The sequence below is a fragment of the Olea europaea genome, chromosome 10, assembly GCF_002742605.1.
Source record: "Olea europaea var. sylvestris chromosome 10, O_europaea_v1, whole genome shotgun sequence".
Classification (NCBI taxonomy): domain Eukaryota; kingdom Viridiplantae; phylum Streptophyta; class Magnoliopsida; order Lamiales; family Oleaceae; genus Olea; species Olea europaea.
The window spans coordinates 3627167-3693770 of NC_036246.1; the positions used below are offsets into that span (position 1 = coordinate 3627167).

Consider the following 66604-nt stretch of genomic DNA (forward strand, 5'->3'; position numbering starts at 1 on the left):
TTCAGAATAGATGGCTGTGATTTCTCTGGCCCTGTCCCAAGCTCCTCAAAGTATCGTTTCCGCATGTAAGATGGGTTGGACTCCAAAAGTCTTGCACACATTTCTATGTCTTCAGAATCAGAATTCGTGGATTTAGAATATGCAATGCAGGCTTCCAATGCATCTGATGGATTCTGCAGTGTAAATGACTCTTCAATTATTTTATCGATCATGTCAACCCTGAAACATCTGTCAGTCTCTATTGGCAATTTCATGGGCTTGAAGACATTGAATGAAACCTGTTCTTCTCCCAATCTCAGTATCAACTGCCCATTTTGAACGTCAATCAAAGCTCTGCCTGTGGCTAAGAATGGTCTGCCCAATATTAAAGGAACATCTTTATCTTCTTCCATATCCAGAATCAGAAAGTCTGCTGGGAATATGAACTTCTCCATTTTAACCAACACGTCTTCAATTATTCCTCGTGGATGTGTTAATGATCTGTCAGCCAGTTGTAAGGTCACCGTGGTAGCTTTAGCTTCTCCCAATCCTAATTTCCTGAAAACAGACAATGTCATTAAGTTAATACTTGCACCAAGATCACATAAAGCTTTATCAAAATAAAATTCACCAATGGTACAAGGGACAGTGAAACTCCCTGGATCTTTCAATTTTGGCGGGAACTTTCTCTGAATCCTGGCACTGCACTCCTCTGTTAGCATCACTGTCTCATGATCTCCTAGCTTCCTTTTGTTTGATAGGATGTCTTTCAGGAATTTTGCATAACTAGGCATCTGAACCAGTGCTTCAGCGAATGTGATGTTGATATGGAGCTCTTGAAGACCTCGAGAAACTTCTTGTATTGCTGTTCTATCTTTTGCTTCTTCAGCCTCTGTGGGAACGGTAGGGGTGGCTCATAGGGGTTCACAGCTACATTTTCTTTATCCCTTGAGCTTCCTTTATTTGCTCTCGGTGTTGACTCTTCTGTCTATTCTTCTTGCTCCAAATTCTCTTCTACTTCAGGAGATACCTCTTCTCTGTTTGTCACGAGATTAGTCACTTGTCTCTCAGGTAATTCCACCCCACTTCTCGTTGTTATAGCCTTTGCATGCTCTTTCGGATTGACTTCTGTGTTACTTGGCAGGCTGCCTGGTGCTCTACCTGTTAATGCAACTGCCATCTGTCCCATCTGAGTTTCCAAATTCTAAATGGCTGCATTCTGGTCCTAAAGAGTGGCTTCTGTCTTCTTCATGAATTGGTTGTTCGCCTCCATATATTGGTTGGTCTGTTCCATGAATTTGCCGAACATTTCTTCCAATTGAGGCTTCTTCTCTTGCTGTTGGTATTGCCCTTGTTGCCTGTTCTGATTTTGGTTGCTCCAAGAAAAGTTGGGGTGCTTTTTCCAGCTTGGGTTGAAGGTCTCTCCATACACATTATTCTGCTGGCGTTGTCCCCATTGAGCAAAATCTGCTTGCTCTTTTCCTTGTGTCAAAATTGGGCATTCTGCTGTCACGTGCTCAGCTCCACATTCTTCACAATTTGCTTTCTTTGTCTGCGCTGTATTAGCTGACTGGGTAATGTTTTCCACCTTGTGAAATAAGGAGTCAATCTTGGCCGATAACGCTGAGTACACATCCACTTCATAAACTCCGGGTGTCTTCTTTGGTACTGCTTGTTCCATGGTCCACATTGCTAAGGTTGTAGCCATTGTCTCATATAACTTCAATGCTTCATCAATTGTTTTTGTGGACAATGACCTATTAGCTGAAGAGTCGACCATGCTCTTGAAAGCTGGAAGTAGCCCTGCATAGAAATATTGGACCTGAAGTCCCTTGCTAATCCCGTGGTGCGGACACTTCCTTAGTAGATTTTTGAATCTGCTCCAAGCCTCATCAAAATTTTCAGATTCACCTTGCCTGAAGATAGATATGTCGTGCTTTAGCTTTGCAATCTTGGCCGGTGGGAAGAACTTAGTACAGAACTTCTGAGCTAGGTCATTCCAAGTAGTAATGCTGGCTATCGGCTGAGAATCAAGCCATTCAATCGCCTTGTCCCGTAAAGTATGTGGAAACAGTCTTAATCTTATTATTTAGTCAATTTCATGGCTGACCGTTTAAAAATAACCTTTTCGGCAACCTCTATTTCTACTTCCTGCTTATTTTCTGTCGAATTATCCCTCTGTGATAAGTCGACGTGCAGTATATCGCGCTGAGCCTCTGTCTCCTGAATTTCCTCCTTACTATTTTCTAACGATTCTTCATCAGTTACCCAACTTGTGGGAGGGGGCATTATTCTTGGAGGTGATCCATACTTTTCAGAGCGAGACACTCTCTTCTTCCTTTTGGGCGTTGTTCACGAAATAATTCTTTCGATTTAAAATTACCGCAAGTGTACGGTTCGTAACAAGTAATAAAGTGGATTTTTAAAAGTCCGACTATCGTCCATCAGAGATTGAGTAGTTCAATTCTATATAATCTAGCTTTAACCGAATCTAATTGAGTGAAAATATGGTCTAAATGCAAAAAGCCCTAATTTCAATTAAAAACCCTAATTTCAACTAAAAACCCTAATTTCAATTGAAAACCATAATTTCTCAATTAGAAACCCTAATTTCGAAATTTCTCTAATTAACTGATTCAAACACTCAAGTAAATGAAATTAAGCAAGTTTAAAAGCTAATTTGTTAAAATGAATCAAACTAAAGTCACTAAGATCACGAATCCCCAATTGAAATTATAAAAACCCTAATTTCATAAAATTAATGATTCGATGAAAATTTGCCAATTCAATGTTCCTATTCTATCCAGTATACTCTCTCAATATTTATTAGACCTATTCTTATACACCACCAGCCTATATCTCTATGGATGATGCAAACATACAAGAATGCATGTAGTTTTGTGAACAATTTAAGAATTGCATAAAGCATAGGGGTATATCTCTATCCCCTATCGGACCCTATGTTAATTTACATCTTATCGAACCTATTCCACTTCTCTCAAATGTAAGAAACAAGTCATCAATACTCACACAATCATTGGCCACTAATTTCAGAAGAAAATTAATGCATGTAAATCAATCAAATTATCCAACGAATCTTTATATCAAGTTCATGAAATATAGAATTAAAATAACAAACAACGGTTCATCGATCACCTAGTAATTAAAACCCTAGCCTAGAAGATTCATAATTACAGAAAACAAAACGAAATTAACGAATAGAAAGAAGAACACCCGTGTGAAAGTTCTTGAAATCTGAAATCTTGAATAAAACCTTGAAAACCCCTTTGAATCCTTGTAAAATCCGCTTCAAGTTCGTGTTCCTTGCCTCCAAAAGTTGTATTCTTCTTCTCCCTGGACGTTCTGCCCTATTTCTGATGAATTTTGGCTTTTATATCATGTCCTCACGGAGCCCCGAAAGAGTTTCAATTAAAAACCGGATTTCAGAATTTTTTATCAAACTTAAAGCCATGCGGCCGCATGGTGTTAAACCATGCGACTGCATGGTTCAATTTTCAGCTCATTTGGAACCCTGTTAGACCCTGTGCGGCCGCAATGAATTATAACCATGCGGCCGCATGGTTATAAAATTTTTCCTCCGGACATCTTTCAGTATTTTGGTCATAACTTTCTCTCGCGATCTCCGATTGAAGTGATTCGAAGTGCATTGGGAAGAAAACTCAAAGACATACATTTTGATAGAAATAGGCTTCCTCAAATTCTGATGTTTACTATGCCAAAAATGGATCTCAAGTAGAGACTCAAAATCACGAGCATAACTTTTTCGCCTGAAATTTGATACTTGATAATACTTCGACCATATTTGACCTCTTGACTCCTTTCCTCATCCAATCAAACTTTAACACTCTTGAATCCTCATTCCATTTCCCGTCTCATCTATGGATTATTTGCAACTTGGTCCTCGAACTATCGCTTTGTTCCGTTTTGGTCCTTTTCGGCTCTTTTCTTTTGAATTCCATCTTTTCCATAAAAACACCTACATAGCATGAATTTAACAATATTAAGTCATAATTCAACTACTTTGTCCATGTTTAAGTCATCTTTGTGAGCTAAATAAGTGTGTAAAAACACACTTATCAATACATATGCACCGACATCTATTTATGATTTACATGTTCATCAAATGGATATCAAGACGACATTCCTGAATGGAGATCTCGAAGAAGAGGTCTATATGGAACAATCAGAAGGATTTATTCTATTGGGAAATGAACATAAAGTATGCAAACTAATTAAATCCTTAGATGGATTAAAACGAACCCCTAAAAGTGGCATGAGAAGTTTTGACTCTAAAATAATGTCAAATAGTTTTAATCTTCATTCAATAGACAAATGTCTTTATACTAAAATAAATGATATTATAATTACATTAATATGTCTATGTGTTGATGATATGTTGATTATTAGTAACAATATAGACAGGATCAAAGAAAAGAAAAGGTTTCTGTCTTCCACATTCAAAATGAAAGATCTCAAATAAGTTGATATTATCATTGGTATCAAAGTTAAAAAGGATAGTGGGGGGTTTTACATTGAGCCAATCACATTATATAGAAAATGTGAAAAATAAGTTTAATCACTTAAACGTCAAGGAGGCTAATAGTCCGTTGGATCCAAATATCAAGCTGATAAAAAACGATGGAAGAATAATAGAATATGCAATTGCAATTGGAAGTCTTATGTATGCGGCACAATGTACAAGAGTTGATATAGCATTTGCTATAAGTAAACTAAGTAGGTTTATTAGTAACCCAAGTTCCGAACATTGGAAGGCATTGATAGGGTTCTTGGTTACCTAAAGAAAACAAAAAACCTAGGGATACAATATACAAAGTTTCTTAGAATCTTAGAAGGATAAACCGAAGCAAGTTGGATATCAAGTGAAGGAGAAAATAAGTCCACTTCAGGTTGGGTATTCACTTTTGGAGGAAGTGTAGTCTCTTCGAAGTCTAAGAAACAAACACTCACTACTTATTCAACAATGAAATCAGAGTCTGTAGCATTGGCCGAAACTGGAATAGAAGTTGAGTGGCTAAGAGATCTATTACATGAAATACCTTTAGATATAAAGGATATTTTTTCCATACCTATCTTATTTGATAGTTAAGCCACTCTAACTCGAGCATGTATAAAATGAAAAATCTAGACACATGAGTTTAAGACACAAGTATATGAGAAAATTAATCAAGCACGAAGAAATTTCTCTTATATATGTTAAGTCTAGTGAGAACTTAGCCGATCAATTTACTAAACCTCTCATGAGAGAATTAGTGAGATCAAAATCAAGTAAGATGGGATTGAAACTCCTTAAATAGATCCACTAATGACAGCAACCCTACCAAAAGTATACTGAAGAAATATATTTAGGTTCAATGGATAATAATAAATCATTTGATTAGTGGATAGATTTCAACACTATTAAATTATTCATCCCTATCTTTGGTAAATAGTGTTGGTTGTTACTATTGGAGAGTTCAATACAAGGTACAAGTATCTCTAAAAGAAACAAAGATGTCAAAAGAACTTCACCTATGTAAACTTCAAGGTGGTGCTGCCTCATTAGAGAGCTGCAGTTTTCTCTCTTTAAAAATTCAATGAAAAATGGAAAAGTGCAAAGACATATTAGAACTAAGTGACTTAGATGAACTTGTGAAAATTTTGACACTTGTGTGTGTGATTTCATTGGTATTGTTACAAGAAATAATTGGTTCAAAGCGTTCTAGCTACCTGGAATTTCTATAATATTTTATGAGATTTACATTATAGTTAGATTCAAATAGAAATATATCTAATTCTTATGCATGAGTCTTGATATTTGATTATGAGATTAAATGTTGATTTTGAACAAGTGGAGGATTGTTAGAATCTTGTAGTTCAAAAATCTAGGGAATAGATTAAATGAATTGGAGAAGAAATGAAAAGAAGAGAAATTGTGCCAAGGAAATTGGCCTATGCGACCATTGGTCTATGTCATCGCATGTGAATATGTAGAAATTTTGAGACCCAAAAACGCTATAACTATGCGACTGCATAGTTATAGTCCATGCGGTTGCATAGTATAAAATATATGACCATTGTGGCTGTTTTTGGCCCTTTTTAGTTTGAATTTGGTGGCCTTTCGTATCTTTTTTGGCACCACTTCGTGTGAACTGATCAAGTTCATGGAAAACACAATGAAATCATATGAGAAAATTATTCTTTGTTCATCCAAAATCTTGTAGAAAATTTTGTGCATCTACATAATCAAATTCTTTGATTTTTACTTGTTCATTTTGAAGATCATTTTTTACTTTTGGTGTTCTTCTTTCAACTCAATTAATTCTGCAATCTATTTGCCATTTTCAATCTTTAAAAGCAAATCGAAAGGAGGAAAATATCGTTTGAGGATAACGGTACAATCTTCGTGTTCAAGCATTTGTAAGATTTCATATTCATCTTCTTCTTCCTCTTTGTTCTCCATTGCTATTTTATTTTTCTTAACAGTGCCAAAGTCAAGACATGTTTAGGTCCGCGTTCTAGAAGTAATGAATAAATAAGCTCGTCATTCATGATGTGTGAAACTTTTGTATTTGGAAGTTGGGTCCCTCTTCTCGCCAAGGAAAACGTTAAAAGCTTTGGCATATGTTCGATTGGACACTTAACTACAATTTTAAGAGCATATTGGGAGTGGATTTAATAGCAACCCTAGGCTACAACCCTCTAAGTGTGAAATAAAATTTTTATTTGAAAACACATATATTTTTATTAGCTCTGACCTTGGAGTATAGGAAAGATTTAATCAATACAATTTATCTACAGATTAAAAAAAAAAAAAAAAACAGTCTAAATGTGTGTGCATGTATATACCATTCGTGATCAAAGATGGAGCTTTTGAAATCTCCAAGGATTAAGAAATAATCACTATTTAATAACCTTGACTTTAATTTATATTCCATTGTATTTTGGTGCATTAATAGACTAGTGACTCGTTTGATATAATTTTTAAAAAATCAAAAGTTGCTTTTGAACGTAAAAAATTATTTTTGAATATATTTTGATAAATTTCTAAAAATGCTTTATTTGATTTATTTGAACTTTTAAAGGAAGTTGACTTAAAATATCATCCTCATGAGGAAATTCAAATAGAAACACAAATAGAAATCGTGTCAAATGGAACCTAAATTTAGAAAAATTTTGTTCTTAAGGTACACTTAAAAGCCCCTTCAATACTTTAACAGGATTAAGAGAACAGAATGACGCAACTTTAAATAATTTACTCTTGGCACAATCACATAAAGCATCTGGTACAAGCATTACTTGATCTAGTGGTATTCTTCCAAATCTTGAACTCCTTTATTGAAAAGCTTTACAAAAATATAATAATGGTGGCACGTACACGTCATGACCCATATATATCATTATCCTATAAATTAATGAGTTTTTACGATTTAAAAATCCCCCTTTACATTTTAATATTGTCACCAATGTCCACGCGTCCACAAGTTGACTCACCTCATCATCGATATTTTCTTCTTCTACATATTTTATTAATCCCATTACTCGATTTGGCATCATGAAGCTTCTTAATGCTTAAATAAAATAAGGGATTATACCTCATCTCTATCTTGAACTAAAACATTAATGACAAGATCAATTGAGTATACCAACATGTGTAACTTGATAATTGGAGTGTAACACATTTACACCAAAAACCTACTAAATATTACGGCTTAGTCAAGATCATGCTTTAATTAATCTTAGATTCCATGAACTTAACCAAAGAATATTTGTCCTTGTGCTTAATAATAGGGAACAAACGATTTTGTTGCATCACCTGTTTAATTTCTATTGAACAAGACTAATTCCAAAAGCATAATATAATGACATCTGGCATATAGTCTAAGGACAATGACCTAGAAAAAGACAATGAAGGTGACAAATTAAGAAGATATATACAATATATAAGCAAAGATTGCTTAAGGGTTTTCTCATTCAAATATAGCGGAAAAAATGGTTGATATGGAAAGTTGGAGTGTTTCAGAAAAAGAGTGGAGGAAAGGTCCTTGGATTCCTGAAGAAGATAAGCTTCTTGCAGAATATGTAAGTCAGAATGGTGAAGGGAGATGGAGTTCTGTAGCCAAGTGTGCAGGTATGTGTACAAGTCTCATTTTTCAGGTCGAGTCAGGGGACTTTTTTTTTTTTTTTTTTGGGGTTATCGTCGTTGCTTGATTACCTATATCGCTCGCGTTTGTTATTTTTTTCTTGTTTACTAAAGAAATTTTTTGGTATATAGGGCTGAATAGGAATGCTAAGAGTTGTAGACTAAGATGGGTGAACTACTTGAGACCTGGACTCAAAAGAGGCCACATAACACCTCAAGAGGAAGGAATTATTATCGAACTTCACGCCCTTTGGGGAAACAAGTAATGCATACTCTTTCTCTATCTTTCACCTCCCACCCCCCTCTTTTGTATAATCTTACAGATGGGCTGACTTCAAATTTATTGAGAATAAGACATCATTGTTATGTCCACAGATGGTCGACTATAGCAAGATACTTGCCAGGAAGAACGGATAACGAGATCAAAAACTACTGGAGAACTCATTTCAAGAAGAGAATAAAGGCTTCTGAAAGGCAAGAAAGGAGAAAAAATCTTCTTCGAACACAACAAAAACAAAAAGAAGAAAATTATGAGGATAAGAAGGAGGAGGCCATAACCAATGAAAGAGTATCCTTCGAGAAAAACGACATAATGGAGTTGCAAAATGAAATATTGCCTACGATGTACGATGATTTCATGTCGTGTCCGGATACTATCCGAATCGATAGTTATTTATGGGGAGGGTTGTGGAACCAACAGATAAATAATTGCAGTAAATTGGCTATCCAAAATCAATCCAATACTGCTAATTCTTGTGAGCCAGATGCCATTAACATTTATAGTAGTGGAGGATATATTTATTAAAGAATATGTAATATTGTCAAGCATATGTGCGTGTTGGATGTTTCGATTTTTATATTATAGCATGATTAAATTAGTGAACAATAAAAGATTTTTATGAGTTTCTTTCCATTAAATATTTCACTTCTTGTTTGAAAAATGGAGCGAAAAATGAAAAAGATAGAATCTTAATGATATTTGAAATGTAAGGGCACATTGTGGATAGGGTATAAAGTAGAAGGACCTTATGTGAAATTAACTTGAAGTTCTTTTGTTGCACTAAAGAGTAAGTTGAAAAGGATAAATGTTAGGAGGAAAAAAATGGCCCATGCAGGTCTCGGCGACCTTCGCATTATTAGCACAACGCTCTAACCAACTGAGCTAATAGGCCTACATTAACCCATTAGGATTTAAGCCTTATTTGATAATTGTTATAGAAACCTTTTTTCCCACCTCATTTTCGATCACATATGCTACATGTAAATCTAAAAATTTTTCCTGCTTTCTAAAAATACATTATCCAAAAAATTACTATTTCAAAACTCAAGGTCCATTTGATAGCATCCAATTCTATGGGAAAATGTTACATCCGAGGAATTCGTTTTCTACTTTTGGCTGTTTGATACGAAAGTAGAATTGGAGTTTGAATTTTACGGTACTTTGAATTTTAGGGTACAAACTCTTAAAGCACGTTTTTTGCCAATTCCATAGAAATCGAATTCTTATGTTTTTGAAATCTCAAATTTTTGTATTAGCAATTTATTTCGTGTCAAACACAACTTTGTCTACCAAAAAATTGCCAAAATTAACACGCTGAAAATCAAAGATTTGTTTGCATGAACAATCAAAGTGTCGAGAATGGTGAGGGCTACCTCAAAATGCTACATTCCATTTTTTTTTAAAATATGATATGAAAAATTTCCAAGCCGTCCCAGTTTAGCAAGATTTTTTTTTATGTATATAAAAACTTAATAATGCAAAAAATTGACCTCATTATGAATTGATGTTTTAGTTGGTTACCAGGAAAAAAATTATTAGGAAAACTTCACTTTATTCTGCAGGTCAAATTGTAAGTTCTTTGTTAAATTATGTGACAAGTCTTTGATTTAGATTTCCTCAATATAAGCTTGTATGTACAAATATCAAGTTTTCGTACTAACAGTTTATTTATTGTCGAACACAACTTTGTCTAGCAATAAATTGTCAAAATTAACACGCCGAAATGCAAAGATATGTTTGCGGGGTAATTGGCACAAAACGTTCCTATCTTTCAAGTTTATTGTAGAAAACATTCCTACCTTTCATTTTTTGGCACAAAACGTCCTTACCTTCCATTTTCTTGGCGCTGAACGTCCCTACTATTCATCTTCTTCTTCCCCCACCCCACCCCACCCCACCCCACCCCACAAAATTTCTCTGCACAACAAATCCTTCATATCCGAAGCCCCATTACATGTCTCTACACAACTGAACATGATATAATTCATAAATCAAACTACATGCAGTTTTAGAAAATTGAAAAATTGAATTACAAAGAAAGATTAAAAAATAAAATGAACTTACAATGTAAGAGAGTGCAATATTAGGGTCAATGGTGGAATCGTCACCATCATTCCGAAAACAGCCAACCTCTCCTTCTTCAAATTTGTTTTCTTCCATTTCTAACCCTAAACATGACAAATTTCCCCCATCTATACTACCCACAGAAATCATCAAAACTGAAAAATAACAATAATAGAAGATAAATAGCAAAAAAGTAAGTTATTAACAACCCTCGAGAGATGTAATGTGGTTTCGAATTTGGAGGATTTCCTGTGCAGAGAGATTTTGTATGGTGGGGTGAGTGCGTGGGGTGGCGTGTCGTGAAGAAGACAACCCATTTTTTAAAACTTTTTCCTTTATTTTTTGATTTTTTTTTCAATTTATTTAATATTGTAATTATCAAGTTACTATTTGCAATTTTTAGAAATTTTGGGAATGTGGTTGCAATTAGTTTTTTTCTTCTCTTTTTTTTTTTGTTTTATTTGAATGGAGGGTAAAACCGTCAAAAATTGATGAAAATGACGTTTAGCGCCAAGAAAGTAGAAGGTATGGACTTTTTCCACAATACATTTGAAAGATAGAGACATTTTGTGCCAATTATCCGTTATATTAAATTGGGTTATCGTACAAACCGTCGATATTAAAGTTTTTTAAAATCTTAATCAAATGGAACTTTAATACTTTATGAGAAAAATTCATTGAAGGGAAAGAAATTAAAAGAGTAAATTTAAACAATAATCACTTAACTTTACACTTGATTACTACTTGCTCACTCATCTTTCACAGATTACTGAATGCTCACTCATCTTTTCATATAATTACTTATTCACCACTCGTCTCTTCAAATAATTGGACGACTTTTACGGCAAATTTTCGACAACTTCCGACTACAAAGAATGTCGAATTTTGATACCATTGGAAAGCCCGCGATATCCTCTTCAATTACCACCCAAAATCTCATTATAACTCCAAGGGATTCGATTGAAAAATTGCCTTAAAAGTTGCCCAAAAATTTTGAAAATCTGCCCAGATTTTCAGATTTTTTGGACGACTTTTAAGGCAATTTTTCGATCGAATCCCTTGGAGTTATAATGAGATTTTGGGCGGTAATTAAAGAGGACATCGTGGGCTTTCTAACGGTATCAAAATTCGACATTCTTTGTAGTCGGAAGTTGTTGAAAATTTGCCGTAAAAGTAGCCCAGTTATTTGAAGAGACGAGTGGTGAATGAGTAATTATATGAAAAGATGAGTGAGTATTCAGTAATATGTGAAAGATGAGTGAGCAAGTAGTAATCAAGTGTAAAGTTCAGTGATTATTGGTTAAATTTACTCGAAATTAAAAAAAGACAAAAAAGTAGTTTCAAAACTTTTTATAACATTATAATGCAGAGAAGACAGAGATATTTTCACGACAACATCTACAGTTACCATCAATCAAGCCCAAGCCCACTACAGTTCTCCTGTCGCATTGCCGCCGCACTTTTCATGTTGCCACCAATCATCCGTTTCACCTTAAAATTCCAGCGTATCATTATTTGACACGTATCACTAGCGCAGTAATCCTTCTCAGGTGATGTGTCCGTACTATAGCACGAAATTACCCACGGGATATGACGCAGCATCGTTATAACTTCAAAGGCGTTTCCACGTTTTCTTTTTGTTAATTATGATTTCTGCATTTTTTTTCCTCTTAACCTTTTGAAGTCCCCATGTTTTTATATATATACATTTTTTCTAACTTTGTCATGATTTGATTTAGTTTTAATTATAATGTGACGGTTTAATTTTAATTGAGTGTAGGAAAATTTTAACAGAATTTGTACCGACATTGATGCGGCAAAACATGATTTGATTGTTTTTTTTCTTTTTCTTATCTTTCAATGATGTCGCGTCATATGTTGTCTGTAAAATTTTTCTATCAAAAAATTTTGTACCTATAGCATTGTTCAACTAAATTTGCTATATTATATCCATATAAATAGAGGTTTCCTCTTTGTATTTTATTGATCCCATTTTTAATATAATATAGACCATCTTAGGTGAGATTTTTTTATCTTTTGCAATAGCACTTGGTATAATTTAATAGGCCGATCTCGAGAATTTTGAGGTCCTAAACAACTCATCATTATGAGACCTTTAAATGTAATATTTTTACAAACGTAAAAATATTTAAATGTTTAAATAAATAATTTATTTATATTTTAAATGAAGACTTGGTATAATCCAAAAGATAGAAATGAAAGAGAAAAAAAATTTAATTCCGACAACTCTAGATTATTTAGTGATTAAAAAAGTAACTAGATTCCTATGATTTTGATTCAAGAACTTTTTAATAAATTCAAGATTTTGAGGGATTAAAGTAAAAATAAGTTTCGAGATTAATAATGTATTTGTACTTAATGTGTATTTATTAGAGCATCGAAATTATCCTATCAATATTGGATTCATTCCGAACCTCGTAATAAATGACATATTATGGACTCGAGTAAAAGGTAATATGGACAGAGCATATTCAAATTATAACTTATTAAAATAACTACTTGATGTGTAATACTAGTTTTTAAATTAAATCAGATTACCCTAACAATATTAGGCTCGTTTGGTAGCTCAACATTAATCATGTATATTAAATTCAAAAAATATTGATTTTAATAAGATCGTACTAAGTTAGAATCAACAATAAACATTGCAGTTAAAATACTTTTATATCTATCTTTTAAATTTAATTGGGTTTCTTTCATTTTTGAGGCCTCCATATGATTTGAGACCCTAGGCCTTGGCCTAGAGCCGGCCCTGACTATGAAGTTCGTAGATAAGTATTGCCAACTTAGTTTGTTGCAATTTACGTTTATAAATTCCTATAATTTTTCCTATTGAATAACTTTCTTCCTAATTTTTGATGCCAGTTTCCAACAATTTGAATTAAATTCTTTAAAAATTTAATTGTCATAGTTATTTTTACATAAAAAAATTATTTATTTTAGTTTTATCTTAATAATATATTTTATTTAAGTGATCTTCTTTTACTCGATCAAATTTGAAGAGTTAGAAGCAATTATAGGAGGTACTGACGTTTGGAGGACGTAAGTCGAACTCTAATGTTGGACCCTGAAATTGTAGTTTACATTCAAATTAAAAGGACAGAGTGTAAATATGACCAAAGGTTGGTGACCTTTACGGCCCCGCCTTAACCACCATTACACCACAAGAAGTTTGTTCTCAAAGATTTTGGGCCTGAGGGGCCACATCTTGTACCTGGCTTCAGGTTCGATCCTGACTGATGTGATACAAATGTGTTCTTCATTGATGCCCTCAAGCAGCTTGAGATTTCATATTAAGCCCTATTTTGATGGCCATTGCAAAGAGCAAGGATCTCAAGTGTAAAGTATAAGTTTAAATTTTCAAAATTTAAGTGATAACTAAGTAATTAAAAATAACTTATTAATTAAATATATTAAGATCACGATTATACAATTAATTATCACAATTACGTACTTATAGGTTATAACTTATTTATTGGTCATATATTATTAAATTAATTTCACAAATCAAAAATATTATAGGTCACAAAATTTATTTATTGATCATAAACCACAAATTGTATAGGTTACAACTTATTTAAAGATCACATATTTTCCAATTAGTTAGTTATAAATTATTTTTTCATTCACAAATTATCGAATTTTAGATGACAATTAAATAGTTGGTCATAAATAACCAAATAGTTGATCATATACACCAAACATCCTACCCCAGTCCCAATCCCTATCCACTACCAATACATGATCACAAACCAACCATTTAGTTGGTCGCAAACACTCTTCATCCCGCTGCTATCGTCGTCACCACCACCACTCAAAAACGAACAAACCTAACACACCACTAAATGCAGTAAACTACCACCGTTATCATTCTCTAGCGATGGTGGTGGTACAGATTCATCCTACCCATCACCGCCACTGCCATCGCCACCACACCACAACCACTACCAACACCAACACCAACACCACCACCAACAACACTGCTACCATCATATCCATCGTCAACAAAAATCATCCCAACACCTAAACATGAAAACCACCACCACTCATAAAACCATCAAACCCAAAACACCATAAAATGCAGCAAACTACCACCATCATCATTCTCTACTAGCGGCACTCAAAACTCATCATCGGAGACGATGCAATCTCTTCTCTTTTCATCAGCGATACAGATTAGAGAAAAGCTATAGCCGCGCATTGCGGCATCATTGATCTTAGACGCCAACATTGCAGCTTCCTTACTTTCAGTGAGATGACGGTGCAAATCTTCTCCAATGGGTGGCAGTGTGATCTCCAGCGGGAGCGATGGTGGCACTCAAATCTCAAATTTCCAGCAATCTAGCAATTTACAGTGGCTTCAGCCCGAGACTCGGCGGTGGTCTCCGACAATGGGTATGATGGTTTTGGGGATGTGGGTTAGGTAGAGAACGTAAGAAGAGAAAAAGATGGGGAGAAATGAATTTTAGGGTTTGGAATTAAACTGGAGATAGGTTTTATATTATTATTAATAATATCAATCGTTAAATTAACACCTGATTTATGATTAAATAAACTTAGTATTTGATTTTTGAACTATAATCTTGAAAAACTTGGTCAAATGTAATGTCCAAAAAGAGAAATTGGAGGAAAATGATGTTTTGGATATTATTTTTGGGAGAATGTATGGTTAAAATTTTTTTTAAAAAAATTTGGATTTACATGCAAAATATTTTATTGTGTGAATGTATGGCTAAAAATGAGTATCAGGAATAAAGAATTTTGTTTTAATGAGAGTTAAACATGGACTAAATATAGAACGACGGGACTCTAATTTGACATTTATTTCAATGTGTTCAAATAATTTAACATTTGCTTGTGGGAGTTTGAGAGTTTGATTAGGAGTTCGAGAGTTTGATGAGTATTTGACTCTTGAAGAGAATACTGCTATTCTTATGTAAGGAATTACATAATAGTTTATATATGGATAAGGTGTCAAAAAGAGTGTGGAAGTTTTTTTTTTATTTGGTTAAAAAAATTATGACACAATCATATTTCACCACATCATGAATATGTAAAACTATTATACACGTGTAACACAAACGTCTCAAAGATAAGTTAAGTTTGAAATCACAATAAATGATGCTTTTTCCCCGTCTAAGACTTGAGGATTTGATATGAGGAAAGATTAGAATTCTTAGCAAAAAATTAAGAACGCATGCGGTTTTGGTTATACGAGCTTATAAAGAGGAATATGCTGGAGTAAATTTATCCTAATTTAGTTGAACAACTTGATTTATAAACTTAATTAAAATTCTATATTTGATACGTCTACTCATGTACATAGACCAAATATATTTGTCCATTCGGTACACATTTTCATAAATGTCTGATGACAACTTTATTTCATGACATTTGTATGTTTTGATAAGATATTGAAGTAATTCATCTAAAAACTTAAATGAAAATTTATTTTCGAGAAATCTAGATGGTTATCGTCAAGAGATGTGCCTAACATGCTATTAGCATAGGTTTGCACAATGAATAATATCACCTTAAATTGTTGACTATCGATTCTATTCAAGAATAAAATCGTGAGTGCTTTCTTTTCGTAGGGTTGCATCACTAGAGTTAATGTTACCTTACGAATTACTTAATTAATTAATTGAATCTCAGAGTTAGGTAAAACCAAGGAACTGTACACATTATAGAAACATTTTTGTTGAACCATATTATCAAAAAATCAATAAAACTATAGGCATTATTCACATGTTTTTATTAAACCACATTACTACGAAGTGTGTGAAGATCATCGTATGACTAGATAAAGAGAAAAATCATCGTTTTTATTATACTTGCCCTTAATATAATGAGATGGCAAGGTCTAAAATCAAAATATCTACACTTAGAATCTAGTTTATCTTAGAGTAATTATTATCTCAACATGAGTGAATTTTACGTCATAAAAAAAGAACACTAGAATAAATTGCATATATGAGAAACACATTCAACCATAACATCATTGAGAGAGAACAAAATTAGTTTGGTTCAAGCCTTGAGCAAGCTTGGCTAAGCTTGAAAAAAAGCAAAGTAACTTTATGTAATTTTTGTCCTCAAACATATATTGGTGGCTTACCTTTTAAGTAAAAATGTTACATTTCTTAAAATAGCTTTTCCTATCGAAATATATAAATATATAACTTACTTATTTCTTACTTAATCAATTAAAAAACTTATTTTTTATGATTGTGCTACTTGTACATAATAAGTCTACATAATGGTTTATATACATATGATGTGGTGAGGTATAATTGAGTTATAATTTTTTCAACCAAACAATTAAAACACAAAAAAAATAATAATAAAAAAAAAATTCATCATGTAACCGTTTATGACACCTCTTTTTGATGTGGTTTATATACACTCTCTTTTTGACACGTCATCTATATGTAAACTATCATGTAATTATTTATGTACAAATAACATTATTATTATTTTTAAGCTTAGCAAAAATAATTGTGCTACATGTACATAATGGTTTACATATACATAATGTGGTGAGATATGATTGGGTTAGAATTTCTTCAATCAAATTTAGAACAAAAAAAAAAAAAAAAAATTCTCCACCATCATTTTAACACCTCATATATATGTAACCATTATGTAACTCCTACCTTACTATTGAAATATAAATAACCTACTTATTTCTTACTTTATCAATTAAAACTTATTTTTCAAAGCTTTTTTTTTTTTTTTTAACTACTACATAATAGATTTACATAATTGTTTATGTACACATGATGTGGTGATGTATGATTTAATAAGAATTTCTTCAACTAAATAATAATAAAAAAAATTTCTCACTCTCTTTTTGATATATCATCTATATATAAATCATTATATAATCGTTTATGTACAAGTAACATTATTCTTCTTTTTAAGCTTAGTAGAAAGGGTTGTGTTATATGTACAATAACATTATTCTTAAGCTCAATAAAAATAATTGTGTTAGATGCATATAATGATTTATATACACATGAAGTGAAGAGATATGATTTGTTCAGAATTTCTTCAATCAAATAAAAAAAATAAAAAATCACCACGCTCTTTTTGACACCTCATCTATATATAACTCTTTTGTAACTTCGTTACATCCTAGTAGCATTATTCTATCAAAAAAGCTGAAAGACCATATTGGAATAGCATCCCAAATTCAATGGGTACAGTTCAAAGTCATTTCCAATCACCAAAAAGCACCCCCTGCATTACAAAGGTAACTTACCGTCTCTCTTGTCAGTTTTAGGTTTTAGTAATATTACTTTTACTAAAATAACAGACTAAATTTCGAAGATGTAATGTTACTTATAATCAATATTTATTTCTTCAAATGTGTTCGAATAACAACGTACTTTTTTTATTTTTTATTTTTGGATTTGAGTAAGAAATAGTACTTTTTACTTAGAAATAAACTTTTAAGCTTAAGCCAACATGCTAGCTCTATGTAAATAAGTTCAATAAAATACAAAATGATTACATAGTGCATTATCTTATTTAAAAGTTCAAAGTTAATAAAGTTCATGGCTTTTCACCAGGCCCCATTGATTATGGTAGATGCGTTCATCTTCGACAAAAAAAGGCTCAATCACCGAGTTATTATGCACTCTTTCGAGGGTAACCACTAGTCCATTGTTCCATTAAGTGTACTAATGGGAAACCTCTTCAGCTTTTTGTTGATTGAGAACTAGAGTTCATTTTGACTTATATGTCGAGGACAGTATTTCTATTCTTTCGGAAATAAATGGTGAATAATTTCATTACATGAAACATGTGTATAGAACTCATAACGTTGAGATTGACTCTTCATCTTATCGAAGCAACTTGGATGAAATGGTCAAGTTTGTACCTTAACATGAGTGGAGAAAGCATCAACTTTAAACTTGACACCCGACAACGCAATTGGGAGGTTTGGCTTAGTTCCTTTTGAATGTCATTTAACCAAACAGTGCCCATTAAGATTGCACTACGCAAAACATGTCAACATCTATTCCATTTTCCCCACCCAAAGAGAGAAAAACAAATAACAAAATATTACAAATTAATGTATTGTTTTTTCATCTTTCTCTAATTTATTTTATTTTAATTATATTATTTATAATTTCTTAGTTGCAAAAGTGACTTATTAATACCCTTGTTAAATTTCTACCTTACTTTTCGCCTTTTTTTCCTATTTTGAAGCTAATTCCCATGTTGCTTGTTCTCTCCCATCCACGCTAAAACTTGGAAGCATCTTAGAGATTCCTAAGCTACTAAACGATTTGGAGACTCCGGAGTGGCCGTGCACATGACACGGGATAGAGGGTGTAGTGATTGGGATACCCGGGGATGAAAGGAACGTATAGGAAGCGGGCAAATGGAATACACGTTAGTGGGGTGAGAAAGAAAATGACAAGAGTAAGTCAAATATCGTTTTCATTATGTTTAAATGAAATATGTAATATTATTTTCATAAATAAATAAATAAATAAATTTGTAAATGAACAATTTTCTCGAGACCACTAATTCCAAATTAATCGGACAATAAAATTTTGTAAAACAAAATATTTGTGAAAAAATAAAGATTCGTAACCCACTGAAGAATTGACACATGTACTGTTTAAGATTGATGATGGCTGTCTGATTTTTTTCTGATGGACAATGTAATGAGACAAATCCACCACCACGCTTCCACATCCTTCGTTTCTTTTACGTCAATTGAATTTTTAAGAGCGTGCTTTCACGCGCAAGATCTTGAACGAAATACACGCGTTTATTACGATGGTGAAAACACATGAAAGCTTCGCAATTAGGAAGTAAGGGAAAGAAAAACTCCAACCCTAAGTTTTTGATATCTGATCTGCAAGTGCATATGCCAAATCCTGAGGTTCTTACAGAGAACCCAAAATCTAGAACAAGACGAAAACAATTTATTCAATTTTCAAATAAGCCCACAATTTACCCACATATATACATTCAGATCTTCTGTCTAATCTTTTCTGGTTTCTCTCTTTTCAAGACTTTCAAGATTTAAACTTTTTAGGTTAACAAAAAAATTGGGTGCAGAGTGAGAGAAAGAGGGCCAACAGAAGAAAGGTGGTTAAAGACTCAACTATATACACATACTTATATAGATATAGATAAAGGTGGAAAGAGAGATCATGGGTAGGGGGAGAGTGGAGTTGAGGAGGATTGAGAACAAGATTAACCGGCAGGTGACATTTGCGAAACGAAGAAATGGGTTGCTCAAGAAAGCCTATGAACTCTCTGTTCTGTGTGACGCCGAAGTTGCTCTTATCATCTTTTCTAACCGTGGGAAGCTCTATGAGTTCTGCAGCACCTCCAAGTATTATTATTATTATCTTTTATCTTAACCCTAATATTAGTTTGATATGTTTCTACATGTATTTTCTTCATAGATTTGTTGATTTCTTTCTTTGATTTTGTTTCAAGATTTCATTTTTCTCTTGTTTTCTTGGTCAGATTGATCTGCAAATCTTTCATTTATCATGTCTATATTTAAATTTTTGAGATAATTCTTAATTATTGAATTTTGCAAAAGGAAAAACATGAGTTTCTTATCTTCTAATTTGGTTCAAATTTTGGGTATTGTGTTAACCTAAAGCTTTTTCTTTCTTTGATTTGTTTTTCTATGGTCTGAAATTGCTTTTAATTACTAATAAGTGACAGGCATTTTTTGTCAATCCAAGATCTGCATATTCTGAGAAATACACATAATGTTTTCATCAGATCCTTTCTTTTACCTAGTTTCAAGCCTGATCCATCTTCCTTTTAGGTTTTTCATTTTGAAAAGATGTTACATGTGTTGTTTTCAAGATTATTAAGCCTATTTTTTCTTTTAAATTTAAAAAAAAAATGACGTTTGTCTATCTAAGGTTTCTACAAAGCTAAATTCTTTTCACTTAGTTGAAGATCTTATTTATTAAAAAACTCTCAGGTTTCAGTCTGATTGTGACAAAAACTGATATCAGAGTTTAGATCAGATAGGGCATCATAATTTCGTTATATATCTTGACATGACAGGATTTCAGAGTACTTCAATTTTTGTTTGAAATCGAACAACTAATAAACTTGACCTTTGTTTAATTCTTGAAATATTCTTGAATTTTATTAATTAAAGAAATGAAGGTTTTGTTTCTAATCTCTCACCAGGTAAATCTTATATTTTTTTATTTTTTATTTTTTCAAATTTTCAGCTTATATTTAAAATGATCAGTAAGTGTGAGGTAGGATTCTTTTATGTGAACACATTAGTATTCAAATGATAGGCATATGCGTGCATTAAATTCGGTTTTTATTTTTCGATTCCTTGATTGATTTGATATGCTAAATAGCATAAATCGAGCACGAAAATTTCTAAAACTTTGGATATGTTAAGAATCCATTTGGTTCCCCAGACATGGCATCATAAACATCTATTAAAATGTATTGAAATAATTTTAATTGTAAATTTTTTACAAATTTGACATTGGGAAATGTAAAGAAAAGTTGGATTATCAATAGCTTCATATGAATGAAGAAGAAACTGTAACGTTGTGGTTATTATACGACATGACATATTGCAAAGTGCAAACTAAGGCTTCAAGAACAGCCAAAGATCTTGGAGTATTCCACATCACACCACTCTTAGTAAATGGATTTAAACGTCCATTAATCCTTTAACTTTGGTGAATCCTTATCTTTTTCATTAATGTTGCTGTTTTGGATATTTCTCTAGTCAATGCCTTAAAAACTACTGCAATATTCTTAAAGGATTTATTTTCGTTTTCGTTGATATGGTTGTTTTGTATATTTCTCTTATCAATGCCTTCAATGCTTGTACTACTGCAATATTGTCAAATGATGTTAGGGTCAATAAAAAGTTCAGCATTATAACTCCTATTATCATGGGTGCACTATGAAAAAAAAAAAAAAAAAGGATAAAAATTGACATTGTCTTCCTTATATGGGCTAAGTTTAAGTCAATTAGAGTCGAAATAGTTCAATTAATTAGGAACTATTTATTTGCCATGTTTTCAAGATATGGAAATATTTCCATGTGGAACTTGACTTTTAAAATTCTTTGTATTAACACTTTAAATTTGTTCTTAACCTAAACTTAATCAATATTAATCCATTGTAACCAAGCCATTATTTGGCATCTTTGTTTGCATAAAGGGGATAAATTTAACCTTTGCGTTTTCATATGATGTTTTACATATATTGTTTAATATTTTCACATTTCAATTTTACCGTTGTCATAGTCATGCTAATTACTAACTAATGGATTCTTTTTCTGTCTTATCGTTACAGCATGCTCCAAACACTTGAAAGGTATCAGAAGTGCAGTTATGGTTCTCTGGAAGTCAACAGTTCAACCCAAGGTCTTGAGGTATAATAATTATGTAATTCTTTTTCTTTTTTTTTTTAAATCTAACAGAATAATTATGTAATTCTTTTTCTTTTTTTTTTTTAAATCTAACAGAATAATTATGTAATTCTATTTCAATCTTATCTTAATTGTGAAAATAGAGCAAAAAATGTATTTACATAGAAAATGAAAATATTGTTTCCATTAAAAAGAAACGGCTAATGATTTCAGAAGTATACATCTTGGAAATCTGAACCACTGTCAATTTCTTGGATGCATTTGAAAGCCTCGGGATTACTTGCAAAAGAAATTTTGTCTTAGTTTATCTTGTGTCTTGAAATAAAGGGTGAAGTGCAGTTATGGTTCTCTGGAAGTCAACAGTTCAACCCAAGGTCTTGAGGTATAATAATTATGTAATTCTTTTTCTTTTTTTTTTTTAAATCTAACAGAATAATTATGTAATTCTTTTTCTTTTTTTTTTAAATCTAACAGAATAATTATGTAATTCTATTTCAATCTTATCTTAATTGTGAAAATAGAGCAAAAAATGTATTTACATAGAAAATGAAAATATTGTTTCCATTAAAAAGAAACGGCTAATGATTTCAGAAGTATACATCTTGGAAATCTGAACCACTGTCAATTTCTTGGATGCATTTGAAAGCCTCGGGATTACTTGCAAAAGAAATTTTGTCTTAGTTTATCTTGTGTCTTGAAATAAAGGGTATACGGTAGACTATTTTATCTTTGGCAGCTTGTATGTGCATGTTTGGCTTTTTTTTTTCTTTTTTTAATCAAAATAATAAAGTTCATTTTCTTTGAGAAGAAGTAAACATTATTAAAACAAATTTGTAAACAAAAAAATTACCTTTTTTAATCTTGGCCAAATATGTTCTCTGAGAGTTGTTGAATTGGTGAGATTATTTGTTATTTATGGCGCCTAAGCAGCATGATGATGCTCATCTAGGTTGGTTTTGTTATGATCTTTTTGTAGGAAAGCAGCTATAGGGAATATTCAAACCTGAAATCTAAATATGAGTCACTACAACGATATCAAAGGTAAATAACTTTATCTCTTTTGAATCACCTCATCTTAAAGTATAAACTTTTAAGATGAAGTGGTTCAATGTAGCGTTGGAGTTGTGTTTCTAAAGCACGAGCACACATAAAAACATGTTTTCTTAGCTTTGATACTATATTTAATTACTTTATTTCTTAAATGATGTGGTTCAACAACTATATTTTCTCGTGTTAAACTGACATAAATTTTGCAAATTTCAAGCCCCTGTTTGGTTCCCATTTTTTTCAAATTTTAATGTTTGGAATAATGTTTTTTTTAAGAATGTGTGATTGAAAAAGAATAAAAAAATTTCGATTTACGTGTAATAATATTTTATGGAAGATTGTGCGGTTAAAAATAATAGAGAGAAAAAAATGAAAGAGAATGGGGGCCAAACGGGATGCAAGTTTGCTTGAGGTAAGAATTTATATGTGCAACAAGCGGGTTTTTTTCTTGAACTCTAAACTGTTACAGACATCTCCTTGGAGACGAGTTGGGACCTCTAAATATCAATGATCTTGAGCATCTGGAGCATCAACTAGAGACATCCCTCAAGCATATTAGATCCACTAGGGTAAGCAAACTTCCATATATGCCTGTGTGTATTACCAGCTTATTATATGGTTGAGTACTTGTCAATTTCTGAGTTTTGATTCTACCATTACAATATGATTGTTGTGGTATTTATGTTTTTTTCTTTCTTTATTTCAAGGTGAACAGTATAGTACTAGACTAAATTAAAGAAAAAAATTAAAATTTCTCTCTTTATAGTGGCCAACAGTGCCTTCCATTGGATAGCAAGCATATAATAAAGTTATCTTTAGAGAAAATAAGTTTTATTTATTGTCTCAAAGGCATGAACACATGTATATTATGTTAAAAATTGAGAGAAATAGCAAGTGTTCAAAATTTATTATTTTTTAATAATGTTCGAAGATCTAAAGGAAACCTTGAATGAAAAAAAATGGAATTAAGTAGGAATAAACTTAAAGAGTGGGCTTTAATATTTAGGATTTTTTGCCAATGATATTATACATAAAAAATTTTAAAGGCATAATGCAAGGGGTAAAAAGTCCAGTTTGATGGATCATGTTAGTTTTGATGAATGATTATATAAATATATCCATAAACATTTTTTTTTTTTTTTGGAATGAAAGTTATAATAACATTTGGTGGCTTAAGTTTTCAAAAATAATGTTTCCACATGCATGTAACCTAGTTTTGCATGGATATGATATTGATCAACTTTTTCACTAATTTTATACTTATTTGCAGACTCAGGTTATGCTCGATCAACTTTCTGACCTTCAAGCAAAGGTATCCGCGCTTAGTTTCAACAAAGGATTATTCTACTTGACATTATGGTGTCCATTATGTACTCCAAGTATTGTCCTTCAATAGATATCCTCATTAATTCCATGTCTACTATGGCTAACAAGCTTTGTCTTTTTTACAGGAAAAGATGATGGTTGAGAATAATAAAGCTCTGGAGAGGAAGGTTAGTGAACTTGTAGAATTTCTCCACTACACTAATAGGGAAGCTTTGACAGCCTACCTGACCGAATACTCACAATAGGGGCCGGGCCCACTTTTTTTTTTTTTGTATTTTTTATTCATGCTGGTGGTCCCACGCATGTGTGAGTTTGTCACCCATTTTCAGTCACTTTAGCTTAATTCAAAATGAATAGAGAAGGGAATAAAATAAATGCAGCTTAATTCCATGTGGAATTCAAATTGAGCATATGCTTGGTACAATTTTGCTTTAAATTCATTTTCAACCACACTTTCTTCAAATAAAAGAAATTTGAAAGTCAGCACTAAGCACATAATTTTTTATTACTTTTTAAGTACATAGCCTTCAAATAATAATAATAATAATAATAATAATTTTTGACAAATTTATTCTGAAAAATGGGGAAGTAATTAAGGTACTATAAAGGAGTGCCAAATATAGGGAAAAAAGCATGAAAGAAAATAATAGAGACAACCTCCAACTAGGAAAGGGAAAGAGGCCTGAGGAGGGAAAATATATATTTTTCGTCACAACTTTTGTCTGATAGATACTTTAGCAAGATTGGATTTCTTTCGAAACACTGTTATTTTATGGTGGAAGATTGATTTGGTGTCAAAACCGTGTAAATACTAAAAGCCTGTTTGGGAGTGATTTTGAGAATTGATTTTTTGACCGTTAAGAGAAAAGTGGGGTCCACTTGTGAGAGATGAAGCCAAATATAATGGCTGAAATAGTGAAATAATGGTCAAAAAATCAATTTTTTTTGGGGGGGGGGGGATCACTCCCAAACAAGCTCTAAATATTGTGTCCACCATATCGTTGAATTACAGGGAAGATTTACTTGTTTATTCCAATAGAACTAAATAATACTCTGCTATTCTTTCTTCATTATATATTTGCTTACAAATTGATCAAACTTATAATTGGCCAGGTTCTGAGTTTTTTTTTTTTTTTTTTTTTTTTTTTTTTTTTTTTTCCCCTTTTTTTCCACAAATATTCAAAATTTTTTTGTTTTTTTGGNNNAAAATTGGACAGGTTTTTGTTTTTTTTTTTTTTTTTTTTTTTTTCGATTTCTTATCGTCGCATACCTTACACGAAATATGAAGATTTTTAGGATTTCTAGGTTACAGTTTTCTGGAGTAAATATAACTCGGAAGAGAGGAAGAGAAAATAAATCTTCGTTATGAATGAAATTTCGTCTTACAATCTTAAAGACCTCCAAGAATTTTTAAACCATAACATTAGTCGTTTGAGGGACAATTCATTTATTTATTTAAATTTAGTTCTCATCAATTTGATGCTGTTATATTTGTTATGCTTCTCAGCTTGAAGAAATTTACGCTACAAATCACATGCAGCAGCAAACCTGGGGTGGTGGTGACCAAAACTGTGCATATGGCCAGCAGCATCCTCAATCCCAGGCCTTTTTCCAACCTTTGGAATGCAATTCTACTTTGCAAATTGGGTAATTTTTCTAAATCTTTTCCCAGATACAAACTGCTCAAAACTCCCTTGGCATCGTAAACTAGTTCACTAAATTTTGTTGAGCTGTTTATTATTCAAACTGAGTTTTGCACATGTTCGATCAAATGAATATTAATCCTTACTCAAGATGGTTAAGAAACCAAAAAACAAAAATCATAGAAGTTGTACTGAAGCATGACCCTAGCTCCTTCTTTTTAGATTATGTAATTAATAAGTCTTGCTTATTACCAACGTACTTTGTAATTGTGCTTGTCGTATATCATAGAAGCTGAATTTAATTAGCTTCTTTTATCATGCACCTTGTGGCTTGAAAGGGGTTTTGCTTGTTCGGAATGAACACACAGAGACTCGACCTCGCTCATAATAGAGTGGCCACTTTTTTAAGAATCCAAGTTTAAACAAAAAGTAAAAGTACTTTTTTTAAAAAAAAAAAGCTTAAATTACTTATTTTCTGACTTCTTATACTGATACAGATACAATAATCCTGGATGTTCAAGCCAAATGACTGGTATCAATACAGAGGTCCAGAATGTGAATGGATTGCTCCCAGGTTGGATGCTCTAAATTTCTGGTGCAGACTTTCACCAGCAATTATCCTAAATTCCTAAAAATAATATAATGCAATTGTAAGACTTCATTTTGGAGTACTGTTAAACATTTACTCGTTGACTTAAACGAAATCGAGTGTATCTACAACTTGTTAGAAATGCACATGATCTTTCTGTTTGTTCTGTGTGGCAGTTAATATTATTTGCTCACATTTTAGCCCGGTTTGAGTTACATTTTTTATAATGCATTTTCGCCATACTCATTTTCAATCAAATAGTTTCTCAATAAAATGATTTTTGATCGTACCTAAAACGCTTTTCGCCATTTTTTATCAAGTCTGATTAATGCTTTGTTCAAATGAATAGTAAATAGCTTTATTATATATTTTTTTTCCCCTAATGAAAAATTGGGATTGATAAACTGGTAATAATCTTGCTGAGTTGAAGATAATACTTCTGTCGGTGGCACAAAATTCTCCAACTTTCAATATTTTAGATTACAAGGATGTAAATTATATTTCTAAATTTAAAATCTGTTTTGAACGAGTGATCTCCTCAAAACAGTGCGGATTTGGAAAAGCGGATTTCGATCTATGAGTAAACTGCTTGAAAATGTTCTGCAGGGAAAAAGTTACTTGTAAGCCTACCATCTTAATTTTCCTTATTCTGATCTCTATGCAATGTTCAAAAAGTATAAATTGGTGAGCATGATAAAAGTTAGAATTTTATTATTTTATTATTTTTTATTATTATTAATTTTTTAACAATACTTAGTACGAAATGTTATATGATTGTAACAATTTCAGATAGTGGAAAGCTTTGAATGTATGCAAATATTTATTTTTCTCATCATTTTTCTTCTGAACAAGAATTCTGTAGCCATTTGTAATTCTTCGTAAACAGTGACTTAATTATCTGAACAAATCATGCTACAAATACATTGATTTTGACATTAAATTTTACATTGTGCCACGTGACGATATCGCATTGGATAGTTTTTGAAAAAAACACACTTTTTCACCAACTCCATTTTTAAAAACATTTGAAAACAATAGAGTGTCCAACTCCATATCAAGCAAATAATGTACAAGAAGCTTATTCTTATCTGAACATATTCATCACATTCAATGGCTCCATATTTTATTGCTGATAAGCCCAATGGCTTATGTATAGCTTACTGGGTTCTAAATTATTCTCAAGTGATGATGATGATGAAGAAGATACGTGGACTTGTTGCTGGGCCTGAAGATTGGTGGAAAACCCATTCCATATTCCAGGGGACTTCTGTATCATGGATTATTGGGCTGGGCTGTGAGAAAAGACCATAGAGTTTAAATTACATCCAAGCCTGGATTTTAACTTTTCAATTCAAAATTCAGATTCAAAAGTTTTTATTTTTTATTTTTCCCTCAAAAATCAGGTAATAATTTAACTCTTTAATATTAGTAATAATATTAAAAAAATTAAATTAATCCCCCACCTCCCCTCCACGCACCCCCACAAACCCTAATTCTTTTTTCCAATAAATAAAAATAAAAATTCCTATCCTTCTTAATTCCCCCTCCAAAAACTCTTCTTGACGGAGCACTGACACCCTCGATGACAGGCACAGCACCAACGTTCGTGAGTGCGGCGAGAGGGTAGTAATGGCGACGTGTGTCCATCGTAGTTGTTTATTGCGTTGGCTCGACAAGCTGTGGTGGTACACCATGCCACTGCACACGAAGCGGCGACAACACCCATCGAGTTTTGCATTGGTGTTTCTTTGTGTTTCTATGTTTGAATTTTTATGTCTTTTTGTTTCTGAGAGTAGCGGCAATGGGCGTGCATCGCCACTACTTACGAGTTTTACGTTGGTGTTTCGTTGTGTTTTTGGGTTTGAATTGTAACTCAGTTTTGTTTTGTGTTTCTCTGGTTGCCATCTCATTCTCTTCTTCTGTTTGGTGTGGTATTGATGGTTGTAGTGTGATAGAGGCGAAGGAGATGGTAGATTTGAGGTGGTGGTGGCGCTAGCTATAGTGCTGGTGGTTGTGTTCAAGGCGACGACAGTGGCAACGATGCGATAGTTGTGGTGGTGGGGTGGAAAGAAGAGTGTGACCAGTTATTTGGTTAATTGTGATCAATGAATTGATTGATTTGTGATCAATAAATAATTTGTGACCTAAAGAACGTGATTGTGACTAAATTTGAATTCATGACTCTGAATTTGGTAAATTGTGACCAACTTATTCGATAATTTATAACTAAAAAATAATTTGAAACAAATTCATTTGATAATTTGTGATTGCGAAATAAGTTGTAATTTATAAAATTTGTGATTTGCGACCTATAAATTTTTTTATTTGTATGACCTATAAATTTTTTTATTCGTGATCGAAAAGTAATTTGTGACCAATTAATTTGATAATTTGTAACCGAAAAATAATTTGTGACAAATAGGTTCGATACTTTGTGACCGAATTGTATAATATTGTGACCTTAAATATCCAATTAATAAATTTTTTAATTATTTATTTAATTACTAAAATTTAATTATCATTTGATTTTTGAAGTTTTAAATTTTATTTCTTAATTTTAAAATTGCATAATGTAATCACCTTAAATATGAGTTTTTCCCTTTTATTAGTCTAATGAGTTTTATTATTAGAGTATCATTTTACCGAGGCTCCGTTTGATCCCATTTTTTGTGAAATATAAATTTTATAATAGTAATTTTTCAAAACACGCGTGATTAAAGCGTAAGTAAATTTTTTGAATTTACATATAAAATTATTTTATTGAGAGAATATAATTGAAAATGGGTTTGAAAATAAAAAAAAATAGAAAATATAGTTGAAACAGGGGCTTACTTTTTGCCAAATTCTCAATATTGAGTATTGAGTTCAACGTTAAAAATAAAATCTTATTAATAAAAATAATAAAACTATTTATACACCGGTTAATATTTCAGTATTTATTCGGAATTGAACAATTAATCCAAATTGCATGATGTGGCGTGGATGATTTAAATTTTAATTTTAATTACATAAATACCACCACTCTTGTCAAATTCGATTGTATTAAGTCTCCCATTCAATTTTAATGGTCGCCAGTTAGAGTTCTTTCATGACCACTAAGGTAAGATGTACCTGACTGTAAACTTCATGGTCCTATGGGATTAATCGAGATGCGTGTGAGTTGGTTCAGACACCTACAGTCATAAAAAAAAAAGTCTTCCATTCAATTTTGCTAATTGTACAAGTGGAGTTCCGGTTGACAATGCCCTCACAGGAGGGGGTCCATGATTTTTTTATTCATCATGGGTCCTTTTTCATATGTGTGGTTGTCAATCTCAATTGTACATGTAGCATGACCCGTCTCCCATTTGCGTAATTAATGTTAATATCAATCTGACGATGTGTCACACAACATTTAATTGGCCATATAAATTAGATTATGATTGATCTTAACAAAGTTATTCCTATTTTCCTATGTTACGTAAAGAATATCTTAAGCACTTTTAAGCTTTCAGCGTTTACACAGGGTATATCATATTTATACTGCAAATATGTACATGATTAAGAAAGAGATGCATGTGATTAAATTCCGTCAATTCGTTGAATACCGCGTTTAAATATTAGTTCAGACCATCGTCCGCCTTTGAATGAATTAGGGTTGTGAGGTACCATGTCGAAGCTAACAACTATTTCACATTGTGTTTCATTAGTCAAATGTACGAATAAAATGTTCAAAATATCTAATAATATTGTTAAATAGAAGTGTTAAGTTGGATTGGAAGGAGAAAAACCTTGTTTGAGCCCCATTCTTTTGGAAAAACACATTTTTCAACAGTATTTTGACATCATTTCAATCACACATTTTTCAATAAAATAATATTACGCGCAAATCCAAAATTTTTCCTTATTTTTTAATCACACATTTTCCATCAATACGCTATTCAAAAATTCATTCTTCCAAAAAAATGGGACTCAAACAAGGGCAAAATCTTAAACGTGTACTGGTAAATACTTGTAAGTAGCCTAGCATATACTACACTGAGGCATTGCCAAAAAGGAAAGCTTGATGAAACTAATATACATCATGGTAATAAAGGACAGTAAAATTACAGAATCCATATTTAGAAAGAAATTTATTTTTTCAAATAATTTTCATAATTAGACAAACCCTAAAATTGCTCAAATGATTCCCGATTTAGCCCATCAAGAAAATATAGTGTAAGTTATAGGAAAAAAGTTGTCTCTGTTAATTTAATAACTAGCCCACTTCCCACGTGAATTTCCTTTTTTAATAAAATAGTAAATGAGAATATGGCCAGAGCTTTGGAAATTTAGGATTTAAGGTACGATGTACGATTTATATAAAAATTTTGCAAAAATCCCTTTTAGGGCAATTTTAGTCCTTTTAACTCATGTGCCAGTGAAGCTTTGCCTTGAATTCTGAGTGATATACATGAATTGCCAACGTTTATTGATAAATTTTAGTCACTGACAACTATCCTTTCAAGTTTTATTTTTTATTTTTAACTCATCTTTGACCACACACTTTCACGTTAAAATATTCTTAACGTAAAATCAAACTTTTTCCTAATTTTAAACCATATATTCTTCAAAATTTTACTATTCAAAAACTCATTATTCCCAAAAAAATGATTGTCAAATAGGGGCTTAATGTAACCTCTGTTTTGTGGCCATTATTTGGGAAAAAACAATATTTTGAATAGTAATTTTTAAGAAAACTAGTCACGAGTGAATATACATTGCACGTTATTTTGAAATATTTTATAAGTGTCGTAAAAATAACTGTACATGAACTTGAAAAAATAATTTACACCGTTTTGATCAAAATATGAGAGAAATGCATGCCCCTGAAAAAATGTTAATTATTATACATGCACGTAAATATTGAAATGAAAAATTGAATATTAAATATATAGTAAAAATGAAAAGAAAAAATGAAAAGCAATGTATTATTAAAATAATTGAATTGCAATAGAGTTAGAATTGTTCAAAAAATGATATATATGTTGTTAAAAAATAGAAAAAAGTTTTGAATTTATAACATGCAGAACTTTTTATTATGTGAATAAGTATGTAAAAAAAGAATTTTCAAAAATTTTAAGTATCAACTTATCCAAAGTGCTTGAAATTAAATTAGGTGAGGTGATCCATCATATCAAAATATGGTAGAGTAGAAATCTGTAGCGTTAAATAAGTTCAAATAATAATCATTATTTGTATAAGCTTATCTAAGCTTCCCTCAAGCTTACTTATAATCTTTTTTTCCTTTCAAAATCTCAAGTCATTTTGTCACTTAAGCACCAAACTATTTATTGAATCAAAATAATGAAAAGAATGAGAAGGTAACTAAAAGGTAAAAGATTAAGTATGCCTATTACCTTCAATTAATAGGGTTCGTAAAATTTTTAGTTTTTTTCCTTTAATTTAATTCATGCATTAAGTTTTATTTTGGTCCCCAGCTTAAAAGCCTTTTATATTGGAATAGATAAGAATTTTAGGACCATTCATTATGTACTATGCACATATTATTTTGTGAATACATTTGTACTATATTCTTATTCTATATAAGAAATATTTCTATATAGCAAAGCACTTGCTAAATGGGACCACCTAGACATAAAAATTATGGTTTAATTTTCTCAACTTGTGCGAAAGATACATGGTCGGACATTTCATTTATATGCTATGAGTTTACAAGGCAGATAAAAAGTAATCTAAGAATAAAACATTGGAGACCTGCATTCAAAGTCATGAAAATATCTTTTCGGGACCAGAGAATAAATGAAAATCTCATTTACCCATGGCAAAATATTTTGCTTTTCCATACAAAAGGATGGACCACGCATATCTTGCTCTCAATATTATCATGGAATTTTTCTCGAGCCACGAAGTTATTTACATTTGTAACTTATGAATTTCTATTTTATTCCTTTGACAAGTCATTATTTCGAATTATTCAAATTATCTCAAATTTCAATTTTCATGTTAGATTTCAACATTTATGATCTACTCCATTGATTTTCAATTTCTCATATTTGCTTCTTGGATGATCATGACTCATATTAGTTATAAATAGGTAGTGATATTGTTAATTAGGAAAGTATATTCTCCTTGGAAATTGTCATGACATGACAAACATTGAAGCTATCTTTAGTACAGAAGACACAAAACTATAAAATGTTAAATACGATGAAGAAACCAAGAATTTAATAAAAAAAATTTAGGAGTATAATTAGGAAGTGTTTATAAATACTTTACATAAAATCATTTTTTGTTCACACATTTAATAGGTATCATAAGTACTGTCCATTTTTTCACTACTCATTTCTATGTGTTTATGTATATTATTGTTTATAAACACTTCCTAAACATCAATAGGCAATACTGGAGTGGGTCCAATGTAATATATGGAAGAATGATAAAAATAATAATAAATTTTATATTATCTATTCTACAATTTTGTACGATCTAATGCAACGGACTAAGAGCTTATTTAAGGGAGATTTTGAAAATTAATTTTTCTCCCAATCATTTTCAACCTTACATATATGTGGTCCATAATTTTTTTCTTACTTTTGAACCATATATTTTCCAAGAAAATCATTTCACTGGAAATTTTTTTTCCAAGACAACCTTTAAATAAGACGACACTTTTTGATTCCGACATCCCACAAAAAAATATTGTATATAATCTCTTTAGTTAACGTCACGTCATTTATATTCATTTATTTCAACATTACATAATTTTGTTGATAGACGATATTACATAATTAAGATACATGTATTCTTTTTTTTTTTTTTTAAATAATCAATATATGTGACATAATTTATTAATGACAAAAAATGGAAAAATAAATAAATAAAGAACTACACATACATAGGATGATGCTCTGCGTATACCTTAGCTCAAGTAGCCAAAAAGGAAAAATATATTAAACTCGCCATGTTGAAAGACTGGAGTATGCTTTGGAATATTAAAAATAAATTTGAGTATTTTTGTTTTTCTTTTTTCAAAAAAAAATGTATTTCTTTAATTGAATTTAGTAAGGTAAATATAAGAATTTTTTAATTCTATATATTTTAAGAGCAGAGCAAATTTCATTTTATATACATTGATTAATTCAATAGGTAATTAATGAAATTTATTAATTTGATTTTCGAAATGAGTCAATTTGTTTGTCAAGTCAATTTAGATTATTCCAAATCTTATTACTTATTTTTTTTCGCACATTTTTTTAAATTCACAGTAGCAAGAGAATCCCTATGAAAATTGCTTTTAACATTTCATGAACTTTAGTCTAAATCCTTGATATCATAACCGAGTAAAGCATTTCTCTAGCTCTGTCCACTTTTGGACTCGCTACTTGATATAGGTTGAATAAATTTAGTATTACACTCCAAGTTCTAGACATTCCTTTTCTAATTATTCATATCCTCATTCGAACAACACAAAAACCTCGATGCAAAAGCATTTTGGTTGTTAAGTTATAGCAACATTGAGCACCATCCAATATGTGCGAGGTCAGTGTACTAAGCCAGATGATGATCTCGATACTACATATCCTCGCGAATGATGTATCCCAAAACATCCTTAGAGTGTTTCTTTGGTTTGAAAGATATAATATAATATTATTCAAATTTTAAACACCAAAATAGTGGGGGCAAAATTCGTTTGAGGACAACAATCAAAAATTGTGTTTGAGCCTTCAAAGTTCTTCATATATCATTTGCCATTTGTTCATCTCCTATACTTCTTTCGATAATTTTTCTATTTGTAATTCGTTCTCATCTTTGGTGGAGTAACATTATTTCCAACAATTAACCTACCATACAGCCAGCTTAGCCAACAAAGAAACTGCGACAATTGGTTTCTGCCATATTCTCTTCCAAGAAAATCAGGTTGGTTCGGTCAGTTCTCATCATTATGCATTTACGAAATCTTCAGAATGAATTACACTGTTTTTTTCTTGGCTATGATGATCTTTCGGAAAACCCGGAAATTTTCACCACCTTTTTAGAATATTCGTCGTGGTCTCACTACCTGAATCTTGAATGCTTCTTCGCAGTTTCCTTTTCTTGTATTCAAGAACAGAATGAAATGATTTTTCCGGGAAATTGGAGTAACAATATTCTATTTAAGATTTGTACGATTTTCTCATTTTTAATATGCATTTTGAAGTTTGACTGCAGGTTGAAAGAATTTTTCATTATAGTTCTTCTTTTTCTTTCTGTGATGATTCTTGGGTTTAAACTTATAATTTATAATTTTGTTTATTTCCCCATTGTATGGGAGAAACACATTTTCCTCTGTATATGTAATTGAGTAAATGTACTTCAATTTCTTTTGTGCCACTTTATTTAATATCATTTAGATGTATGCTGCAGGCTCTTCGATTCTATGGAGAGGTCTGCCAAGAGGCAACTTGATCAAAAATGTGTTACTAGGTTTTCACACTTCCATTTTTTGCTCAAATCTTCATTACCAAATAAATTTTTATTAGATACTCAGCAATCTCTCTTTCAGGAAAAAGCAGAAGTCACGCCATGAACCTCAACAAAATACCGACAGTAATGACGAAATTGCCATAGCCAGAATCCGTGTAGAGGTACAGCGTGTTCATATTCTTCGTAATTTTTCACGTTTGAAAGCTTGAACATTTTAATTTTATGATTTCTCTTTATCAGGTAGAAGAGAAGGTGATGTTTTCGTCGGGCGAGCAAAGTAGAGCTCTGTCACAAGAAGAAACGACAATTCTGCAGAAAAATGCCTTGCAGAGAAAATTGGAGAACATCAGTTCTGTTAGAAACATACTTCTTGAGAATTTTTTTCAAATACCAGTTTTTTCTCGTAAATATTCATTGTTTTTTTAGTCGTTCCGACAGTGTCAAGATGTGGAATTAAGAGCAGAACTGAAGATGTGGAACAATGCTTATCACTGGTGAGAAAATTACTCAGTATAAGTCTATTTTTAGGAGAGATTTGTTAATGGAGTTCTTATCATGTTAAATCTTCAGTGTGTAGAGGTAAGACTGCATGGACTAATAAGCAATTTGATTAAGCTGTCAAAGAAGGTTGGTGTTAATAATTTCCTGTTTATGTTTTGTCATATCGGCTTCTTTGTCTTTGATTCGTATCAAATCTTATTGAATCTTCGACAGAAAAGAAGCCTAATGTTGTCCACAGCAGAAGTTCAGCATTGCGTCATCATCTCTAACCAGGAACTTTGGAAGAAGATGATTACTCGGGATAAAGAGGTAAAAATCAAGAACCTATAGAACTTGTTCAGTTTTTTGATTCATTTCAATGAAGAGTTGAGTTCTTTCTGAGAATAGGGAAGCAATTCACTTCAAGTATATTTATAAATGCAGTCTAGAGGAGAAAAGGCTTCGAACATTCACATGAACAAAGACATAAAATGTGCAGAACCTTCCCTGGTATTTTCGAATATGACTCAGGAAAGAAATTTCATACTTTTTGCTAGATATAAGTCGATATATTGTTTTTTTCTTGTTCTGCATTTTTAGGAAAATAAAATGAAAAGAACTGCGGATGATACACTTCGCTCTGCAAATAGAGCAGCCAGGGCAGCTGCAGGTTGGGACGACATCACATTGAAATGGAAATTTATGGACAAATCAGAATGGAAGAAGCAAGAAGCTAGTAGCAGTAGTAGTAATATTCAACAAGAATCGCCAAGAAAAGGTACAATGCTGACAGATTGTGTAGAGGCGTTTTTTGCTTCTTTTGATGGTCTATGAATAGTTCGACTTTTATTCATTGCAGAGATAATAAATGGTTTAGAGCACAAGATCTCAATCAAGAACATTATTGCATTACTGGAAAGGGAACCTCTTATGTCAAATTCGACACTCAACTATTGCTTATGCAATCGGTAAAATTTCAATTTGCATCAGTTTGAAGAGGTGAAAATTCAAGGTTAGAGGAGAACCGATTTGAGTTTTTCAATTCATTATTATCATCCCTGTCTAGCAATTCAAGCTGCTATCCAGTTTCGTCCTGTTAAAATTTATAGTACTGAGATACATATCAAGTCACTATTCAAAATTCTACTACTCTGTTTCATATGCCCAGCTAGCGAAGAGCGAGGGAAGACCATTCTTTACCAACTTAGCATCCGAAGTCATAAGGCACCAGTCCTTTCAGCTCAGGTCCATTAAGTCCGTTGTGCTTGAAACTGAAATGAATGCCAGAAAGAAGATCAAATACCGAATATGCCTCTACATTTGAAGGACAACTAGGTCCATCTGTGATACTGTGGAGACTGGTGTAGTCGAACATAACAGTAAGGGTATCGTGTTTTTTCTAGTCATTTCAGGGAAAAGAATGTTTTACTTCACTACAGAGACTATCAAAATTAACATCGGAGGCAAAAACATTAAGGTTCGATGTGCTATACACAAATTTTGACATACAAGATGAAAATTTTACTTCAATCCCCCCCCCCTCGCCCGCCCGCCCGAGCCCCATGTTAAAAAAAAAAATTGGAGGTTCACCTTCTAAATTGCTCTTTATCTTGTAGTATGGAAAGAATTATTGAAAGGTACGAAAGGTATTCCTATGCTGAGAAAAGATTAAATATGACAGAAGATGAAACTCAGGTACTTAATTTATCAAATATTATTCATTTTGACGTTTAATATATTTTTTTATTTGCCAATGTTTATCTTCATAACAACTTAGTAATGTCTTTTTCTTATTTTTTGAGTCTCATGTTACCATGATAGTTAATTGAGAAATATAGACTAGAGTGGAAGAACCTCAAAGTTCATGACCTGAAATTACTTTTCTAAAATTCCCATTGAAATTTTGTTTTCCTTTTTTGTAATTAAATCCCATTTTCGAGCTTTGTGCATTTCTTGAAAAAAGGTCTAGTGGACAGTTCTTTGAAATTAAGTGTAATTCATTAATAATAAAACTTTCGTGAATTTATTTAGAAATAGTTTATTTTACGAATTTGCTTCAAAATACCATTAAACTTAAATAACTATAAAACACAACTTCTAAGCATATATAAAGCTTAACTAAAATGACACCTTACATATAACATCTCGTAACCTTTCACATACCATACTTAAGAAAATTAAAATCTTGAACTGACGTACTTCTCAAGCTAATTTTTCCAATTTAAATATGACGATCATTCTCGAATAAGATGTCTAATCTTGAGATTTGATGAAAAGATGTAACTAGTAACTATATATGTTGTTAGCTCAACTTCACTTCCAACATAATGGAATCAATTGAAAGAATCTCTATTCACTCACAAGTATTGCTTTATAAATTTTAATCAACTTCAACCAACTCTAAAAGAGGTTATTAAAATTTAAATGTAATTTACCAAAATGCCCCTAAACTAATAAATATAATAATTTTATTACTGCTTAAGAAAATGACTAGAGAAATACATGATCAGCTCAACTTCTATTGGGAAGAGACACAAAAACGTTGCAGAGTCAAGACATTGCTGCACGATCAAGAAGTAATTGTAATGGGTGAGAGAACTACTCCTGCATCATACAGTGAACAAATGTAGGTGTTATATGATTCCCAAAGCTTGTAAAAGTTGTATGCTTACTCCAAAGTAACTCACAAATTTTGAGAATAGTAACAAAAAAATTAAATAAATAAATAAAATGGTAAGATTAAAACTGTTAAAGTTGACTTTGATAACGCCAAAATTATTGTTCTAGAATTTGTTTAAAGAGTATTATAATCTTGTTCTTTCAATTATCAAGGAATTGAAAATTAGTGGGAAACAAATTAAGAATTGAAGAGTTGAGAAAATTCTTCTTAGCATGATTTTAAAGTTTGAACAAATTGTAGTATAGTAATTAAAGAGTTATTGTCTACCCTTTATATCAATAACTAATGAGATCGTATCAAACTCACGTACGATTAAATAATCTTCACTCAACATCACAAAGTTCTAGCTTTATTAAAGAAATGAGGTGGTCGAAGAGCTAAAGGACAATGAAGAAATTTTTTTGTCTTGAAAAGTCTCTCGACAAACCTTTTTCAATGAAATCAATGCAAAGGCCAAGACCAAAGAAGATGTGGAAATTTCTATTTAAAAAAGAAAAAGAAAAATCAATGCTATAACCAGCGTTCTAAGAAGCGTAATACGTGGCGATGCGTGGAGGCTAAGCTATGGGCTAAGTGAGTTTAGGCGAGGCATAGACATAAAATACGTTTTCTTATTTTAATATTATTTTAATTTTTAATCAATCAAAAAATCATTTAATAATTAAAACTAAGACCCACCAAACATCTAAAATAGATTTATAGAAACTTTATACAATTTTTTTTTCAAAATTTCCAACAAAAGGATAAGTTTGAAATGTAAATACTAAATAGTAAATGGATAGGAGTTTTACTTTGTTCAAGGCTTCAAACGTTTTGAATCTAGGACAAAAGAAGTGAAAAAATCAATCTTTAAATTTTAAATTAAAAGAATTTAAAAAAAAAAATTAAAAAGAAGAAGATAAAAATGCGCACCTAGGTGGACATAATCACGTCTAAGCGTGCATTAGCGGTCAACAGTGACCGTTGACTACTAAATAAGGTGCCAAGCCACTTGGCTTGACATTTCCACCACGCATTTTCGTAGGCGGCGCTGCATTTTAGAACAATGGCTATAACTGTAGAAACTATGTGCATTTTCAAGCAAGAATTAATAAATAAAGAAGATTTTTTCTTGTTAGAGTACAACATATTAATTCATCTAATAGTCTACCAAAAATGCTTTCAATCATATTCCATAGCATTATCTTGAATATCTAGAATACCTTGAATGATATTGTAGCAAGTCTTATTAAAGTCATACCTCTTTTGTAGCAATTTTTTTTTTCTTTCCTTTTTTGAATGTTACTATCAAGTACTGTTTCTTTTTCTTTTCTTTTTTTTGGGGGGGGGGGGGGGGAGGGGGATGATATTACTAATTTATCGCCATAATTTTAGAATTTGTAGCATTCTCTTGATTGTAATGTTTACATTTTAATAACATTTTCTTTTCTTATAGTTAAGATTTTGTTTTCAATAACATTATGTCAATAACATTCTTTTTCCTTCAGAATTTTAATATTTATAGCATGCTTTGAATTAATATATACATTTATATAGCATACTTGATTGCATTGTTTTAAATAGCATTATCTTCGTGTTATGATTTCAGTATTTACATTATTTTTATTAAATTTTCAAATTTATATATACAATAGCATTCATTTTTGTCACGATTCCAAAGTTTATAACATTCTTTTACTGTTATACTTTCATAATTAATTGCATCAATCAATATTATAGATCATATTTATAAATATGTGACCTTGTAGAGTTAAATCAAGTAATATATTCAAAATTTGTGTATATAGTCTCGATTACTTATATGAACGACCATAATTATCGAAATGGAGTAATTTTGTCGTTCAAATAGATAAGTCTAGTTGTTTAAATAGAGAATTTTAGTTATATTCCATCTTCACATCAATTGCTAATAGTAATATAAGCATGTCTTGAAGTGATACAAATGAGTTGCGGATCCCTCTAAAGGGGTATCATAATTTATACAACATAAGTTGAATACAATTTGGATGGTAGATATATACATTACGCTAATATCTTTTACTAATTAATTAGAATTTGTGTTTACTATTTTTACAATTATATAATATATTTCTCTATGTTAATTTTCAAATTTGAATGCATCATTGCTCGGATGTCTTCCCTAAACAAGTTGCAATGGTTGAAGAATTTTTATTTTTATTTGAAGTATTACAATGAGATAATGCTAAATTAATTTGAGTATTTATGTTTGGCTCTCATTCATAAGCTATTTACAAATACTCAAATCAAATCATGTCAAAAGGATATCAAAGCTGACGGTGGTTTCAGTTTCCCAAATTTACCATCTTTATAGAAGAAGGAAATAGTTATATAATGTTCTAGTAGTGTTCCAAAGCCATCAAAATCCAATATATGAAAACATTTACTACAGACTGAATCTATTTTCAATAATGTTTTTTTTTTTTTTTTTTTTTTAAATCCATGTTCCCACGTACAATTTGTGCTTACATCCAGTTTTGGGAGCTTTCATTAGGATCAAAAACCTACTACACACATATAAGAACACAGTTTTCTGGAAAACAGTACAGTGACTATGTCTCATTAATAGTTGATGTATATTTTAGGAATTTTCTAGAAGATCCTAGAATTGCTTAGCAAGAATATTCTAGAATTGCTTGATAAGCAAGACTAATAAAAAGCAAAATTATCTAGAATTCCTTAGAAAAACTTGGGCACCAAGAAAGCTTGTGAGGTTTGTAGACACGTGTAGAATTATCTAGAAGAAATCATATGTAACTATGGTTTATAAATAGTGCATGAGTCTCTCATTTGTATATAAGCCTAAAAAGCCATTGTAAGCAAAAGTCATTGTTATTATAATAAAGTTCCTTTCTCCTACCTACTTTATCTAATAAGTTGACAGCTGCAGAATTAATGGGTTCACTAGAAGCACATAAAAAAAATTAGAAAGGCATTATGAGATTAACACTGAAAATGCATTCCAATCTAAAGTTAATATGCGGTTTTAGAAATCTAAAAAAGATGGGAGAAAATTGTAAAAATAAAGAAACTTAAGGAAAAGAATTCGATAAAAGCGATAAGTATCCTTTATGTGGTATAGGTAAAAGAAAAAGTCATTTGAAGGAGGACTGTTGGTTTAAAGGAAAATCACAGTGTTGTCACTGTAAAAGATTTGGTCACGTGTCGTTCTAAACAAAATCATCAAGCTAATTTCTCTGAAGAAAATGATAAAAAAATGAAGTTTATTTTGCGCCACTAGTAAGGATGTCCATGGTATCTAGACAGTGGTTGTAGTAATCATATGACGAAAGACGAAAGTATTTTCTGTAGTCTTGATAAAATCAAGGCAAAAATTAAGATTGACAATGAAAATTTTATAGAGGCGACAGGTAAAGGCTCTATTGCTGTTGACACAAAAAGGGCAAGAGATATATCAATGAAGTTCTCTTAGTCCCTACAATAGATCAAAATCTATTAAGTGTAGGTCAAATGATAGAGAAATGATATACATTATATTTTGAAGAAGATTCTTGCACGATCTATAATAAGAAAGATAAATCTCTTGTAATTGCAAAAGTCAAAAAACGAGAGAACGAATGCTTTCTAATCCAATGGAGATATGCAAACAGTGCGGCAATGATGGCACAAGTGGACGAGTCATGGATGTGGCACAAAAATTTTGGACATTTCCACTTCCATGGGTTAAAGATCCTGCAGCAAAAGAGCATGATGAGAGACTTACCAGTCATAAAAGAGATTGATGTAGTCTGCGAAGGATGTTTGCTCGGGAAACAAAACCGCTAACCATTTTCGTCAGAAAAATCTTGGAGAGCTAAAAAGCCATTAGAGCTAATACATATAGATGTATGCGGTCCGATGCGTACTCCATCACACGAGCAAAATAGGTATTTCATTCTTTTCATTGATGACTACACTAGAATGACATGAGTATATTTCTTGCGTGAAAAATCCCAAGTATTTGAGATTTTTAAAAGATTTAAAAGCTATGTTGAAAGGTAAAGTGGTTGCAATATCAAAACTATCAGAAGCAACAGAGGTAAAGAATATATATCAAATGAATTCAACAAGTTTTGTGAAGATCAAGGAATGGAGCATCAACTCACAGTTGGATACGCCCCTGAACAAAATAGCGTGTCAAAAAGAAAGATTAGAACATTAATGGAGACAGCTAGAGCTATGCTTATGAAGAAAAGTCTTCCAAAAACTTTTTAGGCAGAAGTTGTAAGCACTACAGTCTACCTACTAAATCGATGTCCGACTAAAGCTGTGCAAGACAAAACGCCAGTGGAAGCATGGAGCGGACGAAAACCATCAGCAAAGCATCCCAGAGTTTTTGGCTGCGTCTACTACTTACATATTCTACAGGAGAAAAGATGTAAACTAGATGGAAAAAAATAGAAAAATGAATCTTCTTAGGTTATAGTACTCAATCAAAAGGCTATCAAGTATATAACATAAGAACAAAGAAGTTGATTATAAGTTGAGATGTTAAGTTTGATGAAGATGCCACCTATAATTGAGAGACTAGTCAAGTCGAGAGAAAAGCTATCAGCATCTTTACACAACCAAAAAAGCAGGAGGGTGACGTTGAGGAGAACAATCAACTAGAGTCCCGACAGCAAGTAACAATAGAAGAATCAGTTGACTCATCAAAATCGTCACTAAGAAAGACACAAAGATTATCGAAAATATATCAAAGATGCAACTTGATGATCGTTGAACCTGAAAGCTATGAAGCAGCTTCAAAACAACCAGAATGGAGAAATCCTATGGATGAAGAAATAAAAACGATAGAGAAAAACAACACTTGGGATCTTGTAGATCTTCCTCAAGACAAAGAAGTCATAGGAGTTTAGTGGGTCTACAAGACAAAGCTCAATGCTGATGGCTCAATCCAAAAACATAAAGCAAGACTAGTTGCCAAAGGATACTCATAATATTTTGGCATCGACTACACTGAGACATTTACTCCAGTTGCACGACTTAACACTATAAGGGCGTTGATTGCACTAGCTGCACAAAAAAAGTGGAAGATTTACTAGTTAGACGTCAAATCAGCATTTCTTAATGGCTATCTTGAAGAAGAAATTTATATAGAGCAACCTCAAGGGTACGTGGTACGAGGAAAAGAAGATAAAGTTTTCAAACTAAAGAAGGCCTTATATGGACTAAAACAAGCTCCACGAGCGTGATATAGTAGAATAGACAATTACTTCACTAAGCAAGAATTCAGAAAGAGCCAAAGTGAACCAACTCTAGACATCAAAAATCAACGTACAAGCAGTACACTTATAATCTCTTTATATGTTGATGATCTCATCTATACAGGGAATGATGAAAAGATGATCGAGAAATTCAAGGAAGATATGATGAAAACATTCGAGCTGACTGATTTGGGATTAATGTACTATTTTCTTGGGATTGAGATAGCTCAATTTGTAGATGGGACTTCATTGCTCAGAAGAAGTATACCACTAGTCTATTAAAAAAGTTCAAGATGGAAGGTTGCGAAACAAGAGCAACACCTCTGGATAGCAACAAGTCACTTAAAAAAGAAGACGGTACTCCAAAAGCAGACAGTTCAAAATTTCAAAGCTTAATTGGAAGTTTACTCTATCTCACAGCTACAAGGCCAGACATAATGTATGCAACCAGCCTACTTTCAAGATTCATGCAAATTCCAGGTCAAGTTCACTATGGAGCCGCTAAGTGGATACTAAGATACCTCCAAGGAACAAAAGATTATGGAATAAGATATTAGTCTACGCCTAGCTCAAGACTACTTGGATATACTGATAGCGATTGGGCACGATCAATAGATGATATGAAGAGCACATCACGCTATGCATTCACACTAGGTTTCGGAATATTCTCTTGGGCATCAAAGAAACAGGCAACGATTGAATCATCAGCTGAAGCAGAGTATATTGCATCAGCAATGGCAGCGAGTCAAGTTATATGATTAAAGCGTATACTTGAAGACATAGGAGAACCACAAAATGAAGTGACGGAGATCTATTGGGATAGCAAGTCAGCAATAGCAATGGTCAAGAATCCCGTATTCCACAGCAGAGCCAAACACATTAACATCAAGTACCATTTCAACAGAGAAATTGAAGCAAATAAAGAGATAGAGCTCAAACATTGCAAGACTGGAGAACAATTAGTAGATATATTTACAAAGGCACTACCACGAGCAAAGTTCGAAATACTACAAGAAATGATTGGAGTTATCAAAATATGCATCAATGAAGAGTATTAATGGTTGATGAATATTTTAAGAATTTTCTAGAAGATCCTAGAATTGCTTAGCAAGAATATCTAGAATTGCTTGGCAAGTAAGACTAATAAAAATCAAAATTATCTAGAATTCCCTAGAGAAACTTGGGCACTAAGAAAGCTTGTGAGGTTTGTAGACACATATAGAGTTATTTAGAAGAAATCATATGTAAGCTATGGTCTATAAATAGGGCATGAGTGTCTCATTTATATGTAAGCTTAAAAAGCCATTGTAAGGAAAAGCCATTGTCATTATAATAAAGTTCCTTTCTCCTATCAACTTTGTTTATTAAATTACTTTCTATCAAAATCTGTCATACTACTAACTTCCAACAAAAAGCCAACTATTTTCTACCTCCAAAATTATCCTATACAAAACATATTAAACCATGTAACTCACCACTACAAGAAAAAACCATCATGTCTATAGACTTCATCATTGCAATACAGGATGACTATTAAATTTTTAGATTTGTATATAAACTGCAAATTCATGCATTCTATATAGGTTCATACTGGTAGTGTTTTCTTTGACAATTCAAAGAAGTATAAACTATGTTAAATACAGAAAAATATCGCAAGGCTATTTCTATTATTGTCATTCCCAATTTCTAAAAACGAAGAACAAATTTCAAATTCTATTTACTATCACATTATTCGAGACATTTTTTTTTTATGGGATTTGAGGAATTTTATAATTTGAGGCCAAAATTGGTGATAAGAAATAGTATTATGTTAACATAATAGGAGATATATAAGGTCTATGAAAATCGTGAAAATAGTTGGAACTGTATTTTGAATATAATCCAAGTTTCAAACATAATATTCCAAGTGTTGGGCAGATCTGGAAATAGGTAATGATGTTCGCTTCAGTAATGGAGTCTTTATGATAAAAAATCAGAATGACGAGCATCCTGGTGACATGAAGAGTGGCCTAAGATAACTCATGTCGAGGAAATTTTGCACGATAAGATAATCAGTTTTGAGTGGACCAACCTACTTGAAAGTAAAGTTCGTTGTTGCACAAGTCTTGCTTAAAAGGGAACATTAGAAATTAATCTAGACTTATGAACATGTATGCTTCAAAGAAAGATGCACTGAACATCAGTTTTCCAATAATTACCTACACTTGATCTTGAATAATCATCAATCTAGTTATGAGTAGAGTAGTGGATCTAGAGTTCATACACAATGTCTGATCACTGGCCTCAACAAGATTTTTCAATGAGAAAATGATAAAAGACCATTAACCAAAAGAAAACCATGAGTAGAACACAGCTTGACTCAAACATCAGGAAATGAATCACATAAGCTGATGTAACGCAAATTTAATTAAGAAAAACAAGATTGTACATGCTACTACTATATATTTCATAGTTTTAATATCAATATCAAATTACATGCATTTATGCAGGAGAACTGGAATCTAGAGTTCCCAAAGCTTGTGGCTCGGATTGAACTTTTACAAAGAAACATAAGGTATAAGTTATACTCATTAGAAGATAAATAATAATAAATAGTTATACTAATATGAGCAAAATGAAACTTTGGCTCCAATATTAAATTTATTCCAATTAAAACGGAGTATATGCATATTGTTTTGTAGCAACTATGTGGGAGAAGATTTGGATCCTCTCAGCTTGAGAGAGCTTCAGAGTTTGGAGCAACAACTTGATACTGCTCTGAAACGAATTAGAACAAGGAAGGTAACTTAGTTAACGTCCTTTCTTCTATATTTTCAAACATCTCGGTTTACTTTATAAGATTCATGGCAATATTAGTTATGTTTTCTCTGACATATACCGCAGAACCAACTGATGCACGAGTCCATTTCTGAACTTCAAAAAAAGGTAACAACTACGGTTCTTGTTTTATGGATTTGCATCCTTAGCTGCACAAGCATCTATATAACTAAAAACCCGCAATCCTAATTGAATCAATCCTAGTACCATCTTTTAACGTTAGTAACATATTTGTTTATGACAGAATTAGAGAAGCAAAAAGTTAAAATTTTGTCTGTCTAAATGTGTAAATTAATTTGAGAGTTGTATGCTTATTAATTTTGCTTTTTCCTAACATGTGAATATGATAAAAACGATTGTACTATAAAGTACTAATAAGTCTTCTCTAAGAACAGAAAAACCTTTTTCCCTCCTTGAAACATACCTAGGGTTTCTTTTCCTGTTGTCAGTTGCTGTACCCTTCTCCCACAGGAGAATTTAGGATGTTACCCTTTCTGATTCTGAACCATCTTAAAAATTGTTTGTATCTATTATTTGATTATATATGCTGCAACGATTTTCTGATCCGTCAAAACCAAAGAACATTGAAGCAATGCTTCTGTTGCTATATCTAAATATAATGAGTCTTGGCAATTGCTATTTCATAAATCAGGGGACTAAATCTAGAATAAACAGATAAAAATGAAAAAGATATCATACTTCTTGATCATATATATGACACAATTTAACAACCTACACACGGTTGCTCATGTATTAAGATTCATGTCATAAGATGTGGCATCATGGTTTACTCTCATTGTCAAACTTACAACAACCTTCCTCTTTTACACGGGTTTGGAGCCGACTAAGAAAATTGTTATTAGGATTCATGTGACCCTCAAAGTTCTACAAGGGTTTTGCTTTTCTGATTATCAGCCATCTTCTTCAAACTTCTTACATTTCCTGCTTCTATTCTTGATTATACTGCAACCATTTTCTGATTTGTGGAAAAGGACCTTCTCTTATTCTATCTAAAGATAACTGAGTCATCTACTAATTCTTTTTTCCTTTTTCCCTCATTGGAGAATAGCTGTTATGTTGAAGTGGATTAAAAAGGTATTTCACCAATGGGAATGGCATCAGGGAACTTACATCTCCTTGTTAAATATATTAGTTTTTATATTAAGGATAGATTAGTTATTTTATTTATCTGCTTGTAAGACTATTTAAGGTTTCCTTTTTCTTGTATTTTTATTCATTCAATCAATGAAGAAAAACTAGCCTCCCTTTTACTTCTCTCTCTATATTCTGCACTATCAATTAACATGGTATCAGAGCCACCATGACACAACAAGTTATTGATCTTTCAAACGAGATAGGGATTGCTATCGCCTCATTGCCAGTTATCTGCTGCCCTTTTTTTTCATGCAAAACCCACAATGCTCACAGTAAACAATTCTTGTCGGTTGCCATAGAAGAAAAAATTTTGTCGATTGCCATTAATTGTCTGCTGCCTTTTTTCTTTCTGTGTAAGGAATACATTGGGTAAACTTTGGAATTTGTTTGAATTGGATTGTGATTGGTTGTCTTGCTATTGGGTACTATTAATTAATTCTTGCAATGGTGAAAATTCTAGACTGAGGAGTATTTGTATGATTTGATGACAATGTGTTTTTTTGGAATATTGGATAAGTTAGAGAATAAATCAATAAGCAGCTCGTTTTTTGATTCACGTTAGTTTTTTGATTTGGTAATTATTTATTTATTTCGCAATGGCTAGAAGTCAAGATGATTCTCTTCAATTTATTAGTGTGCAATTAACATGGGACTTGGTATCTCTACCGCCAAGAAAACGAGCAATTAGTTCTCGATGGGTATATCAAATCAAAACTAAGTCAAAATGATCTGTTGAAAGATATAAAGCTCAATTAGTTTCCAAGGGATATTCATAGAAGTATGATATGGATTACGAGGAGACTTTTGCACATGTTGCAAAAATTGTTGAAAATTTACTTATCATGCGCAGCAGAAATTAACAGCAGAAATTAAAACAGATTTCAATACTCACCAAAAATCTACTTTGTGTTTAGATATAAACTATGATAGAAATTATACCTTTCTTGGATTCTGCAAAATCCTTTGCTATTATCTCTTTGATTCTGCAAACTCTTTTACTATTCTTTCGATCCAACAATCTTGATTTGCCACCCACAACTGTCCAATTATCCAGCCTCCAATGAAAATACACAAAAAGAACAAGATTGTAGGAACCAGCGTTTTCTCATCTTGTGCTAACAAGAAAATAAAATTCTCTACAAAATGCAAACCCTAACTATTTATTTATATAAGTCCAAACGGGTTTGGCCTGACTCAATCCAATATTTAATTAACATATTTAATTAAATTCGGTCCATCCAATTAATTAATTGGGACCTATATATAAGCAACCTTATTAATTAATTTGTCCAATGCTTTCTTGATTCATTAATTGACAAATGACAATATTTCAGTTTTCCTTTTGTGTGCAACCCATCAAGTACCCAATCACGATACCTAACAATGTGAATTATTATTTTGATTTAATCAAAATCGATAAATTAAAATAAGTTTTTAATTTATCACCAACCCAAGTTTGCCGTCCCAAATTGACATCTAGCAATGTGTCAAGACAACACATGTGACGAAAAAATATCACGTGGCATTACAAAATCAAACTCGTTCATTTACCGTGAAACTATAATTCCACTACCGAACGTTATAGATTAACTACTGACATTCAAATAGTTATCCATGTGAAATCTCTTAAAGTGTCTCAATATTTTATTCTATAACAAAACATTTACGTGTTCATTCAAGTGTCACCACGTTTTAACTTGTGGGATCAGCTACTTACTTCACAAGTAAGAAATGTCACACGTTATGGTCTACCCGTAATCACAATATCTGTATCTCGTTATTACTTACGATCACAGATGATTTAAGATTCAATCATATGTAATTTATCTTACAATCACAACTCCTTGTAATTAACAAATTAACAAGACTTGAATCCACAGACTCTATTATTTGATATTATTCATCGGAGTATGGATTTAAATAAATAATAGACCTTGCCAAAAATAAATGCATCGAACATATTAAAAGTGTTTACACCCAAAATCGATTGGACATAGGGCATAACACTTGCAAAAATGACTACTGTTCCCACCTTTATTGCAGTTGTTTCCGTTCGTCGATAGAGTATCTCTAAGATGGATGTTAAAAATATTTTTTTGAATGGAGATCTACAAGGAGAAGTCTATATGGTTCCCCCTCCGAGTGTTTCTCATCAACTTGATGAAGTTTGCAAACTTCGAAAAGCTCTCTATGATCTCAAATAGGCACCACAAGTTTGGTTTGAGAAGTTTTCTACTGTGATTACTTCACTTGGTTTTCGTCCTAGCCATCATAATTCAGCTTTATTTCACAAATATGCATCCACTGGACACATTTTGCTCTGTATATGTTGATGACATGATTATCACTGGTGATGATACTGATGGGATTGCAGCACTAAAGTCAGAGTTAGCTCATTGTTTTACAATGAAAGATTTAGGTCCACTCCTCTGTTTTTTTGTGTATTGAAGTTACATCCTCTCCAAAAGGTTATCTTCTATCTCAATCTAAGCATATAGCTGATATACTCGAGCGTGCTCATCTTACCAATAATAAGACTGTTGATACACCTCTTGAGCTTAATTCTTGATATTCTTCTTCTAATAGTTCTCCATTATCAGATCCTAGTTTATATTATACTAATGTTGGTAGTTTGGTTTATCTCATAATCACTCGTCCAGATATTGCACATGTTATCGATATAGTTAGTTTGTTTGTTATCTCGCCCACCACAGTTCATTGGGCTACTGTTCTTTGTATAAATATCTTCGAGGTACTCAGTTTCAGAGTCTTTTACTTTCCTCTACTTCATTAGAATTACGAGCATATTCTAATGCTGATTTGCGTAGTGACTCTACAGATCATCGGTCTACCACTGGCTTCTATATCTTTCTTGGTGAATCTCTTATTTCTTCGAAGAGCAAGAAACAAGAAACTGTTTCTCAATCTTCCACAGAAGCAAGAGTATCGTGCCATGGCTTCTATTACTTGTGAGATAGTTTGGTTACGTTGGTTGTTTGCAGATATGAGTATATTTCTCCGTCGTCCTACTCCATTGTATTGTGACAATAAGAGCGCTATTCAAATTGTGCACAATTCAATATTTCATGAGAGGACTAAACATATTGAGATTGATTGTCACGTGACTCGATATCATTATCAACTTGGCACTATAACGTTACCTTATGTTTCTTCTACTGTGCAGATTGCTGACTTATTAACAAAGTCACATTCCTCTTCGCGATTTCGTTTTCTGTTTGGCAAACTCTCAATGCTTCTTGCAGCAACATCATGAGTTTGAGGGGAGATGTTAAATATATTAGTTTTTATATTAATGGTAGATTAGTCATTTTATTTATCTACTTGTAAGACTATTTAATGTTTCCTTATCAATGAAGAAAACCTAGCCTCCCTTTCACTTTTCTCTCTATATTCTGCACTATCAATTAACATCCTTATATATCCATTTCTGATGCTATAGCCCGTAGAGTCCTCAAATCATGGAAAAGTTTATTAGTGAAAGCAAACTTGTGTTGTAGAAGGGTCCAATGATATGATTTATAAAAGAAGGCTTGCAGTAAAGAAGGCTGTATTTTGTAATTTTAAATTCTATCTACTTAATTCGGGAAATAACAATTATATGTATCCTATTGCTGGCAGGAGAAATCATTGCAGGCGCAGAACAACTTATTGGTAAAGAAGGTATATTGGAAATTATTTCCTTTCTTGTATGAGAAACTGAAATTACTGCACTGCACTGATTTGTTGCTTTTAACTAGCAGGTGAAGGAAAAGGAGAAGCAAAATGGAGTGGAACACACGCAGCAGCAGGAGCAGGAGCAGGAGCAGGAGCAACACAAGTTTGCTCAAAATTCATCCAATTTCGTATTTCCTCACTCTCTCTCACGATCACTAGGGCCTCCATCTCTCACTATTGGGTATCCTCTCTCTCTCTCTCTCCCTCTCCCGACACTTCAGCTCCTGGCAACGGCCCTAACTCTTTAAGCTGCAAGCCTCACACCATCTCTATTAAAACAATATTTTGAATAATAATTTTTAGGAGAGTGTGTGATTAGAAAATAGGGAAATATTTGTTTGCGTGCAAAATATTTTAATATGTGAATGTGTGGATCAACATAAGTATGCAGAAAAAATAGTTTTCAAATAATGATTTTCAAACAAGAACTAAATATGTTCTCACGAGTTTCTTCAAAAGGAATGAATATTTTCTCTCGTCAACCCTTTCATTTCAAATTACTGAATTTAAAAAGATGTGAAAGTGTGTTTATCTCTCTATAAGAATGCTGAAATCCTGATAGGAAGAGAACAATTTGGATAGTGACTCATGTGAAAGTGTGTTTACCTCTATTAGAAGACATGTTAGGAAGACGACAATTTGAATAGTAACTTAGGAGATTTTTTTTGAAGTGAAAGAGTCTAAATTTGTTACGATAAAACGAGCGAGATCTATACTAATTTACGAAAGACGGCATAAATATTCCAATTTGGATTTTGCAGGGGCGCCTTTGAGCAAGCAGTAGCTCAAAATGAACAAGTCGGCGGATATCAAACTATCCCTCATTCTACTTCCCTGATGCCGCATTGGCTCCTCCGCCACGCTAACCAATAAGAAATTTTCCGGCCACCAGAGATCGGAAATTTTAGATGACAACCATGAATGACTAGCATGCCAAATATCGAATCTGCATAAAAGGGGTAATTGCAATGTTGAACAGTTTCCATGTGCTCAAATCTATAGTGTGTTTTATTACTTCAGTAATCTTGAAATTAAAATGTACCAAAGCTCTTTTAATATCGTATCGTGCAACACCATGTAATAATATTTTCTTGTCTCGACAACTTAATTCCTATGTAAACTTATACACGTGTAAAATAATTTAATTGTAGTAATTCAATCATGACTGCAAAAACTATAAAAGTACATTTTAATTTCTTATCTAATTCAATATTACTTATTGCACAAACTAGACAAACATATCTCCTTCGGATCTCATTATTATATTTAAATCAAACAATTAGGTATCAAACAACTGGATGTATTAGGTCTAAAATCATCCCCAAAGTTAATAGGAGTCGAAGTTTTAATCAAAATAGGAATTTGGGAATCTGTCGCTTGGGACACCACACGACCTGCATTACCGTTAATACAATCGCGATCGCACCATTTGAAAGTTTTGGGTACTGGTCGTACTGAGTTCCTTCTTGCGATCGCAATGGCCGACAAGTTTCCATGGAGTCCATCTAGTCCCTAGCTCCCATATTGTGTTCATCCAAAGTCCTTCATTAATTTCATGGTAGGTCCTTCCACCTCTAAACGTGACACTTTGGTCCCCAACTTCCAGAATTCGTCCAACTCTCATCCCCCCCCCCCCCCCCCTCTCTCCAAATAGGCTGGAATTAGTAAACGAGGCAGGAACGAAGAACCTGATCCCATGCTGAATCTATTTATTTTATTATGTTTTTTTATTTTTCAATTTAAATCATATTTTTAAAAAATTTAAACTAGATAAAAAAAAATTTATTAAATTTTTTTAGCCATTCAGCAAAATTTAACCAAGCTAATAAAGACCGGCCATGTACCTTTGGCATTTCTTCTGCTCACATTTAGCATATATTTGAGCACATTTTCAACCACATATTCTATAGGACCCACAATTTTTTTATCACTTTTTTAACTATTTATTTCATTAACTTTTATTAAAATCTATTAAAAATCTAATTTTTATCTAAATCATACGAAGCTTCATGTCAAATTGGTAGCCTAGCCCGGACAGGAAGAAAATGGCAAGATTCGTAATAAAGTTGATAGCTACAAGTTTTATTTATATATAAGAATGTCAAACTTTCCATGAGATCTACAGAAAATGTCGACAGTACAAGACACTTTTTAATGCACAAGAACCCTCAATTACAGTTTTCTCATGCTGAATAATTGCAATATGGAAATGTTACAGTGAAACAATGGTGACTCTTATCTGTCAATGCCTTCAGACACCAATTTCATCATCACAGTTGCAATCTCCACCATCAAGCAAATGCTTCCTGCAAAAGCAAATAAAAAGTCTCACCTGGATTTCTTACTATAAAAGTTGAGAAATGAGAGAGAAGAACGGTGAATGATAACTGATGAGAATTCCTATGATGCAGGTACTTCGATTAACACGTCTCGGTACTATTAAGCTACTGAGCGGTTCAATAACACTATCATTATATTCTTGGGCCTATACACTCATTTGCTCCCTAGTCCCTTGGATAATGTAACTGTTTGTTTATAGTCAAAACTTTAAAGCCTGTAATAGTCGTTTGCAGGTCAAGTCGTGCCCCACTCCTGAAGTTGTAAACTTCCAATCCTCATGATGTTTTGGGTAACGTGAACACACTCTAGAACATGTTAATGAATTTGACATCAAGAGATTTCTAACTATAATAAAATCCATAAAAGAATAGAGAAATTTTCAAAATGAATAAATGCCTTGTGCAATAACCAAGGCCAGTCACAATTTTGAAGATGATAAAATTGTTCATTACAAGCAAAACGCAAATTCATTGTAATATCATGGGTACTGTGGCCATTTTTAAAACCATATAATATATTACATATATTTATACATGAAAATAAGCATGCTCCAAATAAACATGATATTACCTTAATCTTCCACAAAGGCGTGCTAAAGCATCTGAACCAGTTCTCGATGCAACATCCTCAATCACTGAAGCATTTGACAGAGTCACAGTGTCTGCTAGCCTAAACTCGCATAATTCTTTTAAGGAACATGCATCCGTTAATACTGCTGAGTGGCCACCTCCAGCAGCCAATTTCCGGACTTCTCCTACACACCTACATGAAAAGGCTGTCATCAGCATACTTCCTCGTTCATAAGAACATGTTTGGCTAAGACTCAGAAAAAGGAGAAGCAGTAATATGTAACTTTTAAGCTTAGGCAACCATATGCACAAGCTTAAAAGTTACTTTTAAGTAACATTTTTACAAACCTTAATAAAATTATTTATTTACTTCTCTTTACATATTTAGTTTTCGGGGGCTTTAGCCAATCACACTCTTACTCGGAAAAAAATTGAAGTAATGACTTTCCATATCATACCAATCAACCGGGGAAGGATACCAAGCATATGTTGATTTCTCATTAGCAGCCTGACCATAACTATTGTAACCCCACCCATGAATTCTTCCATCTTTGGTAGAAATGAGCGTGTGACAATGCCCACAGGCAACAAGTTGCACACCACTTGGGATCACCAAAACAGGTATATTGCGAAGCATCATTTCAGATTCATTTGGAGTGCACGAAAAAAATCCAGTTTGAGGCCCAAGTCCCAACTGCCCAGCCTGGCCTCCACCCCAAGCATATAGGGCCCCCTTATCAGTCACAGCACACGTGTGCACCCCCCCACATGCAATAAGATTAACAAATGTTCCATCAAGGGAAACTACACGCCTAGGCAACAGTTCCTTGTCACCAGATTGAAGTGAACAATGCCCAAGTTGACCCATGCTTCCAAGTCCCCAAGTATAGCTGTGAAATAAAAACAATCATTTCAAATGATCAAGAGGATTACCTGAGGCAACAACTCAAATTTGAAATCATGTTTTTCCAAAGGGAGCAAATTACACAGTAACTTGATGATAAGAATCAATTAATGGCTTACCATGATTGTCTACAAGAATATTTAATGTTGAAAGAGAAGAGCGTGTTTCCAGAGTATCTAGCTTATAACCTATATGATTGTGCTACAGTTCTTCAAAGAAAAATAAAAAATTCCAGGCAAAACATATCGACATTTATGCAATGCTTTCCTATATCAATTTTCTTCTTCTAATACAACTAATAGACAACTCAAGGTTGTGGAATTTTATATTGGATAGCAACTTCCAATAACTTCACTCATGCCATGTGGAGAACCACTATCATCATGCTTAACAAAATGACTTATGTCCAAAAAAGGTCCTTCGGAACACTTACACCTCGCCTTCCTCAGATATGGCTGCTGTGTGGTACTCCCCACATGACACTTGGGTAATCTTCACAAGCTCGGGGGCTTCATCAAGGAACCTAGCATAACCATTAATAACACGAGCCCCCTGAAGGCCTTCACTGGTAATACCTCTGCCAAGCTGGCCATACTCATTATAGCCTGATTTAGCAGAACATTAACACCACTCTAATTAATAAATCTTGAAACACTAATGGTTTGAACAGTTACATTTTGATTCATACAGTTCTAGTATTAGTAAGATATAGACATTAAGGATGACAAAGATGAAAAGGTCCTGTGCATTTATGCATACACATGTAAACCTAGCATCAAACCAAACAAATGCATAGAAGATATATACCTCAGAAGCATAGAATAATCAAGAATATTTAGTATGGTAATAGTATGTAAGAATCTAGAAAACATTACCCCATGCTTGTAGCAAGCCATCTTCTGACAGAGCAACCACGTGAACAGCCCCACAAGAAACTTGGCGAATAACCTGGATCGACAAAATTGTACAATAAAAACATGAACAATATGAGAAAAAAATATATTGACAGCAGGCAAACAACAATGAGCTAAGTGAATATGGGGGCAGAAGCATATATAATTTTTTCACAACTCTGTTCAATTTCGAGCTACATCTATTTGAAATTAGAATAAAATCAAATTTCTTGTACACGTCGGGCCATGTCAATTTTGATCCACCTCTCATTTGCTCTTTTCAATGGGTTGCTTGATCTAAGCATAACATGGCATCGCCACTTGTCCCATCTTTAATTTATATCTATTAGTCAAATCCCCACTTGTTTGCGTAAATCTCATTTCTTACTTTATTCATTCTAACATAATCTTAACACTCCCATTTATCATACTTTCTTCCAACAAACATTTTATCATGACGCAATCCACCAACCAGTCAAACCTTTGAGTTGAACTTGTCTTTTAGTTTAGTAATGAAAGTCTAGAAAAACAGATGATAATTAATGGCTAACTGTTGATCTAATAATGATAATCTTCTAAGGATCGCAAGATAACTTGTTCAAACCAATGGCAAGTCACACATATACATCATATAGTTGAAAATACTATCATGTTCTGAGAAGCACTTGGACTGTGTACATTTTCATCACAAGATACAAGCATAAAGATCCAAAAGGAGAATCTCACTTAGAAGAATAGATCTGATTGGGAAACAAATAATACAAACTATTAAATTATTCAGCCTACAAGTGGCCTATATTATCTATGAAATTGATGCATATCTTATGCATGAGTGTAAGAAATATCCTCATAACTTAATAGGCAGAGATTAATACCGTATTTGGAGTAAAGGCTCCCCAATATAAGCGTGGATAATCAGAACCCTGTGAAGAAAAAAAGAAGGATAATGATCAAGAGATTTAAAAAAAGAAAAAGAAAAAGGAATAGCTCTAGAGGAATTACAAGTGTACTTGGGGATCATTAAAAATTTATAATTACTCCTGATGAGGAAATTTAATTCATGTACATTGCTTGGTTAAAGAGAAAATTTCAGCGCTTTCTTTTATATAATTTTTATTGTATGCTGACAATACTATTTATGGCCACTGACCATTGTAATCAAGAACAATATCACATCTGTAACTTTTTAAGCTATAAAAGCTTTATTGCTTATAGGATTTTTGCAAAATTGCAAATGTGATATTTTGATAACCCTAAAAGGAAAAGAGCCTGACTAGTAAAGAAGAATGACAGTGTCAAGACCAGAAAAATAAAATTCATTGGACACCTACTGAAAGATAACCAAAAGGTCAGAAGCTGAAATTTAAGTTATAACTTAGTAATACACTTGTCTTGTTTCTCTCTTCAGCATTAAATGTAGGTCACCGACTGATTGAGAAATTTACTTTAAGAAAATCAGAGAACGATGGACACTCGTCGGAAAATGGAGACAAGCCTTTGTTGATCTTCCGCTAAAATTTGGAAAGGCAAAAAATGGTTTTTAGAATGTGAAGGGATCATTTAGTAAGCTTGAGCTAGCTTTAATTTAACTGCGATCCAACAAGAGGAATTGTGATAGGATGCTAAGGTTCAAATAGATTTTTGTATTTACAATAAGATATCTCTGGTTTGCTCTATAATTGGATACTGTAAATATAGATGTCTTTGCAGTGATCAAAATATTTGTATAGAATGAAATAGAACAAAAACTCAGTCTAACAAACCTGGTTTTGTCCCCAAATCCAGAGTCTCCTTGTCGATATAGTTCCATCATTTTCACGTGGTTCTGCAATTGCTGCAGTACAATGTGCCCCACAAGATACAGAGATCACGAATTCAGACTGCAACTGCTTCACTTTCTTCGGGTTTTTTCTAGCCTTTTCGGTCCCATCCCCCAGCTGACCAAAATCATTAGCCCCTGTTTAGAAGCATACAAGCACAGGTTCCTAAAATATTAAAGCCACTAGCAAGAAAACAAGAACAATATCGAGGAAAAGAAGCAGGTCATCAAGCCAAACTATATGACTGAATAGATCCTAGACCATCTATTGTCGGTACTCATTTTATATTTTTCATCATAGAGTTTCTGCCAATAAGGTGTAGTAAACTGAATTTCCAAGATAACAAAGCAGAAAAAAGAATGGTGCATGTAATACTGATAACAAATATAATCACATGACAGGCAATTGCAACTCATTTTTTATGTCCAATCCATTTTTCACATGTTACTTTCTACTATTTGCCTTTCTTCCACCCACTTATACAATTTCGTGCACAATTTAAAACTTGTTAGAGCCCCCAATTATTCAATTAACTAAAATACCACTACAGCGAATAGGAAGAAAAGAAAACATAGAAATACTAGCTAATTCGAAATTTTTTAAAAATATATGAAAATTAGTAAATTAAATTAGGTTAAAAATTCAAAATCTTGAAAAATATGCATAGCGAATACTAAGAAAATGACAACACAATTTTTCAAAAATAATTTCAAAGAAGGGATGTTACTTTACACACCCCAGGTGAAGAGCGAGCCATCGGAGGCGACGGCGGAAGTGTGCTCACGGCCACAAGCAATGTCAAGCCACCGGGAATTTCCGCCGGCGGGACAACCAAACAGCTCTGGCGGAAGCTGTCTCGGGACCCTCAAGTTGTGCTCTTTGCCCCTTCGACCCGTTTGACCCGATTGGTTATATCCCCACACGTAGATTGCGCTCTTCGTGGGGACGTTTTCCCGCCGTGAATCCCCAAATATCTCGTCGATCTCCATCTCTCTTTATTTCTTATTATCAATACCACCAATTCAAGAAGAAATCACAGAGCCAATGTAGGAAACGGATAAATAACTGTTACTGGAATGAATTTGGGGAATGGGAAATGAGAAATTAATAAAGTTACTTGTTACCTGCGAAGAATTTTTAGCTTAATTTTCGAGGGAAATTGTGTTGTTTAAGTTCCGAACACCTTGGGGATGAAGGGCCACTTGCCTCGAACCGGGCTGCCCGACCGACTGCCCGTGTTGACCGTAACCCTCCGATATTTAGACAATTAATGAGGATAAATTATGAATTTCACGTGAAATCTCACAGCCCTCGTAGTCAAAAGTCAGTTCCTTGTGGCATGAGGAAATTAAGCTCAATTCTTCGCCGGTAAATAAGCCGTTGTTCGAGCCACGTTATTTTGATAAGAATGTATTTTTAAATAATATATTGATAAAAAATATGTAATTAAAAAATAAAAAAAATTTTTGAATTTACATATAATATTATTTTATTAAAAAATATGTGGTTAAAATGATGCCAAATTTCTATTTAAGAATATATTTTTTGAAAGAATGTGGATCAAACAGAGCCTAATTTTGTGTGCTAAGTTAATTAGCCTTGGAAATTAAAATCAAATTTTTAGTAAATTTTGATAAAAGTTAATGAGATATGTAGTTGAAAAGTTACAAGTTTCATAAAATATATATGATTTAGATCAATTATTGACTTTGACTTAGCCCTTATTTGAGTCTCATTTTTGTCATAAAAATGTATTTTTGAATAGTGTATTAATGTGAATTGTATAATTAAAAAATAAATAAAAATTTTGAATTTGCGTGTAATATCATTTTATCAAAAATGTGTATTTGAAATAATGTCAAAATAATATTTAAGAAAGTTTTTTTTTTTTTTTTAAATGAGGCTCAAACAAGGGTTTAAATTAAAATCTGAATTTTAATTTCTATCCAGCAGAGGTTTAATTTATGTACAAAGTCAACTCCTTATAGATTAAATAAAGGGAGAGTTGGTTACAGGGCCTAGTCAAGCAATGTATTTGGTTAATTATCTCTCTCTTAATGTCCCTCTCTTAATGTTTCTTGGTCAAATGGCCTCCAATTATGAAATACAATAAACAAACAATGTCAAATGTCATAAATATCTCCACCATGGAAAAAGACTCTAACACCCACATCAATCCAATTAATTCCCAAATTCAAGTTTAGGTTTTCAAATCACAATTACGTGTTTTTTCATCATCAACTGTCATACTTGCTACTCTAAAATTTTCTTATCTATTATATTCTTCACCTATTTTGAGTATCTTTTGAGCATTTGAACAAGATTTTGATAAGCATACTATCTACATTGAAAATTTTCATTACATTTGAAGAAAGAAGACAGATACTTTTAGAAATTTCATGTATATTGCACATTTTTATTGAATAATATTTTAGTTCGTATTATTTATTGTATTGTCTGCAGCTATAGGATGATAATGGTGCTCCAACTGTTATCTGATAAATAGAACAACACTCTAGCCATTTTTTGCTACGAAAAACAACACTACCGTTGTTATTTACTGTAGTTTGGGTTTTCAATGAAAAGATCTCTAATAATGGACTATCTTATTTAACATATAAATGTTGATCATGTCACAAAAAATGGTTGAAAACGATATGTTTGATATGTTATCGAGTTGGTGAAAATACAAATACAATATATACAAAATAATAAATAAGCAATTAAAGTAATAAATAGGCAATATCTCTCTCAAATTTTGTAAGAGGCATGTCATCTTGCAACTTAAATAAGTTTAACTTATCGATTATCGAGGGCACGGACGAGCTGTGGTTATTTATACTCGCGTATATAGACATAACGACACAAGTGTGTTTCATTATCAGTAACGACACTTGTGCTGTTCTATTGAATTCTTCAATATTTTTCTTATTTTTTATCGCAACAACCTGAAACATTGGATTATATAACTTAAGAAAGTCAGAAATGTTGATCACGTGACAAAAAAGTTGAATTGACATGGATTATAAGATATCGAGTTGGTGAAATTACTAATCATTGTAATGATTCGTTAGAAAATATAATTAATTAGCATATCTCTCAATTTTTGTAAACGGTATGTCCATCTTACAACTAAAATGAGTTCAACTTATTAGTTTTCAAAGAATAATTGTGTCGTGACTGCATATACTAGTGTTTATAGATAAACAACACAAGTGTCGTTTAACAGCTCTTGTGCTGTTCTGTTGATTTCTCTAATAATTTGCTTATTTTTCAACGTAATTATCTCAAACACTAGATCCTCTAACTTAAGAAAGATAAAAAGGTTGACCACATTACAAGAATGGTTGATATGACATAGATTATACGATATCGAGGTGGTGAAATCATAAGTCATTGTATTAATTCATTAGAAAATATAATTAATAAGCACATCTCACAACTTTTGTAAACGGAATGCCCATCTTTCAACTTAAATGAATTCAATTTATTGGTTCTCGAGGCATGGATGGGTCTTGGGTGCGTATACTTGTGTTTATAGACAGAACGACACAAGTGTCGTTTAACGGCTCTTAAGTCATTCTGTTGATTTCTCAAATATTTTGCTTATTTTCCAACGCAATGACCTCAAACCTTGGATCCTCTAACTTTAAAAAGTCAGAAAGGTTGATCATGTGACAAAAGAAATTGACATAGATTATACTATATCGAGTCGGTGAAATCACAAGTCGTTGTATTGATTCGTTAGAAAATATAATTAATGAGCAGATCTCATAGCTTTTGTAAATGGAATGCCCATCTTTTAACTTAAATGGGTTCAATTTATTGATTCTCGAGGCATGGATGAGTCATGACAGTGTATACTTGTGTTTATAGACAGAACGGCAGAAGTGTCGTTTAACGGCTGTTGTGTCGTTTTGTTGATTTCGCAAATATTTTGCTTATTTTCTAACGCAACGACCTCAAACTTTGGATCACCTAACTTAAGAAAGTAAGAAAGATTGATCACGTGACAAAAAACGATTGAATTGACATAGGTTATACGATATCGAGTTGGTGAAATCATAAGCTATTGTATTGAATCGTTAGAAAATATAATTCATGAGCACATTTCTCAATTTTTGTAAACAACATGCCTATCTTTTTACTGAAATTAGTTCAACTTATTGGTTCTTAGGGTATGGATGGGTCGTGGCTGCATATACTCATGTTTATAGACAGAACGACACAAGAGACGTTTAACGGCACTTTTGTCGTTCTGATGATTTCTCTGATATTTTACATATTTTCCACCGCAACGACCTCAAGCATTGAACCCCTAATTTAAGAAAATCATAAATGCTGATCATGTGACAAATAATAGTAGAATTCACATAGATTATACGATATAGAGTGGAGAACTTACAAGTCGTTATCTACATTCGCTGGAAAATATAATTAATGAGCACATCTCCTAAACTTTGTACACGACGTGTCCATCTTACAACTTAAATGAGTTCAAATCATCGATTATCGGGGACCAGACGGGTCGTGGCTCCTCATACTAGTGTTTAAAGACAGAACGACACAAGTGACGTTTAACGACACTTGTGCTGTTCCTATTATTTTTCCGATATTTTGTATCTTTTCTACTACAACGACCTCAAGCTTAGGACTCTCTAACTTAAGAAAGTCAGAAATATTGACCATGTGACAAATAACGGTAGAATTCACATAGATTATACAATATAGAATTGGAGAAATCACAAGTCGTTATCTACATTCATTAGAAAATATAGTTAATGAGCACATCTCTCAAACTTCGTACACGACGTGTCCATCTTGCAACTGAAATGAACTCAAATCATCGATTATCGAGGATAGGGCAGGTTGTGGTGGCTCACATTAGTGTTTGAAGACAAAACGACACAAGTGACGTTTAACAACACTTGTATCGTTTCGATGATTTTTTCAATATTTTGCATCTTTTCCACTACAGCGACCTCAAATATTGGACCCCCCAACTTAAGAAAGTTAGAAATGTTGACCATGTGACAAATAACGGTAGAATTCACATAAATTATACGATATAAAGTTGAAGAAATCACAAGTTGTTATCTACATTCATTAGAAAATATAATTAATGAGTACATCTCTCAGACTTTGTACACGACGTGTCCATCTTGCAATTGAAATAAGCTTAAATCATAGATAATCGAGGATAGGATGGGTCATGACTATGTATACTCGTATTTATGGACAGAACGACACAAGTGTCGTTTAACAAATTTCTCAAATATTTTGCTTCTTTTTCAATGCAGCGACCTCAAACATAGATCCCCTAACTTAAGAAAGTTAGGAAGGTAGATCACATGACAAAGAACAGTTGAATTGACAAAGATTATACAACATTGAGTTGGTGAAATCACAAGTCATTATATTGATTCGTTAGAAAATATAATCAATAAGCACATCTCTCACCTTTTATAAACGGAATATTTATATTGCAATTGAAATGAGTTCAACTTATTGATTCTCGGGGCATGGACGGGTCATGGCTACATATACTCGTGTTTATAGACAGAACGATACAAGCGTCATTTAACAGCTCTTCTGTCATTATGTTGATTTCTCAAATTTTGCTTCTTTTTCAACGTAGCGACCTCAAACATGGATCCCTTAACTTAAAAAAGTTAGAAATGTTGATCACATAACAAAAAATGGTTGAATTAACATAAGTTATACGATATCGAGTTAGTAAAATCATAAGTCATTGCATTGATACGCAGAAATAATAATTAATGAGCACATCTCTCAATTTTTGTAAACGACATATCCATTTTGCAACTGAAATGTGCTTTGAGGTTATCTATATTCGTGTTTATAGATAGAATGACACAAGTGTAGTTTTCTTTAAGTAACAGCACAAGTGTTGTTCTCATGAAGAAATTATATTTCGATAGCAGCACTTGTGTCGTTCTTTAGAACTTTTCATTTCAATACCGTCAGAAGTGTCGTTCTTAATGACATTTTCATCCTCTAAACGGCACTTGTTCGGTTGTTCCGTTCTTTTAGAACTTTTCATTTTAATAACAGCACAAGTATCGTTCTCAATGATCTTTCATCCTCAAACATTGGATCTGTAAAAGATGCGAGAAAAATTAATCACGTGACAAAGAACGATTGAAATGATGTAAAATTATTTGATATAAAGATGTTTAAAGTACAAGTGATTCTATTATTTTCAACAAAATAAAAGTAATGAGCATATTTTTTATTTTTTTAAATGTTATGTCCACCTTGCAACTTAATTGAGTTCAACTTATTATTTCTTGACTCAAGGACGATCGTGGCTGCTTAAACTCGTAATTATTGATAGAATGGCACAAGTGCCATTTTATTATCAGTAACGGCACTTGAGCTATTCTATTGATTTCTCCTTTATTTTCGTTTGTTTCCAAAGGTACGACCTTTAGAATTGAACGCCTTAAATTGTGTTGTTCTCACAGTAATAATAGAAGTTTATATTTTGGTAACATCACTTATGCCGTTCTCTTAGAATTTTAATTCCAGTAACGATGCTAATACCGTTCTTATAGACTTTTCATCTCAACAATGACACAAGTGTCATTTTCATAGACAAGTATATTTATAAGCATAATGATAGCTGTAAAGTTCTTATAGACGTTCTCATCTTAGTAGCGGCACAAGTGTCGTTCTCATGGAAATGTAAATTTACAATCATAATGACAGCTGTGACATCATTGGGAGACTAGACTGACAATTAATGAGCATATTTCTCAACTCATATTTATAGATAAAACGTGAAATGGACGGCTCTTGTGCCGTTTTCTATTTATTTCTCTTATATTTTGGTTTTATTCCAACACAATGATTTCAAACATTAGACCCCTAACGAAGTATAAACATTTTCATGTCAGTAACATATGTTAAGGAGTTCATTATTGAATGTTGTTTTGTTGAAAAAATTGGATATATGTGAAACTTTCGCAATGACACACGTGTCGTTACTGGACATGAAAACAACACTTGTGCTGTTACGTGCATAAATACGAGTATAAGTAGTTACGGTCCGTTTGTTCCTTAAAAATAATATGTGAAACTTATTTATATTGTAATATGTACATGACACGTACAAAAGTTGATAGATATGTTCATTAATTTAATCGACACATATGAGTGTGATGACTTGTGTTTTTACCATCTCAATAATATAAAATATGTTATTTCAATCGTTTTTTTGACTAGTCAATCTTTTTATAATATATACGTTGGTGAATCCATTATTAGAGGTCATTTTATTGAAAAATCAAACTACAGCAGATAACGACTGAAGTAACGTTCTATATTTCGTATTGTAGTTGAAATGCTATTACATTTAATGGTTGCATATAATACAAAAAACACACTAAATACCAAAATAATACCAACTAAATATTGTTTAATAATAAAAATACAACATAGATGCGATTCCTAATAGCATCTTTCTTCACTCAAAAGATATCCAAAAAAAGTGAAGAAATATAACAAAGAACATAATTTTAGGGTAGCAAGAATGGTAATTGAAGAGAAGAAAATATGTTATTGTAGTTTTGAGGACCAAAAATTGAAGAAAGTGAAAATGGGAAGAAGAAGACGTTATTTTTTTTAAAAGAAAAATAGAGTTTTAAGGTGAATTTGGAGGAGAAATGGCAGGATGAAATGAGAAAAGTTAAAGGAGAATTTTGTCATTTTACCAACTAAAATATTTTGAATTTTTCTATTTGTTTTTATAATTGGTCAAATGCCATTTAATCAAATACATTATTAAGTTAGGTTATTGGGCCAAATTCCCCTTAAATAAATGCATCAAGTGCATTGATGTAAATAAATTTGTGTGCTAAGTTAATTAATTTATTTAAAATAAAGATTTTGTTGACTTCAAGATCTTGATTTCACTCTTACATACGAAGTTTTGCACACTTAGACAAACGTTAAGTGTACATGACCTTCTACGACGTGAGAGGGGCGACCATAAATACTCCAATAATCAAGTGATTCAACTTAATATTTGAGTGTGGAATGTAAAATGAATAAGAGTCACAAAATGTATTGGATGAGTGTAACGCCGCGCTCTTATTTCTTGTGATTATCATGTCTACTAGATTAGTTACATTACTCCTACATCTACAACTTAAAGTTAATATAAATATTTTTGTCTTGAATAACTTTACAGTAGAATGTATCCCAACACCTTGGATGAATCAAGTGCTCATTTATTCAATTTAATGTTTATATTTTAATTAACTCTTATTAAATTATATTATGCACTTTATTCGATTATGTACTATCTTGCTTTTGAATTGAACATAGACATTGAGTTGGAAGATATTCGTTTCTCGTTTTTTGTAAATTTGTCGTAATTTAATTTAATAATGACAAGATAGTTAATAATGGAAATTTATTAAATTAATTGATTTGATTTAAGGACTAATAAGTTCCCAAAAGTTACATAATTCTTCTTCACACTCCCGAAGTTCGAATCTTACTTCATATGACAAGGTATTATGTGGGTTTAATTGAGTTCTGGAAATCATGCAGCTTCATTAAATCATTATGAAATTTAATTTATTGTTATTGTACACGTCGTTTGTGTGTGTGTATATACATAGACATGTTTTCTCCACATCATGCCCTTTCTTGGTTGTTCTTGTGCCAATTATTAATAATTAATTATTGTTTCATTCTCCGATTTCTACTATTTGACTGATGTGGTCATCTATTTGTTGATATAGGTAAAGATTGTGTAATAATTTACAATATAGATAGAGATTAATAAATTTTGTGTTCTTAACGTTGAGACTATCTATGTTTTAATTAGGTTATATAACCTATTATTTTAAAATTATGCCCACATAACATATTTGAATATTTATATCTCCTCAATCTAGGTTTTAAACAAGACATACTAACCTATGTTAAAGTAAATTATTAGAATCCTTCGACAAATAAGAAATTATTATCTATGTTAATTATTTATTTCTTCCCCCT

General features: G+C 32.3%; 5 protein-coding genes across 8 annotated transcripts; 4 read left to right on the plus strand and 1 right to left on the minus strand.

Moving 5' to 3' along the window:
* The first annotated feature begins 7974 nt into the window (after positions 1–7974).
* Positions 7975–9039, plus strand: LOC111402596 (transcription factor MYB21-like). The gene is made up of 3 exons (XM_023030977.1): positions 7975–8128; positions 8273–8402; positions 8516–9039. The coding sequence occupies exons 1-3, from the start codon at positions 7990–7992 to the stop codon at positions 8943–8945; spliced, it is 699 nt and encodes a 232-aa protein (XP_022886745.1). The 5' UTR covers positions 7975–7989; the 3' UTR covers positions 8946–9039.
* Positions 9040–19325: 10286 nt separating this feature from the next.
* Positions 19326–26677, plus strand: LOC111400934 (developmental protein SEPALLATA 1). The gene is made up of 8 exons (XM_023028406.1): positions 19326–19863; positions 21831–21909; positions 22883–22947; positions 23423–23522; positions 24224–24265; positions 24405–24446; positions 25787–25926; positions 26420–26677. Exons 1-8 carry the CDS (start codon positions 19679–19681, stop codon positions 26508–26510), a joined length of 744 nt encoding a protein of 247 aa, XP_022884174.1. The 5' UTR covers positions 19326–19678; the 3' UTR covers positions 26511–26677.
* A 7656-nt stretch (positions 26678–34333) lies between these two features.
* On the plus strand, positions 34334–35947 carry LOC111400937 (transcription initiation factor TFIID subunit 4b-like). Of its 2 annotated transcripts, XM_023028410.1 has the most exons (7): positions 34334–34410; positions 34897–34956; positions 35036–35117; positions 35197–35305; positions 35395–35450; positions 35527–35583; positions 35671–35947. In XM_023028410.1, exons 2-7 carry the CDS (start codon positions 34910–34912, stop codon positions 35785–35787), a joined length of 468 nt encoding a protein of 155 aa, XP_022884178.1. In that variant the 5' UTR covers positions 34334–34410; positions 34897–34909; the 3' UTR covers positions 35788–35947. The 2 variants fall into 2 exon arrangements, with proteins under 2 accessions (XP_022884178.1, XP_022884177.1); XM_023028409.1 differs by having other exon boundaries at positions 35527–35947.
* Positions 35948–36045: 98 nt separating this feature from the next.
* Positions 36046–52151, plus strand: LOC111400936 (agamous-like MADS-box protein AGL8 homolog). Of its 2 annotated transcripts, XM_023028407.1 has the most exons (7): positions 36054–37131; positions 45831–45895; positions 46023–46122; positions 46225–46266; positions 50953–50994; positions 51075–51229; positions 51810–52151. In XM_023028407.1, the coding sequence occupies exons 1-7, from the start codon at positions 37054–37056 to the stop codon at positions 51919–51921; spliced, it is 594 nt and encodes a 197-aa protein (XP_022884175.1). In that variant the 5' UTR covers positions 36054–37053; the 3' UTR covers positions 51922–52151. The 2 variants fall into 2 exon arrangements, with proteins under 2 accessions (XP_022884176.1, XP_022884175.1); XM_023028408.1 differs by lacking the exons at positions 50953–50994; positions 51075–51229; positions 51810–52151 and adding exons at positions 50153–50282; positions 50498–50580 and having other exon boundaries at positions 36046–37131.
* Positions 52152–53102: 951 nt separating this feature from the next.
* On the minus strand, positions 53103–58815 carry LOC111400938 (ultraviolet-B receptor UVR8). Of its 2 annotated transcripts, XM_023028413.1 has the most exons (9): positions 58699–58815; positions 58311–58575; positions 57518–57711; positions 56630–56677; positions 55737–55809; positions 55295–55466; positions 54416–54847; positions 53959–54150; positions 53103–53354 (listed from the first exon to the last, which is right to left on the minus strand). In XM_023028413.1, the coding sequence occupies exons 2-9, from the start codon at positions 58561–58563 to the stop codon at positions 53300–53302; spliced, it is 1419 nt and encodes a 472-aa protein (XP_022884181.1). In that variant the 5' UTR covers positions 58564–58575; positions 58699–58815; the 3' UTR covers positions 53103–53299. The 2 variants fall into 2 exon arrangements, with proteins under 2 accessions (XP_022884181.1, XP_022884180.1); XM_023028412.1 differs by having other exon boundaries at positions 58311–58793.
* Between the last annotated feature and the right edge of the window lie 7789 nt (positions 58816–66604).

Bases quoted from the DNA above. Each gene is read 5' to 3' on its own strand.
- LOC111402596 (XM_023030977.1), top strand. From the start codon at position 7,990: ATGGTTGATATGGAAAGTTGGAGTGTTTCAGAAAAAGAGTGGAGGAAA. The intron at 8,129-8,272 runs GTATGTGTACAA...TTTGGTATATAG, and splicing joins TTCTGTAGCCAAGTGTGCAG to GGCTGAATAGGAATGCTAAG. The intron at 8,403-8,515 runs GTAATGCATACT...TTATGTCCACAG, and splicing joins CACGCCCTTTGGGGAAACAA to ATGGTCGACTATAGCAAGAT.
- LOC111400934 (XM_023028406.1), top strand. From the start codon at position 19,679: ATGGGTAGGGGGAGAGTGGAGTTGAGGAGGATTGAGAACAAGATTAAC. The intron at 19,864-21,830 runs GTATTATTATTA...TTATCGTTACAG, and splicing joins GAGTTCTGCAGCACCTCCAA to CATGCTCCAAACACTTGAAA. The intron at 25,927-26,419 runs GTAATTTTTCTA...ATACTGATACAG, and splicing joins AATTCTACTTTGCAAATTGG to ATACAATAATCCTGGATGTT.
- LOC111400937 (XM_023028409.1), top strand. From the start codon at position 34,910: ATGGAGAGGTCTGCCAAGAGGCAACTTGATCAAAAATGTGTTACTAG. The intron at 35,118-35,196 runs GTACAGCGTGTT...TCTCTTTATCAG, and splicing joins TAGCCAGAATCCGTGTAGAG to GTAGAAGAGAAGGTGATGTT. The intron at 35,451-35,526 runs GTGAGAAAATTA...TTAAATCTTCAG, and splicing joins TGGAACAATGCTTATCACTG to TGTGTAGAGGTAAGACTGCA.
- LOC111400936 (XM_023028407.1), top strand. From the start codon at position 37,054: ATGGAAAGAATTATTGAAAGGTACGAAAGGTATTCCTATGCTGAGAAA. The intron at 46,123-46,224 runs GTAACTTAGTTA...CATATACCGCAG, and splicing joins AACGAATTAGAACAAGGAAG to AACCAACTGATGCACGAGTC. The intron at 50,995-51,074 runs GTATATTGGAAA...TTTAACTAGCAG, and splicing joins ACAACTTATTGGTAAAGAAG to GTGAAGGAAAAGGAGAAGCA.
- LOC111400938 (XM_023028413.1), bottom strand. From the start codon at position 58,563: ATGGAGATCGACGAGATATTTGGGGATTCACGGCGGGAAAACGTCCCC. The intron at 55,810-56,629 runs GTATTAATCTCT...TTGTCGATCCAG, and splicing joins GAGCCTTTACTCCAAATACG to GTTATTCGCCAAGTTTCTTG. The intron at 54,151-54,415 runs GTATGATATGGA...CTTTTCATGTAG, and splicing joins TATCCTTCCCCGGTTGATTG to GTGTGTAGGAGAAGTCCGGA.